The sequence below is a fragment of the Hyperolius riggenbachi genome, chromosome 8 (genome assembly GCF_040937935.1).
Source record: "Hyperolius riggenbachi isolate aHypRig1 chromosome 8, aHypRig1.pri, whole genome shotgun sequence".
Classification (NCBI taxonomy): Eukaryota; Metazoa; Chordata; class Amphibia; order Anura; family Hyperoliidae; genus Hyperolius; species Hyperolius riggenbachi.
Genome location: NC_090653.1, coordinates 269,495,720 through 269,567,808, shown reverse-complemented (window position 1 = coordinate 269,567,808; position 72,089 = coordinate 269,495,720). Strand labels below are relative to the sequence as shown.

Here is a 72,089-nt window from a genome sequence, read left to right as displayed (position 1 = left end):
CCTGGTCCTCCCATTGCAGTTTGTGCCTTTTCTCCAAGTGCTTTCGTAAGACAGTTGTCCCTACGCGGCTTTTGGCCTTTCCACAGCTCAATTTTTGGCGGCAGAGAGAACAGATGGCATTGCTCTGATCAGACACACAAAAAAAATTTCCACACCGCTGAGCCCCCCTGGGGTGATGGCACTATGGTGGCATCAGCAGCTGACGTTGAAGGGCATGTTGGCTGGCTGACCACAGGTGGCAATACATGGCGCCGGACACTGCCACCAGCTGTTTCTGACGACGAGGTCCCACTGCTTCTTTCAGCAACTCGTCTCCTCCTACTCCTCTCTGATTCCCCCTCTAAATTGTCCCCTTGGTCATCTTGTCTATTAGGATTCCACTTGGCATCCATGGCAGTATCATCATCATCATCATCATAATCATCCTCCCCAGCTTCGCTTGCCTCAGACACCTCATAAACTGCACCAACAGCAGGTACTTAATCATCCTCCTCCTCACACCTTACGTCGATAGTGTCGCCTAACTCAGACATATGAGGTGATACATGCCTGGGTGTGTTGAACGCGTTTATAGCGCGTTTTTCGCACCTATTGGCGTTTTTTACGCGTTTTTGCGCATTTTCGCGCAACTTTGAGGTTTCCTGAATCCTAACGCAAAATTTCGCATGGTAGCATTATATTTACGCATCTTGATGCGGATTTTGCATCTTTATGCGGATTTTATGCGAATTTATGCGGATTTATAATCTTGCAGTATTATTGAATTTTTTTTTTTTTTAATTTCTTCTTTACTCTATAACATGATTATAAGATGCAAATTTATTTCACAGTTATATTTAACTTATAACAAGCTGGTTGTACAACTGAGCTATATTTTTCTAGTGAAATGTATATGCTTATGTGGAGAACTTCTTATATATTGTTTATTTGTTATTTGTTATATATATATATATATATATATATATATATATATATATATATATATATATATATATATTATATACTATGCCATTGGATACTTACATAACTTGTATGCTGAAAATTTTTTCAATAAAAATTATTGTGAAAGACATATGAGGTGGTGTAACTTGCTTAGCGCCTTCATCTGGTTGTAACAATAATGGCCGTGAATCAGTGATTTCCCCACCAAATAACTCCTGCGAAGTGTCAAATTCAGTGGATGTGGTGCTTGTAGTAGCGTTGGTGGCTGCGGAAGATGAGGTGTTCTGTGTTAATAGTCAACCATGTCCTGACAATCTCGGGAGTTGATGGGACGTGCCTTCTTCAGAGCACTACACTTTGGGCCAAGGCCGCACAAAATCACGTCAGCATGACCTCGAACAGACCTGCCGGGTGGTCTGCCTCTGCCTGTTGTTTTGTCCATACCGGGGGGGAGTGAAGTGAAAGGTATGCACTGACTTGACTAATACAATCTGCAGTCACACAGGTGCAGTGAAAGGTATGCAGTGACTTGTATTACAATATGATGTGCAGCTATCACACAGGTGCAGTTAACAGGTATGCACGGACTGGTATATTACACATCGTGCGGCCACACAGGTACTGTGAACAATTATGCAATGACTAGTATTACAAATGTGCAGCTGTCACACACACAGGTACAGTGAACAGGTTCAGCAACTGACTGGTACATAATATAACACTGCGTGCGCTCATGTAAGTAGGTGCACTGAACAGGTAGGTATGCAGTGATTGGTATTACAAATGTACAGCTGTCACACACACACACACACACACACACACACACACACACACACGTACCATGAACAGGTGCAGTGACTGGTGGTATATAACACTGCTTGCGGTCACGTAGGTAGGTGCACTACTGAACAGGTATGCAGGGATTGGTATTACAAATGTGCAGCTGTCACACACACAGGTAATCACTGAATGTGCTGGGCCTGGCAGTGGCACAGTATGAATTACCAAGGGGCCAAGGTCCAGCAGTTGCGACTGACCGACAGGGATGTATATGCAACACAAATGTCTGTGGGACACACACACACACAACAAAAAAAATAGATCACAAGAACAACATTCGCTCACAAAAGAGCTGTTGAGGATGAGGAGTGCTTTTTAGCAATAAGTATCAGAAAGGAGCAAGCTAACAAGCCTAACACAAGAGCCTAACTAAGCTTTCCCTATGTCAGCAGGTTCTCTCCCTTCTCTAATTACTGCAGCCACACCACTGAGTGAAAAGGCTGACGCTGCCTGCATTTTATAAGGGGGGAAGGGCTCCAGGAGGGAGTGTAGCCCGATTGGCTACCCTGTGTCTGCTGACTGTGATGTAGAGGGTCAAAGTTGACCCTAATGATGTAGTATAGGAGGCGGGTCAAACTCGCATATAATTTGTGGTTCACCGCGAAAGCGAACCACCGAAATTTGCGCGAATAAGTTTGCGGTCGAACCGTTCGGGCTATCTCTATTTGGCAGATGAGGCAAAAAAAAAACTTCAAGCAATAAGGACTATTCTGGTCAAAAAAGGCTGGTAACCGAGAGAGGTGAAAGGCGAGTAGCTGAGTAGTCTGCAGCAACAGAAGGGCAACATGACAAATTACAGTTGAATTCAATGCAGGTGCATCACAAAGCATATCCCAATGCACAAGATGGACTTTGTAAAGGGTGGGCTTTAGCAGCAGGAGACCATCAAGAGTGCCTTTGGCATTACAAAAAAATAGGAAAAGACACCTGTTGTGGGCCATTGCCAGCGTGCTTAATAGGTCTCAAATCGGTTTGAGTAACAGAGTTTACCCTGCTTCCATGGCCAGCTCAGTCCCCTGACCACAATCCTGTTGAGCATTTGTGGTATGAAGTCAAAAGATCACTTCAAAGCTTGGAAATGGCACCATCCAATCTGACCCACCATAGAGCTGCCAATATGTCAGCATCGGTCAACACTCCTCAGCAATGGTATCAGCACCTTGTTGAGTCCGTGCCAAGAAGAATATTGGCTGTGATCAGAGCTAAAGGTTGACCAACTCACTATATTGTCTCTAATTGCCACTCAATGTATAATGGGGTTAAAAGCTATTCACAAATGCCCCTCTGCTACATTATGTGGCCAGCTATGCATTTCCAGTTCTCAGCTCAGATTGCACATCTGTGTGAGAGTAGAACCTTTGCTTTCTTTGGAGTACAGACTGCATGGATATTCTCTTCTTGATGCAAAAGTAATCAGCTGCACAGAACAGGAGCTATTGCTATGGACACCTGCACTTATTCAGTAACAAGCTTGCACACCTATATATATTTTATATAGTATTTGTTAGGAACAAGGAAAAGCTTGTGTTGTGTATGTACACAAAAAAGCATGTCTGCTATTAAAGGGAACCTAAAGTAAGAGGGATATGGAGGTCGACATTAATTTCCTTTCAAACAATACACATTTCCTGGCCGTCTAACTGATCCTTTTTCTAAAAGACTAGGTTCAAAGTGGTCAGTTGCATAACACACACCTTATAGTGTGTGTGAACTGCAATGGAGACCTGGCATAGACTAATACAAAGCATGCAGCGAGTTAGAATAACGTGATTAGTTACAACGCAGCACTGTGAATAGGCCCATAGAGTTGTATGGGCAGTGAGTTGACATTAGGGATGGCCCTGCCTAGAACTCATGGAGAAGCATGTGATCAGTTTGGTCAGCTGATAGATTTGCAAGGTTCTGATTTGCTTTGATGACTTCCTGGTTGCACACATGATCATGCCCAGCAAATCAGAGCCTTACAAATCAGCTGATCAAACTGATCACATGCTTCTCCAGGAGGTCTCCTAGACAGGAACATCCCTAGTTGACAAGCAGAATTATTCTGCAACACAACTGAGCACTGTGAACCAGCCCTAATACTTTTAGCCATAGACCCTGAACAAGCATTCAGATCAGGTGCTCTGACTGGATTAGTTGCATGCTTGTTTCATGTGTGTGATTCAGATGCTACTGCAGCCAGAGATTAACAGGACTGCCAGGCAACTGGTATTGTTTAAAAGGAAATACATTTTTTTCAGCCACCGCTATTCTTTCCCTTCTTCCCTCTTCTCAGTTCATCAATTCACGGGCAGGTCTAACCAGCCTTCCATAATGAAATCCCATTTCCCAACAGCTAATACCTTTTCTAAATAGTTGATGCAAATGAGCATCATTTTCGGGTCATCAACCATAAGAGTATAATTTGAATTATACTGAACAAACTTCCTAACGAGAACGGGATGTTCAAAAATAAAAAACGTAAAGAGCAACTTAGACCAAGAATTGAACTTTATCCCAATCAGTAGCTGATACCCTTTTACATGAGAAATCTATTCCTTTTCACAAACAGACCATCAGGGGGCGCTGTATGGCTGATATTGTGGTGAAACCCCTCCCACAAGAAACTCTGAGTACTTACTCTTGGCAGTTTCCTGTCTGTGAACCCTGTTGCATTGTGGGAAATAGCTGTTTACAGCTGTTTCCAACTGCCAAAAAAACATCACCTGCCAACAGTAAAAATGTCACCATGTAATAAATGTCAGAATGTAAATCAGGGATTTAAAATATTTTACAATGGGCAAACACTGACTAAATCATTTACACATAATTATGGTAAAAATGAAGCACTTTTTGTATTACATTATTTTCACTGGAGTTCCTTTTTAAAATGCACCGTTCCAAATTATTACACACAGCAGCAGTTTCAAAATATTTTATAGGTAGTAAAAAACTGAAAATGGTCATTTGTTAAATTTGAAAGTCATATTTACTGAAATCAAAAGCTATTTCAATTAAAAACATCTTAACAGGTGAAGTTACATGTTAATATACGACAGCAGCTGCACAATTCTTGCGTCCATTGAACTTGTGAGTTTTTGGAGCTTGAATGTCTTTGCAAGATGTCAGAATAGCCTCCCAGAGCAGCTGTTTGGATCTAAACTGCTTCCCGCTTTCATAGCTCTTTTGCTTCAGGATGCTCCAAAGGTTCTTAGTAGGAAAGAGGTCAGGGAGGATGGGGGTCACACCATGAGTTTCTCTCCTTTTATGCCAATAGCAGCCAATGACACAAAGGTAATCCTTGCAGCATGAGATGGTACATTGTCATGCATGAATATGGTACTTCTTTTTGTACCATGGAAGAAAGTGGTCAGTGAGAAACCCCTCATATTTTTCTGAGGTAATTTTCACATCTTCATGGACCTAAAAGGATCAACCAATTCTCTGCTTATGATTGTTGACCAAAACATGACTCCACCACCTGCTTGCTGACGTTGCAGCCTTGTTCGGACATGATGGAGGGCAATCAACCATCCACCATTCCCATCCACCTGGACCATCCAGGGTTGCATGGCACTCATCTGTAAACAAGACTGTTCAAAGATTAGTCTACATGTAGTTCTGGGCCCAATGGAGCCATTTCTGATTGTGAGCATTGATTAGTGGTGGCCCGAATAGAAGGTGCATGCATAACTGCAATCCTCTGGAGGATCCTGCACCTTGATGTTCACCGGATTCCAGAGGCACCAGCAGCTTCAAATACATGTTTGCAGCTGTTATGGTATTTTAGCAGCTGCTCTCTTAATCTGATGCATTTGTTTGGCAGAACCCTTCCTCATTTTGCTTTTATCTGCACAAACCCGTGTGTGCTCTGAGTCAGCTACAAATCGTTTAACAGTATGATGATCACAGTTAAGTTTTCGTGTAATACAGTATACAGGTTTTCATACCTTGTCCAAGGCATTCAACTATTTCATGTTTATCGGCTGCAGAGACCCTTTTTCTTTATCATATTGCTTGAAAATGGTGGTCTGCTTAATAATGTGGAACATCCTTGTTTAGTAGTTTTTCCTGACACACAATACCTTTCATGAGTTTAATTCAATGACAAAATATGTAATCTTTATGACATTTATAATTTTTATAATGATTTGGAATGTAGCCATCACAGCGACTTACAATAATTTGGTATGCAGCTATCACTTATAGTTAGTAAAAATCTGACAGGTATTGAATTTGTCCACCCACTCATGGGGGTTTCTCAGCAATTCCTTTGCACTGTGATTGAAAGGGTCTTTAATACTTAAAGTGGATACAAGATACACAATTCTGCAATGAGTAAAAGTGTTAGTTTCATATAGTTTATAGGGCATTCCTCAAGCCAAATACTGTGTTTTTGTTTGAATACTCGAATTCCCTATAAACTAAACAAGCCTCACCCACAGCTTTTCAGAGTGCCTTGGCATTTTCAGACAGTAGCAAGGGCTCATGGGAGTTCAGTCTGGGCAGGAGGAGGGAGAGGTGTTACTAGCCAGAGATTTCAGAGGCAGAGGGAGGAGGAGAGAGGACTGAATTTACACATAGGCAAGCTGAGAGCATCTTAGCCTGTGACAATGAGACAAACAACATGGCTGCACTCACTGTATCACAGGGATAAATAATCAAACGTTTTAATCTTTTTGCAGCTAGATTTGCTGTGTAAACTATCTAAACTTTAGATAAGATATATAGACAAGTTACTGGTTATAGTTAGTTTTTCATCTCGGATCCGCTTTAACCAGTTATCTCAAACTGGACATAGAAAAATGTCCAGTTTGAGCACTACTAATGCTATAAGGAAGTACTGGTGCGTCCTGTTAATAAGCGGTGGGTGCACGTGTGCTCTCCAACTGCTCCTTCACAGGGGAACTTACACCTCGGAGATTGGTGAACAGGAACATGTGTTTCCTGAACCATTAGCAGTGCCTGTATATGAATGAACATGACTTCAATCAGGAGCTATGTTCATTCAAAGAAACATTACCTGGTACCGCTAGCTTGTGGGCAAAAAGTTATTAACCCCTTCTGACAACACCCCAATTAACCAAAATAAAACACTTGGCAAAAAAAAGACAGTGACAGCATTTAAAAAAATACATAAATAGTTACCTTAGGAACTCCGTATTTTTTATTATCTATGTCATGAGGGTATATTACTATTATTTTAGCAAATAAGGGCCTGTAATTAATGATAGGGTGCATAAACCACATAGAAATAGAAGAAATACACCTTTATTTCCAATATATTGTTGCCATACATTGCACTAAGAACATAATTGACATGTTGTAATATCCAGAACAAATGGGCAAATAAAATGTGTATTTTAAAACTAGCCTTGTTTATTTTGAAACTATAGGGGATGGAATGGGATAAATTGTGTATTTAATGGTAGGGTTCTCAAACTTTGCACAGTTGGTTACTGGGTGACTGGGATTAATATTCAGAAAAGTGGGTGGAGCCTATAAAAGCCAATCAAAATTTACCTATTGATTTTCAAGGGGAATATGTCATTGCTGCCATTCTTGCACTGTCAATGGCACAAGCCTCAAACCTGGCATTGTTGGTCATTGGGTGACTGGGGTTTAAATTAAATAAAGGGGGTGGAGTCACAAACAGCCAATCTGATTTGTTTCATTTTAATGAAAAGTATTGATGCCAAAGACCGCAAAAGCTCACAATCTTGGTCACTGAGTAATTGTGTGTTAGGGTTAATAAAAAGTGGGCGCAGCCAACACCAGTCAAATACATACCCAGGAAATGCCAGGTCATCATTGGGTGGAGACAAATACAAATTTCACTGGGAAAATGTAAACTGCAGCCATTCTTACACTGTTAATTGTGGGGTTCTCAAACATTGCACAGTTGGTCACTGGGTGACTGGGATTAATATTAAGAAAAGTGGGTGGAGCCTACAAAAGCCAAACAAAATCCACCTATCGATTTTCAAGGGGAGTATTCTTGCACTGTTTATGGCACAAACCTCTTGCACTGTTAATCACCTGTACCTGGTACAGTTGGCCATTGGGTGATTGGGGCTCAAATTCAGAAAAGGGAGTGGAGCCAGAGCCAATCCGTTTTATTTTATTGCAATGCAAATTAATGATGCCAAAGACTGCAAAGCTCACAAACTTGGTCATTAAGTAATTGAGTAATTGTGTGTTAAGGTTAGGAAAAGTGGGTGGAGCCAACACTAACCAAATCCAAATACATACCCGGGCAACGCCAGGCCACCAGCTAGTATGTGTGTGGATATATATATATATATATATATATATATATATATATATATATATATATATATATATATATATATATATATATATATATATATATATATATATATATAATAAATTTTCAAGGGGCGAGCAGCACAGACCAGCTTTTAATGCAATTTTTTTGCAAAGCATGCACGCAGCAGTGGAGACCCCAATCCCCACAAGAAATATATACAACATACAGAGGGGCTGCAGCACACAACAGGAAAAACAGTGACAGGGGCTCACCAGATCGGGGACACTTTGGCGCAGTTGGTGAGCTTAAGCGCGTTAAAGCGTAACCAAGAGCCCCTGTCACTGTTTTCCTGTTGTGTGCTGCAGCCCCTCTGTATGTTATATATATTTCTTGTGGGGATTGGGGTCTCCACTGCTGCGTGCATACCTTGCAAAAAAATTGCATTAAAAGTTGGTTTGTGCTGCTCACCCCTTGATAATTGATTATAATTTTCCCCTGTGAGCCTGCATAACCACACCCACCTCTAAGCATATAAATGAGTGCATTGCACATGCTCAGAGAGTTCGTTTGGTAGCTAGTGGAAGGTGAGGTGTTTTTAATTTCCTTTTCTCCCATTTAGTTGACGCTTGGGTTTTTGGATTAGTTCCCACTAGACTGCTGATAAAAACTAGCATTGCATGGTTAGAGTAGGACTCACCAGATCGGGGACACTTTGACGCAGTTGGTGAGCTTAAGCGCGTTAAAGCGTAACCAAGAGCCCCTGTCACTGTTTTTCCTGTTGTGTGCTGCAGCCCCTCTGTATGATATATTACACACACACACACACACACACACACACACACACACACACACACACACACACACACACACACACACACACACACACACACACACACACACACACACACACACACACACACACACACACACACACACACACACACACACACACACACACACACACACACACACACGACCTAAGGCCCATTTAAAAATTAGCGCTAAGCCTCTCCACTCATAACCCCCCTTGTTTTTCCCTATAAAATGCATAGAAAATAAATTACTGAAAACAAGTATCACCTACAACTAGCCTAATTTGTGGGCCCCCAAAAAACAGTATAGATCATTTAGGTGTGATAAGCAGTGATAAAGATATGGCCAAATGAATGGGAGGAGCGCGCTGACTGTTGAAAATGGCTCTTGGGGGTAAGGGTAAAATAGCCTGTGGGGTGAAGTGGTTTAAAAAAAAAAAATCATATATTCTTTTCTTTGATCTTTTAGATTCACCAGGGCTTGTGCAGGGCGGAGCAAGGTGGGAGGTGGTTCCCAATGTGATGGTTTGGGGAGAGAGCACCGCCCTTTGAGAAGCAGGACACCAGGCTAATGACAGGGGGATAATGACAGGCTTCACAATTTCATATCTGTATATTTTGTTTAAGAAGTGATAACAGAGAGGGCGGATTGAATCCCATATATACAACTAACGCTGCCTTTTGGATTGACATACTGCCAAACAGCATGGTGGCTGGATTGTACATCAGAATCTTAGCGCATTCCCCCAGTGAAATAGATCTCTTCTTTTTGCTTTTCCTGTTTTTTTAAGTTTAATTATTTATTTTATTTATTATGCACTATTGGGTGATATAACCTAGGTTAGGAGACGAGGAGGGTTGGTGTTAGGAGATGTGAAAGGTAAGTGTTAGCGTCAGGTGAGGTAAGTTTAACATCAGGAGGGTTGGGGTTAGGTCACCTGAAAGCAATATTGGTCAACTTAGCATAAAGGAGATCAGTTAGGGATAGATAAGCAAAGGGGGAGTTATTCCGCAATGTTGACAAACCTACTCCTTTGGGAGCAGAGTCCCCAATACCTGGCACCAGCGGTGATCGCCTGATACATGTCCTTGCTGGCAACAGGCTGAAAAAGCACAGACCTTACCCCTGAAATACTTACCGAGCCTCCAGCAACATCTAGCAGCCTTTCTGCAGCTTCTAGCGGGCTCCTAACAGCTTTCCTGCGTCCTCTGTGCACATAAGTCGGCATGTCACCTGACCTGCACAAGGTCAGATGACACGCCAGCTTCCATGCGCAGCGCTGGAAAGATGCTAGGAGCTACAGATAGGCTGCCAGACCTCACTGGAGGCTCAGTAAGTATTTGAAATGCATCCAAACCTGCCCCTCCCCACACTATAGTCCTCATCCTTTAGGCATGCCACTTAGGCCCGGTTCACACTTGCGGTTTTGCAAAAACCGCACCGGATGTCCGGACCGCACCGGAGCCGGATCGGACCTGAACCGTACGGTTCCTGTCCGGATCCGGTCCGGTTGCATACGGTTTCCGTGCGGTATGAACACGGTTGCGGTCCGGATCCGGATTCTTAAAGAGATAACAACCTGTATAAAAACAAAAAAAAAAATGTTGGGGTCTGGGAGGTCAGCAGAAGGGGGACCTGTGGAATCAGGCCCTCCGCTGTTTAGCACTCACCTCCACCTCCAACATGCTGCCAACATCTCCAGCTCGTGCTGCTCCACTCCAAAATGGTTGCCCATGTGTCCCCGATACAATATCGCCGCAACAATCCTCATAGGAAGTGGGGTAGAACATCCGGATTTTTTGCCAGTGTGTTGTGCGCTCTCCGGTTCTCATTGGTTTCCATTGGCCGGATGGTGCAGTCCGGCTCCGCCCCGGATACGGCTACCGGAGGAGCCGGACCAAAAAATAGCGCATGTTGGAACGGACACCGGAGTCCGGATCCGGTCCGGCTCCGGTCCGGACGAAACGGACACATGTGAACCCTGGCATAGACTTACATTGCTATGCCGTGCGTCCGTTTCGTCCGGCCAGCATGCGGTGCGGCTCCGGCACGGCTATTCCGGATAGCCACCGCTAATGTGAACCGGGCCTAAGTTGAGACTTCTAGTTGCCTGAATTCCGGATAACGGGGCTGTATTTTGCTTCTCAGGGGCAGGCACAGAGTAACAACAGCACTGAATCCACATGTACCATTGGAGGCGTTTCATATACTTGTGATGGCACATTTGGCATATTCAAATCGGAATCTTGTTCCGAATTCTGATGATCAGAACGTGGTTCTTCGTGCATGTGCACCATAGCAGTGGGTGTTAACTGACCCTTGTCACCGCTTCTGTGCACTGCCTTCCACGTCATGTTCCAACTGTCACCAGGGCCGGTTCTCAGGCGCAGAGATTACAGGGGCGGCATGTTTGTACTGTGTTTACACTAACAGCATGCAGTCAGAGTAGGAAAAGAAGTGAGATGAAGAGGTCATCATTGGGGAAAAGCAGCTTGTTGTGCTGTGTAAGGAGTCTGACAGTGAGTGAGGAGGGGGGAGGCAGGAGAGCAGCAGTGTTTCATTTGACTTGCACAGCAGAAAAGAAGAGGTGGCATTGCTGTCCTGACTGAGGAGGAATGGAGTGGCTGAGGGTGAACAGATTGTCACAGACTCACAGCCAGCCAGTGTGCTACGGTGTTGAGCTGCAGCATGTCATGTGAGAACATTAACTACTTGAGGACCGCAGTGTTAAACCCCCCTAAAGACCAGGCAATTTTTCTGGAAATAGGCCAATACCAGCCCCCAACCCCCCGAACCCCCGTTTAACCCCACCTACAGAGCCTTTCTGTTGATGTTGTCTGATCCCTGCCAGGATGTTTATTTTTTTTTTTTTATAAATAGTTTTTGTATATTTCCTTATTTTTGTCCCCCCCAAACACCCTTCCTCCCCCAGCCAGCCAATAGCAGCGATCGGCTGTCACAGGCTTCAGCCTATGAGAGCTGATCGCTCTCCTGTGTCCCAGGGGGACAGCCGTGCCACACGTCTGTCCCCAGTACAGCGCTGCCATAGATCGCAGCGCTGTACCTAGTAAACAGACGTCTAAAAGTCACCTAGCGGCGATCGCTGCTGGGAGACTGATGGCTGAGCGGAGCTCAGTCATTCAAGCGAGGATGCGCACGCAATCCCCTGCAAACTCCGCCCCCAGGACTGCATGCCAATTGCCGTTAGGTGGTCCTGGGGCTGCCGTCGCATCCACGCAATTGGCATGGAGCCGTCGTATATGGTTAAATGAAGCAGAGTAAATTGTCGGGTGCTGTGTGATCTTACCAAACCGGGAGTGGGGGGGGGGTGCATCTTCACAAGTTTGCCTCAGACAGCAAAAAGTCTAGAACTGGCCCTGACTGTCACATACTTACTCCTTTTCAATGAGTAAGCGGAGACCTGGCGTGAAAGGTGACAAGGGAGAGTTAACACCCTCTGCCACGGTGAGCATGTAGATTGTAGAAGAATCAGGTTCTGATCAGCAGAATTTAGAACAAGGTTCAGATTTCAAAATATGCCGCCAACACTACTTATAACCAATCAACCAGCACACCAGTATTTTAGCAAACAATGACTTTACTTGGAAATCAGAACCAATACAACTTTTTACAAGAAGGTATATAATGATCCTGGTGGAGCAATGGAATATGAATACTAACATACAAAAACTAAAGGAATGTGACCTGATCCTCATCGTCCTATTCCAAGAGGAAGGATGGCAGAACACAAGAATCGGATTGGTTGCTGTGGGCAGCATGTTCTTCCCTCCAACATTTTCTTTTAAAGGCAAACTTCATTAAAAATAGTTTAACAATTATTACGATACTGCTGTGTCATGCTGTCCCCAGTAGTAAAATCAGTTACTGAAGCCCAAACCTAGTGGATCCGGGGTGCCCATCCTCTAATTTCCTGTATGTGGGTGGAGGTGCATGTATTATGCCAGTATGGTACTCCCTGAAGCAGCCCATAGACTTCAGACATGGCAAACGAGTAAAGGTAGCCATACATCTAGCAATCATGGGCAGATTCCACCAAGACACAAATCTTCTCTGATAGGAGAGAGGTTTGTCAGCTGGCTATATACTGCAGGCCGATTCCCGATCAATTTCATGCTGATATCGATCTGGAATCGACCTTGTGACGCCACATTCACCGCCCCAACGCTGTCCCCTAATGTTAAATGTCCCCCCTGTGCGAGGGATACATTACCTGTCTGCGGCATCCACTTGTCCTCTGCTGCTTCCGGGATTCTCCAAACACGCCTGCCACGTGGTTGCCTAGTAACGTGCCCTTACTAGGCAACCACTTGGAGGGCGTGTATGCAGAGGAGGAATCCCGGCAGCAGTGGAGGCTTCGGAAAGGTAATGTATCACTTGCACAAGGCAACGAGGGGACATGAACATTATGGTGGGACAGCTCCTGGGTGGTTTCTTCGCGTTCATCGATCTTCCTGAAATTGCATGCGGTTACCGCCGCTCACCCGACCGAGCAAATTGGCCCAATATCTTGCAGATGGTCGATCGACTGCCAAGTCCCCTGATGTATGTCTACCTTAAACCTACTTGAATCAATAATTGGCCCTCTTTCCACATTGCCTCATCGGATATTCAATTAGATCTCAGCAGACAGAGATACGATTTAATATCCCCCTCCCTACTTGAGCCACGGGCATTGTACTGCCACTGCCCATTCCTTCCAATGACACATCAACCCCCAAATCCCCCCCGGTGGTGGTAGTGGCCCCCCTCCCTCCCCAATATAGCTTCCCAATGTGGTTTGTGCTGGCCCCCCGGCTCCAGTATATTGTAGACTATCAGGCTGCGGAAGAAGCTCTTATCCCACCTCCTCCTCCGGGCACTCCAGCAACCTCCTCACACCCTTACTGCTCGCTTTACAGCCCGGCATCTCACTCTACTGACGTTGCATGCCAGGTACTAAAGCGAGCAGTGAGGGTGATAGGACGTCGTACATCGCTGGAGTGCCCGGAGGAAGAGCAAGGTTTCATGGCACTCCTGAGAGGTCCTGTTTGCGCACCAGGGTGCATATTTGCAGAAAGCAGGCAATGATGGACTAATTATGGGCACGTGCAGCAACAGCAAGTTCCATATTTGACATGCACTCTCCACCTGCACACAGGACATTGGAAATGACAGCATAGGAGCTTCATGTCCATCCAGCCAGGCTCCGGATATATAGGTATCCAACTATCAAGGCAGCATGTTGCAGCAATAGTGAAAGAGTAAAGCTCTTTAAATGGAGTTTCCCTTTAAAGTGTGTGTTTTTTTTTTTTTTACAAGAATAGAAAATAACCCCATGCGGTCACACTTCCGGCTACCGAGCAGAAAGCCTCTACCTTTTTCTGCAGGGTGCTGCTTTAATTGGGAATCCACAGAGAGAGCCTCTCTTCTTGCAAATGAAACGAGGCTATTAATTTATGACAGGTGTGAAATGCTGATATCAGCAGTTTCTATGCCAACATTAAGGTCTATGCAGATTCAGTTATTACAGTCTCCCGACTTGCACTGCCAGCGTCTTTTTCTAACAGCTTGTTCAGTAGCGAAGAGTCGGAGCAGCCCCGGGCTAGCCCTCCTGCTCCACAAGACGCTGCCTGGTTTCCAACACGATGTCTTCTACAACCTCCATCTTCAGAAGGTCTTTGATCTGCAAGACAAAAGGAGGGATCCAACTGTTACGAAGTACAACAGTTATTCCACGACAAAGGCAGAGCCCCCCCACAACCAGAGACCACGCAACAATGAAACTTTGCATCTGATCATTTTGATACTCCCCCACTCCTGGTCTGCTGGATCACTTTGGTTCGGGGCCGGGACAAGGTTCTCCAACAGTACAGGCGGAGATTCCAAAGGTGATTGGTAAATCAGCTGTTTTCAGCATTACTGATTGCGGTTATGCTTAGGGAATTGAGGGCAATGTGGGAGAATTTAGATGGCGGGGTTACTTCTACCATCTGTCCTCAGTAACCTGAATATACACTGTAAAACTGTTGTCAGGCGGAGGGCGGGGCATAAACTGAGCTCCTGTTACGGCAGTCATACAGCACTCAATTTTCGGCATGGATATCCAGCTGCTTCATTCATAATGATCATATCTGGCAGAGATCGATGCAGAATATTGGGCACCCGATTTATCGTTTTGATCGATTTATGTCTGGGATGATGGATTGGGCAAGCTGAGAAATCTGTGTCAAAAGAGCTCAATCAGGTGGGCAGCGATAACTGTGGTAGATTCCATGAAGATCGGCAGACCCCCTGGCCGGTCTCCCGGACCGTCTTCCCCCCCGTCTCATGGTGAGTGTTATGGGCTGACCGGTTACGCTGGCGTGACTCCTTGTTTCATCCTGTGCCCGGCGTCTTTGTGAACTGTCACTACAAGCTCCTGATTCATGACACGTCTCGTTATGCATGTGATTGTGGTCCGTGGCAATTCAAGAAGACGCTGCACACAGGAGGGGTCCAGGAGTCGCACCCGCAAGACAGGCGAGCATGTAATGCTGGGAATACACCATACAATTTTCTGTTAGATTTTCTGTTAGATTTACCTGCCAGACAGATAAATTCCAACATGTTGGAAATTATCTGTCTAACCATCTATCTGCCTAGCAATTAGGCATTATTCTACTCAGCAGGAGATAACCAGAAGACAATGCACCAGAGATAATGACCAGTCTCTACAGAAAATAATCTAATTATGCATTCTAACAGAAAAATCTAATAGAAAATTGTATGGTGAATTGACTTACCATGGGCCCAAGGGGGAGCGGGGAGGGGAATAGAGACACACACACACACACACACACACACACACACACACACACACACACTATACACACACTATACACACACACACACACACACACACACACTATACACACACTATACACACACTATACACACACTATACACACACACACTATACACACACACACACACACACACACACACACACACACACACACACACACACACACACACGTGGGGGCGGCCCAGCAGGTAATAAATTCCTCTCTGATTGAATCGGATGGTCGATGTGGTGGCAGATCGAGAGGTGTATGTGCACCATTAGTCTTTGGTCTGCCCCAATATATTTTACAATCTGGTGCCCACTCCATTCTTTCTGCGTTGTGAAATTGGCTGGATATCCAAAGAGTTAAGGTCGCCACTAACGGTCCAATTTCTAGCGAAAAAAATCGTTAGAGCGATCAGAAATTCTTATCGGATTGGTTGTAAATAATCTCAGTTGATGAGCACAATCAATTACAAATGATTATAAAAACCGTCGTCCAATTGGATTTTCGTCAAACCAAAATTTGGATTTTCTTGTTGGTTGTGATAGATAGTAAGCAAAGATAGGTTCATTGATGATGTAGTGAATGATTTCACTTCCGATTAGAATTTCTGATCGCTCAAATGATATTTTACTAGAAACTGGATCGTTAGTGGACAGCTTAAGGCACAGGAATCCTTGCTTAAAACTACAAAAGAGGCCTTGGTGAACATCAACTGCCATAACTCATTTCTTTAAGGCTAAGAAACAACATAACACAAAATGTGCCTGTCCTTAGGGAAATAAACAGAAAGAGGTCATGGCTGTAATGTTAGCTGGACTTTCATCTAAGCATGGTGAAAGGTAACATCTGAACAAGCCCGTCTTAGGAGGTGGGTGGGGGATAAAGGAGAGCCATGAAGGTACAAGCACTTTAAGAGATCTGTTCTCTCCGTGGGGGTCTGGCTGGCTTGACACGATAGCAGCCTGACCCAGTTACATCTCTCTGTACGTTAAAACCCTTAGAACTTGTTGATGTGAAACTGTGAAAGGGAGGCCAGGCTGTTCCCTCCAGCAGTATGGCAGATATTATATGAAGTTCACCACTGGATATCGAACCGAACAACATTCCCTTGAGCAGGACGTGATTCATGTTGGAAAGGTCTTATTTGTTTAAACACTCAGTAAAAACACTAATGGACAGCCCCGTCTTAGCTGCATAGTACAGGTGGGCCCGAATGGGGGAGGGGCTCTGTGACATACCTGGTGGGCTTGGGACGCTTCATAGCAGTAAAGGATACTTGTGTCATACAGCAACATCTTCTGAGAAGCCAGGGCCAGGATGCAGTTCCTCAGTCTTGAAATCACTTCTCTGTCAGATAAGGATATAGGCTATATATAAATAAAAAAAAAGGAAATTAATAATAAAGAGGAACTTTAGGTTTATTTTAAATAACTTAAAGGGAACCTGAGAGACGGGGGGATCATCCAGGCTGATCACTCCCTTGCCGCCCTCATGTGCCGTCTAGATCCTACACAATTCGACCACAAAGTTCTCCAGTCTGCCCCGGCAGTACTACTGCATAAGTGCAGAGTGCTCCCGGCTACGGGAAAGCAACGAGGGAGCGCAAACAGCCGGACTGTGCTTGCCCAGACTGGCCCCAACTAAAGGACTTTCCGGGGCAAATTGTGGAGGGGGCTGAAGGACGCCCCAGGTATGTATAATTTTTTTTTACATTTCCCCCGTCCCAGGTACACAAAATAAGGCCCGGTTTTCATGGTCAGTAGCCAGACGGTAAACAGTGGAAACTGCGCTTATCATTTAAAGGAACACGATCGAGTAACATGTTTGTTTTTAACCTGGGATTGAGAGAGTTCTGGAAGTGCTGGTAAATAATGATGTATACAATTCACTTGCTTATCTCTTGTTTATTGTATCAAATTCCTTTCACTCTAAACTGAGGGCAGTCTGCTCTAATCTGACAGCAGAGTGAGCCATGAGGGGAGAGGGAATTGAGAATGAGTTGTCCCAATAGAGCTAAATCCTACACAGAATAAATAAAAGCTTTTGACTGATATTTAACATCCCTGGCATTCAATTTCCCCAGAATTTCTGTGCAAAAAGTTATCCAATTAATTTTCATAACCAATAATGTTCACAGCATGTTTTGTATTGACGTGTAACCGTCAATACCGCTAGGGAGGTTAACATGAAAAGTAGGAAAATTATGACACGGCTACTTAGACATGATTTTGTACAATGTCATTTTAGAACACTTGGTTTGATAATGTTCCTTTAAGTGCTCCAATTCAAATTATTGGGCAGCGCCGGTACCGGCATTTCCCACAAGAGCCACATTTTTATCCCCATTTTTCCCATCATTTGAGCGGGCCTCTGTGTCCCCCTGCGGAGGTAATAAAACACGGTCACCGCTGAAAGCTGCCAAGGTGCTTTTCTGCACACTTGCAGAAATGCATTTGACTGACGCCGCAGGATGCCAGCAAGTGTCTGTGTAAACCAGGGCTATGGAGTCGGAGTCAAAGCAATTTTGAGTACCTGGAGTCTGAGGTTTCATAAACTGAGGAGTCGTATGATTTTTTAATACAAAATCCACAGCTCTGGTAAGTATTAGACTAAGGAGTCGGAGTCGAGAAGTCGGAGCCATTTTGGGTACCTGGAGTCTGAGTTGGAGTCGGTGGTTTCATGAATTGAGGAGTCGGAGTTGGAGTCGGATTATTCTTGTACCGACTTTTACAGCCCTGGTGTAAACTGGGCCTTATATGGAAACTCCTATAGTATCAAAACGTACTGAGCCCCCCTCCCCCTTTCATTGCCATGGTTCTGACGTGAGGGACCCGTATCAGTTTTTCAGGTTGCTTTATGTTTGATTCCATCACTTTGAATCTGCCGGTCATCTATTGCCCCAACATATTCAAATTATTCACTTTCAATCGAATGTAGGAAGTTTTTAAAAAAAATGTGATCAGACAGAATGACCATCTCTGTGTGAGAGTGGTGGTCCACGGCCATAGCACTGCACTGCATCCCAACTCTTGCGGTTTGATCAAAACCCAATAGATCTTTCCTCATTTTCTGACCAAATTAGAATCGTATAGAGATTGATCGACATAGCAAAACCCCCTAACTGAATCATGTATGCCTAGCATAATTAACAATGGGCACATCAAATCAACTCATCACATGTTATGGCTGCAAATGCTGAAGGGTGTAATGTCAAGTTACTTAGCAGGGTGGTTGTATTCAGTAGTAGTGGAAAAGAATTACCCGTATATACTCACACAAGTCAACCTCGTGTACAAGTCGAATCCAATACGCAACACTCTTATATTTGAGTCAATAAAAAATTCCAGTTCAAGTCTACCCAGCAAAGTTAATGGCTGCACTTGGGGCCCAGGGAGAATTAACAGCTGCACTTAGGGCCATGGAGGGGTAATGACTGCACTGCATACAGTATTGCAGCAATGAACCCCCTCCTGTCCCTTAAGTGCAGCCAATACCTCCTCCAGGCCCCAAGTGCAGCAATTATTCACTCCCTTTTATGCAGTCCAGTATTTCTACCCTGCCCCTTTCCTTGTTAAAATGGATCCGAGATAAACTTTTCCTCATTGCATAATTGTGTTCCTTTCCTATAGTTTATAGGGCATTCCTCAAGCCAAATACTTTTTTTGTTTTGTTTTAATACTCTAATTCCCTATAAACTAAACAAGCCTCGCCCACAGCTCCTTTTGTGCCTTGGCACTGTAGCAAGAGCTTCTGAGAGGAAATGACAGCGAGGTAAGTATGGAATATTCATTACAGGTACATCATGTGTTTATTTAAATAATTTTACTCAGTTCAGGTTAACTTTAAGATAAAAGGGTATAAATTAGAAAATGTACACTGTAATTCAATGTGGATTTCATTGATTACTCTTGGGGTTTGATTCATTATAACAAATAGCGTGCCTTATCAGAGTTAAAATGTCTTATGAAAACATGCCTTATCAGAGTTAGCATGCCTTATCAGAGTAGCATAGCGAGCGCTAAGAACTTATGCCTGCTAATTGGCAATGGCAAGAGCTCCACTTGTCCTGCCCTGAGCCCCTGCGGGTCCAATCACTTTAAAGGACATTATCCCCGCACTTTGATCGGCTCAATAGGACACTATCAGCCTATTGGGCCAATTTAAAGTGCGGGGATAATGTCCTTTAAAGTGATTGGACCTGCAGGGGCTCAGGGCAGGACAAGTGGAGCTCTCGTCATTGCCAATTAGCAGGCATAAGTTCGTATTGCTTGCTATGCTACTCTGATAAGGCACGCTAACTGATAAGGCACGTTTTCATAAGACATTTTAACTCTGATAAGGCATGTTAACTCTGATAAGGCACACTATTAGTTATAGTGAATGAACCCCATGGTATATTCCTTTGAAGCTATAATACATTACCTCCAGATTGGTGACAAATCCTCCCGCCTCTTCATCGGTTTGCTCTGGAGTGGGGAAAAGCCAGATGAAGCCGTTGTTCCCCAGAATGATGGAGGCCCCGCAGGGGAGATTGTGGAAGTGGGTCTTCCTCCTCTTTATCAGTGAAGGGGACACTTGAACCAGAACACCCTGTCCAAGCTGAAGACAAAGAGTCATTGGTGATATAAAGACCATGAAAGAGATGACCTTGTCAGAACCACTGAGAGTCCTACCTTGCCGTACTTGAGGCTGCGAGTGTGCAGGGAGAGCGCCCCATCAGAGTACACCGCCTGGACCTCAGCCTGGGAAGGTTTGTGAAGGAATAACCAGTCTAAGGCAGGAAAAATTGTCTATTTTTTTCCTTGGTACAATTAAGATAATTATTATCGAATCGGGTAAAAATCGGTGCCGCCAAAAGCATTCCCGATCTACAATTTGACCAGTTTCATGACGAAATTGGTCGAATGTATCGATTGGACATGCTGCAAGATGTCAGGCATGCTAGATCGGGTGCGTGGCATAACGGTGTGCGTTTATGGCCAACAAGGAACTTGACTGAAACCCGCCGGCCTATGTCTACCGTAGTGTAAATGTACCCCCATGCCCTTGCATTAAAACATTACCTCTCCACCGTCCAACATACTCCTCTTCCGTGTTCTTCCTCCCCGTAGTTGGCAACCATGTGGGGCAGGAACCCGGAGGAGGAGTTCAGCGGGCAGTGGAGAGGTAATATAGCATGGACAAGTAGCATACATTTACACTGGGGGGGCAACAACCAGGGGTGAGGAGGCGGCGTCACTAGGCCGATTGCCGAAAGTTTTCATGCTGAAATTGATCAGGAATCGGCCTGTGGTTTATGGCAGCCAACAGATCTCTCTCTCATCAGATTCGATCAGAGAGAGACCTGTCTATTGGTCGACTGGCCGCCAAAATCATTTTAACCTCCTGTGGTTGCATATTAACACACAGTCAGCACAGATCATACAGAGGTGACAGCTAGTCGTGATCATAATGAGCTCATTACGATTACGTGAAATTTCCCTTACATTTTCGAAACTGCACTTATATGTAATTACGATTTGTAAATTCAATTGATTTTGTGTAGTCATTCCTAATTTCAGGTAAAATTTGGTGTACTTTTTGCGTAATTTTGAGCCGACTTTAGCAGTGAACTGCAAAGCCCCCATATATTGTATTAACACCAACATTGCTACATATGTTATGCTGGGAATACCGCATACGTTTTTTCAGCAGATAGATGGTTCGATAATTTCCGACATGTCGATCTTATTTTCGATCGCTTTTCTGATCGATTTCTAATAGAAGTGAGTGGAAATAGATAAGAAAAGATAAGAGAATCGAACGGGAAATCAAGCGGAAAAACAAATCGAAAATCGATCGGACGGAAAATCGACCGAAAAAAAGCAATGTGTATTCCCAGCATTAAGAAGAAGAGTGGGTACAAGTGGCAAAAAAAAAAAAAAGCAGCAAGTATGGGGGCTTTGCTATAAAAAAATAAAGTTGGCACAAAATTATGCAAAATGACAACAAAATTACCCGAAATTATGATAATTACGCATAGGCGTCATTTCTGCAAATCACTAGTGACAGCTCAAATTACACTTGTGATAACTTACAGATAAGGGAGAATTAGACAGGCTGTTCTCTGTAAATACACACAGGGTGGATGTCTCTGTGTTTTACTTGTCTCTTGTGCAAGAGTTTAGGTCCGCTTTAAAGCGAAACTGTAAAGTGTTTTTAAACACATTGTTTCACTTACCTGGGGCTTCCCCAAGCCCCCAGCAGCCGTCCTGTCCCACGCCGGTCCTGCCCGAGCCGCCGTTCTCCCACCGCCAGCTACTTTCGGGTTCTCCGTCGGGCCACTGCGCCTGTGCGGCTCTGGCCACGCGTATCCTTTCTTCGCATCTCCTGCTATTGCAGAGGGGAACGCGATGAAAAGATACGCTTGGCAGGGCTGCGCTGGCGTCGACTTAGAAGTCGACGGCACTGCGGCGAAAGAACGGCGGCTCGGGCAGGACCGGCGCGGGACTGGGCGGCTGCTGGGGGCTTGGGGAAGCCCCAGGTAAGCGAAACAATGTGTTTAAAAACACCTTACAGTTCCGCTTTAAGCTGTGCAGCTATTAATAGTATTAGACGTGGCAGGATCGCAGCAGCATAAGCACAGCACCAGAATATATTGGTTTCAGCCGTGTATTTAGCAGGAGACTGGTTTCGGGGCCGTATCCTCTTACCACCGCTGACGGCCGAGTCATTCATCTCTTCTGCCCACTAGGAGTCGCCCATCCGTCTCACGTGCCCCTTCTTACTGTCGGTCCGGTGATTGAGCAGCCTGCCGTTCTCCTACTTGCTCCAGAACAGATCCTGTCACTCAGTAGCGGCTCTGAAAGGGCTCTGGCGGCTCGTTCTGTCACACGCCGAGAGATGGGCTGGCGAGGTGTATTTATAGACCGGCACAGCTGCCTGGCACAGCACCCCGCCAGTGATCCCGTTCCAGCTCTGCCTCTGTCAAAGGATACACTAATCAAGTCTCCTTCCTGCAGGTAGCTCCTCATCGCCAGCTCGTCCTCCGCCGACCTTCTCCTCTGAAAGAGAACAGGAGACATGGAAGATCAGCGGGCCGTATAATGACTCTGGGTGCCTCAGAGAGTCAGACGGCTCCCCGGAGAGTCACTTGTGTCATGTAACATTTTAAGTTACTGCCAAAGAATGTCATTCCAGCGAGTCAAGGGGAGCAGAAGTGCCTGTCACATGCGGCGCTAGGCACTAACCCTTTAACCTTTTGCTTGCCATTTATTTTCTAACCTGCTGGAGCCCCACGTTCTTCGGTGCCTCCCAGGGCCGGATCTAGACTTTTTGCTATTTGAGGCAAACTTGTGAGGATGCAACGCGCCTTCCCGCCCCCCGAATTGGAATGATCGCACAGCACCTGACAATTTGCACCACCCATTATAGCTGTGGTGAGCCCACCTCAGTATAGGTAGGTAGCCAGTTATAGGTGCCCCCAGTGTTGGTGTAGCTAGGTACAGTTGCCCCAAGTATAGGTTAACCAGGTACAGTTGCCCCCAGTATAGGTTGGCCAGGCACTCTCTTCACTTCCTGTTTCTGTCTGATGCTGCCCCCAGACTTCTGCCGTCTGAGGAAGTCGCCTCACTTGGCATCATGGGCAGACCGGGCCTGGAGCCTCCCCAGCCTGCAAGTGTGCCTGCCGCAGCCTAACGCAAAGTGGCACAAGGAGCGATTGATATTTACCTGATCTGGACGCAGGATTAGCTCTCCTCTTCCACCACCAAGAGACGCTGTATAACATCCACCTTCGGGTCCCGATCACACATCATATCATGTGATCAGGTCTAAGAGGATAATGTCAGCATATAGCGCCACCCAGTGGTGGAAGAGGAGAGTTGATCCTGCGTCTAGATCAGGTACATACCAAGCACTCCCTACCACTATGCATTAGTACAGGTATAGCCATCAGCAGCAGCCCTGCCCTGAGTTATCGTACGTGAAATGCGCAGTGCACCCCGGCTAATATTGGGCCCGACTGCAAACGAACGGAGTAGCCAGGGAGGCCACGATGTACATGGGGCTGATGGAAGCACCAGGTAAGTATTAATTATTTATGTTCTTTGTCTCAGGTACTCTTGCAGGTGGAAATTACACATAAAAAGTAAGATATATGTCTGGTGTTACTAGTTAGGTAAATTCTCAGCGTCATATACATTGACTCAAATGTCAATTCACAAAAAACAACACACGCGGTAAGACAGACAAGATGTTAAAGACACACAACGACTGTAGTAATGACAGTCAATATATGTTATTTATGAACTCCAAATATGCAACACGTTTCGCAGGTTTGATCCCGCTTCATCAGGCAATAACAACGGAGCAATAGCATATGTGGTCAGTAGAAGAGCCAGGCACCTCTGTGGGGGTCCCAGCACTGAATTCCCGTTTGCTGAGGAGGGAAGGGGGGAGCCTCTTTAAGATCAAGAGCCACCCCCTCCCCCAAAGTACGTACACCTCAGGGGCACTTTCCACTACAGGTACACTTTATAATAATAATCTGAACATTTGTATAGCGCTTTTCTCCTGTTGGACTCAAAGCACTCAAGAGCTGCAGCCACTGGGACGCGCTCAAGAGGCCACCCTGCAGTGTTAGGGAGTCTCAGTGTTAGGGAGTCTTGCCTTGAACTCCTTACTAAATAGGTACTTGACCTAGCCAGGATTCGAACCCTGGTCTCCCATGTCAAAGGCAGAGCCCTTAACCAGTACACTATCCAGCCACTATTTAAACTCTAGAGAGTGGGAAAGTGAATAAAAAACTTTTTCCCCTACTCATGTAAAATACAAATCCTCAATATTTTTGTGTAGTAATTAGAAATGGTTAATAAGCTAATTAATGGTTAATTAGCTCATTATTTGTGTCCTGACACAGCCTGCAGACTAGGCTTTACTAAAGGAGTAAGGGTTTTGCGCTGATACAATTCTTATGTCCATTTCATGCAGCTTGGACTTGCTCTTTACTTGTCAGTATAATAAAGAAAGCTATCTGTATCAGATCTGGCTTCCATTTTGCCTGCACTGCAATAATCCAACAAATACCCAACAAAATACTGCCTGATTCTTTAATATATTGAATGAGGTCATTTCAAAAATCTTTGCAATTGTCATGAAGTGGTCTGATAATTAACTGAAATTTGAATGAATACTCACAAGAAAACAAAAAAACACTTTTTTATCACATGAGGTAATTTTAAGGTGCCCATACATTACCGATTTTAGGGCCAGATCGACCATCCAAATTGATACATTTTATCAAATCAGATGAAAATTGGTGCAGCAACATGTCCACCCGATCAATGATTCAATCGATTTCGGGCCACTGGAAAGAGATTGGTCAAAAGCGTTTGATCAGGCGCACGGCTCTAATGACATTAGACATCTTGACGACCTCCTTGCCTTGCCACTGCCCCCCCCCCCCCCCCCATCCCAAGTGTAAAATGCTGTCCGCCGCTGCACCTGCAGTGTAAAATCTTCCTGCCATGACTCCTGGCCTCACCTGCCATTACCCCAGTGTGGCCCCAGGCGCGTGTGCATGACCCCACACACACACGTCATGTGGTGGAGCTCGGCGGTGAGAATGGACGAGGCTGGTAGTCAGGGCAGGTGAGATTTTACACTGCACATACACTGATGGCGGGGGGGGGGGGCGGGATTTACACGTAGGGGGAGTGCAGGCAGACTGCGGAGGCTGAAATCTTTCAAGATTCGGAATGCAGTGTATTGGGGGCAGGCTTAGTGAATGGAGCCCTTACTCCTTTAGTAACGCCTAGTCTGCAGGCTGTGACAGGACACAAAGAATGAGCTAAGCAGAACATGAAGGGGGCGTGTCAGGGTCAGAGATCCTGCAGGCCCTGCAATTACAGCTAAAAGTCCCAAAGGCTTTTATGTGCTGCTCCATAAGATCAATGGCTGATAATCACACCTGGGGGACCGGCAGACATCATTTACATGAACCCACCAGTGAAAGCTATAGATTCTAAAGAACACTTCATTTTCGACTATTTCTGCTTTAAACAAACAGTATGCTGTGCAGGTCAGGGCTGAATCACCTCCTGAACGTGGAACGTCACATTATAGCTGGGAACCCCATGCGGTCTCTACTGCCTCTAAACTCCATTTAGGAGAAAGCTAATAACATACATTAAACGTACTGAGGCAATCTAACATGCTGACCCATCACATCATCTGTCAGCAGCTTCCACTAGGAGGAGCTGTTCCTTAACCACTTGCAGCAAAAACCAAAACCTTCAACAATCCAATAACTCTGCAGCAGCATATTAAAGAGGAAATATAAACCAGTGGATTGAAAAACTTCAGAGTAGGTTACGCAACAGCATCCCCTTACGGTAGTGATACGTTTCATCTTTATCTCACCTAAGAAGAGGCTTCCCACGACATCCTGGCGGTGCAAACATCTATGTTTACAATCTTACACATAAGTAGTCCTTTAACCCTTTAAGGACTGGCATACACCCCCCCCCCCCCCCCAATTCAGGACAAGAGCATCCATATACCTGGATCTGGTTTTCCCACCCTCTTCCTTAAACATTTCCTGTTAGTCTAGGGCCACCCCCCTCCCCCCCCCCATGCAGAGCAGCAGGAAGCAATGCTGAGTGATTATTACTCACCTCTCCCTCTCCAGCGGCGAGCAGGCATCACGGCAGCCAGCCCAGTACTGAATCATGTACTGGGGTCCTTACTTGATGACATCAGCAAGCCAGGCTGGTACATGCTTCAGTATGGGCTGGCTGCTTATGAGGACGGAGGCGCCAGCGATCGTCAGGGGAACGTGGATAGGTGAGGAGCTTGTTTACCTCCATGATCAGGAGCCAATCTGCGCGACGCCTGATCAATTCCAGGAGATTAAGTTAGCCATTGACAGCTGAATCTCTGACCTCGGGTGCGTGCGATCGCTGCGGGGCCGCTCACAACCGGAGCAGTAAAATCTACATCCTGTCAAAGCCGCAGCTTCACCTGCAGGATGTAAATTTGTACTGCTTCAGTCTGGAACCGGTTAATTACCCGGTTTCAGATCCAGAAACACTTCCTAAATCTATATATTGCTGTATATTGTTATGTAACCCCGCCCTCCTAGTGATGTCACAGCCTAGGCTATGATGTCATGTAGCCTTCTCCCTCAGAGCACAGAGGGAGATCATGTGACACCTCTAAAGCTACGTACACACATGCGACAACGATCGTTCGTTGTCAACGACGAAGGAACTTTAATTGATGAAAGAACGACCTAAGTAAAGTTAGTTTTAAAGGTGTGTAACGATCTGATCGTTAGAAGGAACGTTACATCACGTAAAAGTAACTATTGCGCCTGCGCATAAAAATGAAAAGTTCCATGGAGAAATAGTGAAATGCGCATGTCAAGCCTAGTACGAACGACCGTTTCCAACGATGTACTACTTTTGCAAACGATCGTCGTTGGGAAAAATCCGCCAAGCTAGATCATTCGTTTTGAACGATCTAGCTCGTTCGTCGTTAGACTTAATGGTCGTTGGCTGATTTTTTTTCAAACGATCGTCGTTTGAAAGGATCGGGGAACGATCTTTTCAAACGACTATAGTCGCATGTGTGTACGCACCTTAAAGAGACTCCGTAACAAAAATTGCATCCTGTTTTTTATCATCCTACAAGTTCCAAAAGCTATTCTAATGTGTTCTGGCTAACTGCAGCACGTTCTACTATCACCATCTCTGTAATAAATCAACTTATCTCTCTCTTGTCAGACTTGTCAGCCTGTGTCTGGAAGGCTGCCAAGTTCTTCAGTGTTGTGGTTCTGCTATGAACTCCCCCATCCAGGCCCCTCTCTGCACACTGCCTGTGTGATATTTAGATTAGTGCAGCTTCTCTCTGTTCTATTATCTTTTACAAGATGGATAAATCCTCCTCTGAGCTGGCTGGGCTTTCACATACTGAGGAATTACATACAGGCACAGCTGTCTGCACTCTGCAGGAAGAAACAGCCTGACACTTCAGTGGAAGATAGCTGCAGGGGGAAAGAAACACACAAATGATCTCTTGAGATTAAAAAGGAAGGGTGTATACAGCCTGCTTGTGTATGGATGTATTTTCTATGTGTGGACATACTGTACATCAACCTACTTCCTGTTTTGGTGGCCATTTTGTTTGTTTATAAACAAACTTTTTAAAACGGTTTTTAACCACTTTTAATGCGGCTGGGAGCGGCGAAATTGTGACAGAGGGTAATAGGAGACGTCCCCTAACGCACTGGTATGTTTACTTTTGTGCCATTTTAACAATACAGATTCTCTTTAAGAGTTCCCATACACGCAGCAGAGTTATTCGCCGTTAAAGAGGAACTCCAGTGAAAATAATGTAATAAAAAAAGTTCTTCATTTTTACAATAATTATGTATAAATGATTTAGTCAGTGTTTGCTCATTGTAAAATCTTTCCTCTCCCTGATTTACATTCTGACATTCATCACATGGTGACATTTTTACTGCTGGAAGGTGATATCAGTGGAAGGAGATGCTGCTTGCTTTTTTGTTGTTGTTGTGCAGTTGTAAACAGCTGTTATTTCCCACAATGCAATGAGGTTCACAAACAGGAAACGGTCAGGACCATGGTCCTGACATCACACTGTGGGAGGGGTTTCACCAACATATAAGCCATACAGACCCCCCTGATGATTCGTTTGAGAAAAAGGAATAGATTTCTCATGGGAAAGGAGGTATCAGCTACTGATTGGGATGAAGTTTAATTCTTGGTTACGGTTTCTCTAATGGCTCCCAGTACTACAATCACTACCCTTTTATCATGTGTATGTTTATCATTGTCCTGTGCAAGTGACCAGCCTTTTTCAATAAAATTATATATTCATAAATATTCATATCCTGAAAAAAAAGCATTTCTTCTTAGCATTCACTTCATTATCTCCTTCCCACCGATGAATATGAAAGTACTTGCAGCTTTTTTAGCCTATTATCAGTGCCTGTTATAAGCTTCACGTATAACAATGTGTGTTAAGCACTAAATAAGTGATCACTTAGAGATCCGTAACAAAAAGAGGGGAAAAATATCCAATTACTGCACAGCCTGATTCCTGTGCAATGCAGTTCAGTCATGCCTGCAGAACACACACTGACATTGCAACAGTGGCATCTAGTGGCCATAAATGACAGTGCTCATCTCACCTACAGCCAGCAGCTGATAGCAAAGTTAGCACTCTTCAGCAGCACCCAGGGCAGTAGTGCTGGAAGTATGCATGCTCTCTCTGTGCTAGTGTGGGTTTCCTGCAGGTGCAATGGTTTAATTTCACAACTAAAATACATCAAGGTGCATTCGCCTATAAGCTGCGATAACTTGCATCTTATTGACCTTCTCTATACTTCAAAAAGGTCCTTAAAGCGGATCCGAGATGAAAAACTAACTAACAAATAACTTGTCTATATATCTTATCTAAAGTTTAGATTGTTTACACAGCAAATCTAGCTAAAAACAGCTTCAACAGTTTATGATTATTTATTCCTGTGATACGAGGGCAGCCATGTTCTGTTTGCCACATTACACACAGGCAAGCTGATAGCATCTCCAGCCCTCAGACTGTGACAAATTCACTCCCCTTCTCCTCCTCCCTCCTCCCCTCTGCCTCTGAAATCTCTGGCTAGCAACCTCCTCCTCCTCCTGCCCAGACTGAACTCCCATAAGCCCTTGCTACATGGGACTGAGTGCCAATGCTCTCTGAAAAAGCTGTGGGCGAGGCTTGTTTAGTTTATAGGGAATTAGAGTATTAAAACAAAACAAAAAAAAATATTTGGCTTGAGGAATGCCCTATAAACTATATGAAAGGAACAATTATGCAATGAGTAAAAGTTTATCTCGGATCCACTTTAAAATACTTTCCTAAAGAGAGGGAAGCCTCAGGATCCTATTGAGGCTTCCCTGTGTATTCTGATGTCTCCCATCGCTGAGTGCAGTCCCCCAGAAGATTAGCGAGAGGGCATTGTAGCCAATCATATTGGGGCCACGCAGCTCCTTCTCCTACAGTGTGGCAGCGAAGCAGTCCCGCGAGCACGCCCACGCATGTGCAGTAAGCCGGAGCCGCTCCTATACGAGCTGCTTCTTACTACTGCACAGCCGCCCACGTAACAGAGGAGGGGAGCCGCACTCAGCGCCGGGGGACAACGGACCGCTGATCTCTTAACAGGGGTTGCAACACCAAAGATAAAAACAAGTGTAAAAAATATTTTTGTCCTCAATATTATGTATACCCCCTTTAATTTTTGAAATGTGGTACGAATATGTCTTCCCCTCATTTTCCCCCCAACTCACCCATGCCTGTGCGTGGCCGAGTCACTGGACTGGGAGGTTGTAGGTAAGCCTGCTGGATTGTGGAGTTTTTTTTTCCCCTCCTCCTCCCCTCCTTTGTTTTAAAGTCTTGCGTAGTGATGGGAAGTCCGGTTCTTTTCAATGATCCGGATCATTCCAATCAGTTCATTAAAAAGATCCGGATCATGAACACACAACACATTCTGTGTAAAATTTTGTGGATGCAAATTGGATGACTGTGTTCACTTTGTAAATGCACATCAGCCTCCGATTCTGCACTTTCACTACTTGAACCGAAGATCCGTTCAAACAGTTCCTTCTTTGAATCATTGAGCCAAGGAACTGTTCAGAACAGATCAGTTAAGAGTCAGGAGCAGCTGCTGTAATCTGATCCCTGAGTGAGCTGGGAGGAGTTCCTTCTCTCTGGCTTACTCCTTACAGCTCAGCAGCTGCATTCCTGTTTCATCCACTGAACTGTTACAAATGAATCGTTCAGTGTGATGAATTGGATCACTCGGCTCACAAGGAAGAACCAGTTCAAATGAACGAATCGTTCATGAACAGTAAAATGCTATTTTTCCACGATCGCCAAGTGGCGCATTTCTCGTTGCAATCGCACTGCATTCCCGGCGGCGGTACAGTTCAACGTGGACAGTGGAAAAAGCAGCTTTCGATCGTGCTTGCTAGTGGAAAAGGGCAATTATGCCTTAATCACACTATAAGCACTGCAGTGCACATTTCAGCAGTGCTTATAGTATGCAATCAGCAACAACATCAGAAGTGCATAGAGAGCACTTCTGATATTCATGCTATGTTAGGATTATCTTGCTTAACACTAGTGATTCAATATATAGTGCGATGTGCTATCACTGCTGCACGCATTTTTGCAAAAGCTCATCGATGATCCCATTCACTGCAATGAACGAGATCAGCAACACAATGCATATGGCTTGCGATCGGGTGCGCTTGCGTTCCGTACGCACAGCCATACGAGTTGCCTAATGTGAACAAGGCCTTAGGGAGGTTTGCACACTGATGTAAGCTTGTAGTCAAGGTGATATGTGCTGTGGGAGGGACAGCAGGGAGGGGAAAATAAAACACTGGGCTGGGTTGAAAAAGAAAAGGGCAGAAGTGATGTCACTTTTGGCATTACAGAGAATCAGTCAAGATGGAAACCAGCATAAAAATGTTTCTTTTTTCATATTACTTTTTTTTACTAAATTCTGCCAGTGAACACTAAAATCAATGGGAAAGGTAGGTTGACGAAGTAATTTCCTATTGAATGATATTTTATTATTTTTTTTCAGTTAATATGGACTTCCAACCCATTTTAAAGTAAGTATCTGATTTTGATCCTGAGCTTCGGCTCGGGATCACTTTGAATGTGGAAGCGGCATTAAAGTAAAATTTAAAGAGGAACGCCTCTCCTTTAATTACTGGTTAAGCTCTAATGTCTATCTTTTGTTCAGGGCAATGTACCTCTTTTTATAATTTTACGCTTATGTAGGACAAAATTGGCTCAGACACCCTTTCCTTATTCTCTTCTTTCCTCTCTCCTTTTTCGTCCTCTTTTTTTTGTAGATGGTGGAAAAACTTCTTGAGGAGCTCTCTGGTCATTCTTTTACTCCAGTGCCATTATCTGGAGAGGTTGTATGTTTGGGGATTACTTATTCCCACAACCTCTCCTTTTTTGAATTTATATTATCCAGTAACTAATTATGATGCCCTGGACTTGTGCTCAGCGTGTATTACATTTTTATTATACTATATTTCCTGTGCCATTCTTTTTATGGTTTTATACACTGTGCATTTTGTACTGTTATATATGCTCTTGCTTCTCAATAAAAAATGTAAATTAAAAAAAAAAAAAAAAAAAAAAAAAAAAAAGGAGGAACTTACGAGCCCATACACTAAAAAAAAAAAAAAAAAGATCAGTACCTGTACATTTTTTTGTACCATAGAGCAGTGTTTCTCAACATTTTATAAGTGTGTACCCCTTTTAAAACCCTGTACTCATCGAGTACCCCCTAGCATAGTAAACATGATCACAAGTACCCCTTGACAAATATATATTTAATCGTAGTACATGATAATTGGTTCTAAACAATGTGCAAGCATTTATTATTGCTTTTAATTAGCTAAAATACTAATTTGATGTTGTTTAAATAAGAATTATAATTTTCTAAATCTCTAAATTTGTTATTCTTGGTTAAGTATATCAATCCCGAGTACCCCCTGGAACCATCAGAAGTACCCCCTGGGGTACGCGTACCGCATGTTGAGAACCTAGGCCATAGAGGACGTCATCTGAGCCCTCCCTTTCATTCCGCTGCCTGCAATTAGTTTTATCTAGCCCCCCGGCGGGTCCCGACCCAACCGCACGGGTCGTGTTATTTTCCTCACTAAAGATGGCCGCTGAGCCGCGGCTGCGCAGGATTCTTGTTCCCTGCGTCCTCTTGTGCCATAGAGACGTGGCTGGAGGAGGGCTGAGAGCTGCGCAGGCGCACTTGTGTGTATGCATCCTGCGCAGCCACGTGGGGGGACACTGTACTTTAAACCCCCTTTAGAGAAGTAACATTTGATTACCTTCACACCTTCCCCTGGATATAAAAAATAAGGGCAGAGAGAAGGGGAAGGAGGAAAAATGGCAGCTCCTACAGCAATTAGAAACCAGAAAAAAACGAATACTGCCCCCCTCTGTCTAATGTGGGAAGCTATCAGTGAGGCCAAACTTTGTCCCTTCTGCTTCATCACCCCCTGCCTGCTCCAACCTCAGCAGGTATCAATCTCACAGGCTGCAAGGCCTGCTGCTGCACAAAGCAAAGGTGAATGATTGTTTCAGCTGACAAAAAATACTGGGCCAGATTTATCAGAACTGGAGCAAAGAAAATTGGAGCAAAACAGGAGCAAAAATGAAGCCGCTCCCGAAGTCAAGGATTCTGATTTGGCTGCTATTAGCAGCTGCTGAACTTTTGCACCAGCTTTTATAAATGTACCGTGCTGTTTTCTCAGCAGACATTATCAGGCAAAAATGAGCAAACGCTTACCAGTTCCCCTCCAGGAAGGTTCACAGCTGAAAGCAGCAGTACTGAGTCCAAACGGGCATTGGTGTCCACCTTCCATCGCTTCTGCTGCACCTGCAGGAACCAACCATTAGGTCGAGACTTCTTATTTATATAATCTTGATAAAGGGAAGTGTACACAGACATTTGACTGGGCAGTTAACCTGAATTAAAATGAATGTTAAAGAGTACCTTGACTTAAATTGACTCAGTCTTAAGAAGGACAGATTTGGGGGGGGGGGGGGAGGGGAGTTGTCAATGAGTTAAATACTCACCTGTCCTGGCGCCTCCAGGTCACAGGACGCTTTGTCTATGGTGCAACTTATTTACAGTAGGGAACAGAGGCAGCAATCGTTTGCAATAAATGTGACTAAAAAGCTTGAAAAGCATTTTTCAGCAAAAATAACGTAGAGCTGAGAGGAGACGGAATACCTCTCTGAGTGTTCAGCTAACTATTCAGAATGAGATCAGTACATACCTCAGTTATTCTTCCGACTACAATATCACCAACCTCCCCGTTGTACCTGGAAAAGAAACATCCGGGGTTATATAGACAAGTGGCCAAACCAAAGACTTTATCAGATATTATTATTATTATTATTATTTATTGTATTTATAAAGCGCCAACATATTACGCAGCGCTGAACATTAATTAAGATATTAAAGTATTCCTATGCTTATCGGTCAAATGTTGTTTTGAGGTCTAAAAATGGATCTTTAATCATTAAAGTGGACAGAACTCTTGCACAGCACACAATGAAAAGTCTTTATTACACATATAGTTGCTGAAAAAAAAATCACTGCTCTGTGTTCTATGTTTGTTTAGCCAGTTCAAAGGGTCTACTTAGTTCTTTGCAGCAGCTGTGAATGGACTGCAGGAGCTCTGCCAAGGCAGCCCTCAGTAAACACTGAGGCTTACCTAGTAGTGCTCCCTGGAAAATGAAATCAAGTTAAAACTTCAGGTTTATTTTAAGATTTCCATAAATTGTAATAAAGAAATGTTTTCCCCTGTAAAGGTCATCATGCTGTGGGTAATCTTTTTTTTAGAGCAGACAGGAAGTTCTGAGTTTCATTCCACTTTAATCATTATTTCAATATACAGAACCTGCATCACTGATTTTAGACGTTAGCATGTCCACCCGGGGTGTAAACAGTTTAAAGAGGAACTCCAGTGAAAATAATGTAATACAAAAAGTGCTTTATTTTTACAATAATTATGCATAAGTGATTTAGTCAGTTTTTGCTCATTGTAAAATCTTTCTTCTCCCTGATTTACATGATGACATTTACCACATGGTGACATTGTTACTGCTGACAGGTGATGTCAGTGGAAGGAGATGCTGCTTTCTTTTTTTTTTTTTTTTGCAGTTGGACCCAGCTGTAAACCGCTGTTATTTCCCACAATGCAATAAGGTTCACATAAGTGAAACTGTCAGGATCATGGTACCAACTGCACAGCCCTGATCTTGGGGGCCATTTCTATAGGCAAAGACTGCATACAGATCCTACACAAGGAAGTGGGTTATATACACGTCACCCACACTGCCACTGGAAAAACAATAGAGACAGTTGCCTTACTACTGGGTAGGCCTGGAACTGTGATTTGTTGGGAGTGTGGCTGAGTAGATAATGTCATTGTAGCTATTAGGGAGGCCTTTTGGGTGAGAACAGCATTCCACGTAAATGAGGTAATTCCAAGAAGTGAGGCATACCGGTGGGGTGGGGGGTGTCAGACAACATGCCAGGGGTGTGGCATTGTGGGATGCAGTCCAGGGAGTTAATTAGGTGGGGGGGGGGGGGGAAGGACGACTACTAGGATGTGGCTCTGTGGGAGATAGCTCCAATAGACATGAGGAAATATGGGGGCGGGGGAGTTACAATGCCAGGGGTGGGGTGTTGTGTGAGGTATAACTGTCAGCCATGGGACGGGAGAGTGCCAGGATGCTTCAATTCAGAACTGGCCTATATGAGGAGGCGTGGCATCCAGACAGTTTATATCCATGGTCACAAAGTCCTAAATTCAACTTAACCTCCCTGCCGTTATAAAAAATTGCTGCGCACGGCAGGGAGGGTGTTTTTTGGCTTTTTTTTTTTTTTTTTTTTGTAGCATGTAGCTAGCCTAGCGCTAGCTACATGCTTCCCCCCCTCCCTGCGGCGTCCCCCCGAATGCGCCGATCGCCGCCGGCGAATTTACCCATCCGGAAATCCCGTTCTGAACGGGATTTCCAGGAGGGCTTCCCCCGTCGCCATGGCGACGGGCGCGATGACGTCATCGACGTCGTGCGTCAGAGGGAGTCCCGAACCACCCCTCGACGCTGCCTGGAGCTGATTGGCCAGGCAGCGCACGGGTCTCTTGGGGGGCACCCTCTGATGCGGCGGGTTGCGGCGAATCGGCGCGGAGCGGCGGCGATCATAAGTTACACGCAGCTAGTAAAGTGCTAGCTGCGTGTAACAAAAAAAAATAATTATGCAAATCGGCCCAGCAGGGCCTGAGGAATCCTCCGTGGCAGGTTACCCCGAGCTGAGCTCGGGATAACCGGCAGGGAGGTTAAAGCAAATTGGACATGAGGAATTCACTTCAGGTTTCATCCATGCCTATGCAGAGGAAAGGCTCTGGATACCATAGACCGTTCCCTGTCCTTGGTCTATACCATTGATCCCGCACCATCCCTGGTTAAAGTAACTTGTCTACCTAGCTCTTCAGAGCAGGTCGAATAACCTAAACTGGGCATGGCGCTGGAACAACAGGATGGACTGAGGACGGTCTGGTATACAGGCAGGACCTCCCCATACCCTCTGCATAGGTATATAAAAAAACCTGAAGTGTGTTTCCTCACTTAGGATTCTCTTTAAAGCAATGTGTAAAAATGAAATGGGGGCGGGGGAAGCCTTGACTTAGGTAAATACCCATTTGGGGTACTTTTTTTTTTTTTTTTTTTTTTTTTTGCTACAAGTAAATGTTAAAGTGAACCCGAGGTGAAAATAAACTGATGAGATAAACAATTATATTTATCCTCCTACTCCTAAAAATGACTTTTTAAGACATCCCAGGATTTTATTTTATATTTAAACATTTAGAAAGTAGATTGAATGTTTTGTTGTATCTGCTCAGTTGCAGTCTATTAAGTGTCCCTAAATGAAAATACATGAACTATATTAACCCTTTCTCAATCCATCTGCTCTCAGAAATATGTAGAAAATGTATTTTGCCACAAAAAAACTTTTATGGTTGTAATTTGCTTATCAGTGATGTTTACTATATTCCTGACAAGGTTCTGACAAGACAGAAGCTGTAATTTCCAGCCTTAAAAATTAAATATTTCAGGCAGCAAAATAAAACAAGTAAAACACCCTGGTTATTAATAGGTTTAGTACTGTACATACACATGTTTATCTCATCATGTCACATGTCACCTCGGGTACACTTTAAGGAAGAGCAAGAATCAGATATTTCATTACCCCTGGGAGGAAGGAGTTGCCTCTCTTCTCAATCAGCCATACTATTGCTTTACTGGACACTTATGTTGAGATTTATCTGGGGTCATACTCTGATATTGTGGTCCCGTGCTATGAGGGTTTCAGAACTTCCCCATTGTGTGTTATTTAAGGGGACCCTTATTTTTACTATATTTGCTTAGTGTTGGTTTTCAAGCACTTAAAGCATGGGAGGGCTATAAAATATACGTCATATGATTTAATAAAAGATTATTATACGCCGCTGTGGAGTAATTCTGGTATTAAAGACTTTTATGAACTGCAAGATGGCCATCTGCTGGTCATTTATGGATCGACAACTGCATCATGAATTTAAAGCAGTAGGATCAGCCATACTATGCCAGGGAAAAAAACACATATATAAGTAGATAAATACTTGATCTACTTACATAACACATATACTGTCCACATTTTGATTTCAGTGAATGTTATATAGTAAATGACGAGAATTCTGTTCCTGGTGGGGGCCATGTCTTTTGCCCACAGTTAAAGAGAATCTGTATTGTTAAAATCGCACAAAAGTAAACATACCAGTGCGTTAGGGGACATCTCCTATTACCCTCTGTCACAATTTCGCCGCTCCCCGCCACATTAAAAGTGGTTAAAAACAGTTTTAAAAAGTTTGTTTATAAACAAACAAAATGGCCACCAAAACAGGAAGTAGGTTGATGTACAGTATGTCCACACATAGAAAATACATCCATACACAAGCAGGCTGTATACAGCTTTCCTTTTGAATCTCAAGAGATCAATTTGTGTGTTTCTTTCCCCCCTGAGAGGGGAGTGCATAGCAGAACCACAACACTGAAGAACTTGGCAGCCTTCCAGACACAGGCTGACAAGTCTGACAGGGGAAAGATACATTGATTTATTACAGAGACTGTGATAGTACAAAGTGCTGCAGTTAGCCAGAACACATTAGAATAGCTTTTGGAACTTGTAGGATGATAAAAAACAGGATGCAATTTTTGTTACGGAGTCTCTTTAAGGCTAACTCGTGATGTCATTTCTGCCCTTTACTTTTTTTCTTGTCTCCTACAATCGCTGAGTCTCCTCAGCCTTGCTTGTAAACACAAGTGAGTAGGGGATTAGGTTTCAGATAAGCAGCTGGCAGGGAAATAAAGGGAAGAGGAGGAATAGATTATAGATAAAAGAAGCCCCAGCATGCAATTCTTTGGCACCGACTACTAAAGGGCCAGTGCTCCTAAAGTAAGTGATAACTCCAAATCATAACAGCAGAAAAAGTTTTGAATGCAGGATTAGCATCTTTATCACTTAATACATTCAGACCAGTTGCTGTTGAAATTTGATTTTTATGGTGATGATACCGCTTTAAAGTAAACCTGAGCAGTAGCAAAAGAAAGAATTGATACTTGCCTGAGGTTTCCTCCAGCCCCATAGCACACAGGTCCCTCGCCATCCTCCTGTCCTTCTGTGCATGTGTCCCGCGCATGCGCAGAAGATCCCAATTGACGCGACTGAGCCTGTTACTGGGGCTGATTGCGGCTGAATGGCAGCCCGCAGGAGGACAGCGAGGGACTCGCATGCGCTTATGGGGCTGGAGGAAGCCCCGGGTAAGAATCAAATCTTTTTATTGCTACAGCTCTAGTACACTTTAAGGAAGAAGTTCAGGCACAATAGAACATTATTTTAAAATGATGCCTCCTCTGATTTAGGGCTGGTTCACCCAGACGTTTTGCGGATGTTAAACGCAGCGTTTTGGGCGGCGGGCGAAAGTGACGTTTTTAGGGATTGAGTGCCGTCCCATGCCAATCAATAAGATCATTTAGAAGGAGCATTTAAAGGCTATAACGAAAGCCTGGCAGTAGATCCCGGCGTTTCATCTCAAAAGCATCAGGCAGCTTCTAGAAGTTTTTTGCTGTTGCTGGCGCTGCGTTTGAATACCAGCAAAAGCCAATGAAAGCCAACAAAAGACCGTATTTCAGCTTCCTGCAGACACACATCCCAGCCCGTTCCTGCAAAAGCCACCAAAAGCCCCAAAAAATGCAACGCTCTCAAATGCTACACGCTGAAAGATATTAAAAGGTTAGCTGTTAAATGCTGGCGTTCTTGAAAAAAAAAAAAAAAAAAAGATGGCATTTGAACGAGACACTGAGCAGAAGCTCGGCAGAAGACCGTGTGAACCAGCCCTTAAAGGGGTTCTGTGGGGGTTCCTGAGGAGAAAAACTGCCACTTACCTTGGGCTTCTATCAGCCACCTGCAGTGGTAATGTCCCACGCCGTCCTGCTCCCATCTGCCGTTCCCCGCAGCCAGCACCGGGCTATTATTCGGCTGTCACACAGACGAATAATGCGCGTTGCCGTGCCTCCGCTCGCGTCATCTGAGGCTTACTGCGCAGGCGCAGTGCAACGGAGCCTTGTACTGCGCTTGCGCAGTAAGCTTCCGATGACGCAGACGGAAGCGAGCGGGTGCACGGCCACTGTAGCGCAGCCGCAGTTGGATCCCATGCCGCTTAGACCGGGGCCGGCGGCGGAGAACAGCAGATGGGAGGAGGACGGCGTGGGACATTACTGCTGCACGGGGCTGATAGAAGCCCAAGGTAAGGGTCTGTTTTTCTTCTCAGAAACCCAAAACAGAACCCCTTTAAAGGATACCCGAAGTGACATGTGACATGATGAGATAGACATGGGTATGTACAGTGCCAAGCACACAAATGACTCAGCTGTGTTCTTTTTTTTTTTTTTTTTCTTTCTCTGCCTGAAAGAGAGTGAGATATCAGGTATGTAAGTGGCTGACTCAGTCCTGACTCAGACAGGAAGTGACTACAGTGTGACCCTCACTGATAAGAAATTTCAACAATAAAACACTTTCCTAGCAGAAAATGGCTTCTGAGAGCAAGAAATAGGTAAAAAAAATGTGAATTTCTTATCAGTGAGGGTCACACTGTAGTCACTTCCTGTCTGAGTCAGGACTGAGTCAGCCACTTACGTATCAGATATTTAAAGGGGCACTACAGCAAAAAACTGTACAATTTTAAATATGTGCAAACTTATACAAATAAGAAGTACATTTTTTCCAGAGTAAAATGAGCCATAAATTACTTTTCTCCTATAATGCTGTCACTTACAGTAGGCAGTAGAAATTGGACAGAAGTGACAGGTTTTGGAGTAGTCCATCTCTTCATAGGGGATTCTCAGCAAGGCTTTTATTCTTTATAAAGATATTCCCAAAATAGGATTTAAACAATGATGCTGGCCAGCTTCCCTGCTCCCTACACAGTTTTTTGGCAGTTGGACAGAGCAACTGACATTCACTAAATGCTTTTGAATATAAATATATCTCTGAGAATCTCCTATAAAGAGATGGACTAGTCCAAAACCTGTCACTTCTGTCAGATTTCTACTACCTACTGTAAGTGACAGCAACATAGGAGAAAAGTAATGTATGGCTCATTTTACTCTGGAAAAAATGTACTTCTTATTTGTATATGTTTGCACATATTTAAAATTTTACAGTATTTTGCTGTAGTGCCCCCTTTAACTCTTTCAGGCAGAGAAAAAATAAGGAACACAGCATAGTTATTTGTGTGCTATGCACTGTACATACACATGTCTATCTCATCATGTCACATGTCACTTTGGGTATCCTTTAATTCCTAGTTAAAAGTCACGCCTCACTTTAAAATATTAGACAAATAATACTCATTAACCCTCTGCACTCAAAACAAGCTGGAACACTGACAGTAACAAAAGCAGCGGGGGTTGTCAAAATGGAGACTCGGTTTTCAAATTCAACTGCAGTATATTTTGTACTTGGACAATTCACCATATCTTGGTTCCCGTCTTTGCAACCAATTTGTAAACACAGGATGTTAACCCTATGTCTGCTTCCAAGAAAGCAGGAACTGACTAAGGAACAGAGGTGCTCAGCATAGACTTGGATGCTTTTAGCTTTATACTCGTCTCACTGCCTGATGAAGCGGGGTCACGCCCGTGAAACGCGTTGCAACTAATGTGGAGTGTATAAATAAATCTTGTGTTATACCTTAACACTTTCCGATTGTCATCCTTTGGAATGGAAACGGGTCCACCTCCCGCCACTTCCATGTTTTAAGAATTTTATATCTTTTTATCCTTTTAGCGTCTCTGTTTATCCCGATATTGTATTCGTCCACCTTGGTGGAAGGGCGAGAATGAAATTCTTCACATTTCTTCCCATCTACAGAGAGCAGCTTCTTAACCCTGAGTGGGGACAGGATTGTTCTCCCCACCTGCCTTTACAGTGGTTGCCTAAGGGGTAACCCTAGTTTGTGAGTATTACTGTACTTACTCTACACTTTCTCCTGATACCAATACATACTACCAGGGCTGTGGAGTCGGTCCAAAAATCCACCGACTCCGACTCCTCAGTTTAGGATTCCACCGACTCCGACTCCTCCTCCTCTAATTTGCATATTACAATTTTGTTGATTAAAAGTACGTAACGTGAAATTTGTCTCTAACTGCCAACGCTTAGGAATTTTACAAGACAACTGAAGTGAGAAGGATATGTAGACTACTATATTTATTCCCTTTAGACTAAAACTAGTCCTTGGTAAGAGTACTTGTATAAGGTACAAACCGGAACAAAGAACATCTTTCAGGACCTAGGCAATGTAAGTGTGGGTACATGTAAGAATGATGTGCAGGTACTCTGCAGGGGAATGAGGAGATTGTAAACAGACAACACCTCTGTGTTCAATGTGCACAGCATTCTCAGTGGATTCCCTGCAGCTCTGTGGGGAGTGCATATGTAGAGTATAGTACTACTGTGTAACAAAGTAAACCTGAGACAGATGAAATTAAAGTTTTATACATACCTGGGGCTCCCTCCAGCTCCCTTCAGGCTAATCAGTCCCTCGCTGTCCTCCTCCACCACCTGGATCTTCTGCTATGAGTCCAGGTACTTGAGCCAGTCTGGCGTAGTGCGCATGCACACACTCCGCCGCCGGGAGCGTCCTACACCTGCGCAGCACTATTGCGCAGGTGCAGAATGTACCTGGCTGTAGGAGCGGCACGTGGCCGGACTGCGCTGACTGGCTGAATTACCAGGACTCATAGCAGAAGATCCAGGTGGTGGAGGAGGACAGCGAGGGACTGAATGGCCTGAAGGGGGCTGGAGGAAGCCTCAGGTATGTATAAAACTTTACTTTTCATCCTTCTCAGGTACCCTTTAATTTGTAGTCACCAAACCAAATTTTAACAACATATCAAATTATTTGATTTCATGAGCAAAGAGAGTGTGTACATTTTCATAAATCAGAATCAACACAGAATTATTTCCATCTCATTGACCATCTCTATTAGTGACACGGCTACACATCAGGCTTTATTCTTACAGCATAGATGTTATCTAGTATATATAGGAGATTCCTGTGTACACATCATATATACAGTCCCAATCAGATATGTATATCTGACCTTAAAAATACGGGGACTGCTTTATTGAAGCAGCACAAGTAACTAATTTTGTTTGGTATATTTTATTTTTGTGGACTAAGCACAGCTATTACTGTGTGTGTGTGTGTGTGTATATATATATATATATATATATATATATATATATATATATATATATATATATATATATATATATATATATATATATATATATATATATATATATATATATATATACTGTATTACTGTATATATATATATATATATATATATATATATATATATATATATATATATATATATATATATATATATATATATATATATATATATATATATATATACATTATTTTAATGACTATTATCTGAGAAATAGAACATTTTATCATATTTTCTATTTTAATTACAGTTACAAATTCATTAGGAGTCGGTGCATTTTTTCCCGACTCCGACTCCAGGCACCCAAAATTGCCCCGACTCCGGCTCCACGACTCCGACTCCACAGCCCTGCATACTACACCATATTTGGGCTCTTGACGTCTGTTTTTTGTCTTCTCAGACTGACTACCTTGTACTCATACTGTGCTGCGTGATCTGGTTTGCATGTATTCCTGTATTGTCTTATTGCTGTAGGTCACCATAAATATTGTCTGTCACCTTAACTAATGCACAACGCTGTGTAATATGTTGAGGCTTTATAAATACATAAATAAATAAATAAGACACACTGCAGATAAATTGCAGGATTTGTATCAGCTGTAACAAAGTAAAGTTTTTCTTTATTATTTTATTATGCTGCTGCTTATCTTATAGAGCAGAGTTTCTCAACGTGTGGTACGCGTACCCCAGGGGGTACTTCTGAAGGTTCCAGGGGGTACTCAGGCTTGATATACTTAACCAAGAATAACCAATTTAGAGTTTTAGAAAATGATAAATCTTATTTAAACAGCACCAAATAAGTATTTTAGTTAATTAAAAGCAATAGTAAGTGCTTGGAAATTGTTTCAAACCAATTATCATGTACTACGATTAAATATATATTTGTCAAGGGGTACTTGTGATAAGGTTTACTATGCTAGGGGGTACTCTGTGAGTACAGGGTTTTAAAAGGGGTACATACCAATAAAATGTTGAGAAACACTGTTATAGAGCAAAGAGGAAGTTCTGAGTTCAGGTCCTCTTTAAAAAAAACAGAACACATGCATGCACATAAATTAGCTTTTTCTCCAGGAAGTGAAACATTGGACAGCGCTCACACCATTGAATAAATGGGCTGGGCTGTCAGAGACAAGAGAGCTACAAGCAGGCCACAATGGCTGCAGACACATACTGACTGGCAGGGCTGTGGAGTCGGAGTTGGAGTCTGAATCAGAGTAATTTTGGATACCCGGAGTTGGAGTCGGAGATTTCATAAACTGAGGCGTAATGAGTCAGAGTCGAGGAGTCTGAGCCTTTTTGGGTACCCGGAGTCATGGTTTCATAAACTGAGGAGTCGGAGTTGGAAGATTTTTGTACCGACTCAACAGCCCTGCTGACTGGTGTAGGTAGAGTAGGGACCAGTTCTAAAGAGGAAATTTTGGAAATTTGGGTCTATTTGGGAAACCAATATTCCCCTTTTGATAATGTCACAGATTTTTATTACGGTCAGTGATTCAGCTTATTGGATTTTGAGTGCAGAGCTTTAATTATTGTATGTAAACTGACCACATCCCTCAGCACCTGTTATCCCTCAAGTCCCAGCTGGATATGAGCAGAGCTACCCCTGTTGACCTGTTTGTCCCTTTCCAAGACTTCCAGCTATAGTGGGCGTGGCTTCAGCTGACAGAACAAACTCTCCTGCCAGCAAGTTTATGTGACAAAGCAGGGGTGAGTGGAGTCTGCAGAGTGATGGGAGTGAGCAGGAAAGTAGAATGAAATAAATTATTCATGATACCCACTTTTATGTTCAAGAGTCTATTCAGTGTAAAACAAACATTCGCTGCATCCTCTTTCCACTAAAAGTTATAATTACTTGCCATGTCTTTATCCTCCCCTTGACTGACTGCTTTGGGCGTGCAGCATTTCCCCCTTGAAGAGAACCGCTGGGGTGCTGCCCTGACACTATGTTGCTATGGCACTTCTCAGCTTGGGGGCGGGGCTACATGCCAGAAGCCACCAGACACGGGGCTTGGTGAGCGAGTTGGAGGATAAAGAACTGGCAAGTAAATATACATTTCTGTGAGAAGAGGATGCATAGGATTATTTCATTATCTTGGTTTAAGCATCAGAAACACTTGCAGATCTAACACACTATACACCAGGGGGGCGCACACTTTTCCTGCTTGTGAGCTACTTTAAAAATTAGCCAAGTCAAAATGATCTACCTATGTACAAATTTGGGAGGACACTTGTCTATACAGAATGGAAACTATAGTGACGTCGAGATCTAACATGAAGTCCTTGTGCTCTACCGGTAAATCCTGATCTACCCAATGGGCACCCCTGCTGTAAACAAACAGTCCGCTGGTACATTTTATGCTGTAAATCAGGGAGAGGAAACATTTTACATTGGGCAAACACTGACTAAATAATCTATAAAGTAAAATTGTAAAAAAAATTATCAATTTTATTAAATATTTAATAAAGTTCCTCTTTAAAGGAATTATCAGCCTTTTTAAGCCCCCCCCCCCCCTCCTCCCGCCGATCTACTTACCTGTGGCTTCCTCCAGCTCCTGCCCAGCGACATGTCCCATGACGCAGCTCTGCTCGCAGCCCGCCACCCCACTGTCCCCACCGGTACTGTGGCCTCGTACTGCGCCTGCATGAGCGCCGTTGTCAATCACAGCCACATAGTCCATGGTGTACAGTGCAGGCGCAGTAGTTTTGGGCCTGCGTAGTACAATGTGGCCATGATTGACAGCGGTGCTCGCGCAGTACAATGCAGGGAAATCGGGTTGGCGGGCTGCGAGCGGAGCTGCATCGTGGGACATGTCGCTGGGAAGGAGCCACAGGTAAGTGGGGGGGGGGGGGGGGGGGACTTAAAACAGCCGATAATTCCTTTAAAGGGGAACTGTAGTGAAAATAACGAATAAAATTGCTTATTTTTTTTACAATATTAATTTATAGATTATTTAGTCAGTGTTTGTCCATCATAAAATCTTTCCTCTCCCTGTTTTACATTCTGAGATTTATCACTGGTGGTGACATCTTTAGTCCTGCCAGTTGATCTGTACGGAATGTTTGTTACTGAGAGTTCTATGCACAGAGGGAGATATTGCTTGCTTGGCAGTTGGAGCAAGCCGTTATTTCCCACAATGCAGCAAGGTAAACAGAGATTACGGTAAACTGTCAGGACCACGGTCCTGACATCACACTGAGGGAGGGGTTTCACCACAATATCAGCCATACAGACCCCCCTGATGATCTATTCAAGAAAAGGTAAAGATTTCTCATGTGAAAAGGGGTATCAGCTACTGATTGGAATGAAGTTTAGTACTTGGTTAAAGTTCCTCTGTAAGTCTCGGTATTTTATAAGGGCACCTCCAGCTTTCACATTACATCGGAGTTCTAACAAGTCCTCCCTGTAGCATCTTTCAGAAAAGTCTTTCGCTTTGGCTAAAGTCCGCAGCGTGTTCCGTCTCTCGCTGGCTCCTTTTCTGGCACTTTAAGGTCAGTTTTCAAGTCTTGATGCACAAAAGCTGTTTCATAATCTCAGTCGTTAAGCTAAAAACCGTTCTAAACCTCTGACACTCGCCGCTCTGGTAAATGGCCTGTGAATGTGCACAGTGCATTAAACGGAGTCAAGCTGTGCTTCTCCACCATCCTGTACAAGTCTTCTGCTAGAAAACTAATTATTGCAGAGAGCAGACAGCTGCTGCGGACAGAGGGGAGGGAGGGGCCACAACATTCCAACATCTCTCTCAAGCTGGAAGTGCACTTCTATTAAAGGGAATCCGAGGTGAGAGAGATATGGAAGCTGCCATATTTGTTTCCTTTTTAAAAAGGAGCTGTCAGCCATACTATCTCAGAAAAAAAACAAAAATAATTAGAAAAATACTTGCTCTACTTACATAACACATGTATTGCACTGTTCACGTTTTGATTTTAGTGATTTTTCTACAGTAAAAAAAAGAAAATCCTTAGCATTTCTCATTTTAAGTGCGGCTATTTTGAAGCCAATACTGATGTAATTTCCTCCCTTACTCTCCTCAGCCTGATTTGCCCGCCCTTCACTATAGAGAGTGCATTGTCTCAGCATGAGGAATATTGGCCAATCAGAGAGGAACAGAGGCGTGGGAGTGGAAAACAGGAGGGAAAGAGGCTTCAGCCAATCAGGCTGCATTAGTTAAGTCTGAGGGGAAGTAGAGAAGCAAAAAAAAAAAAAAAAAAAAAACCAGCATGCCCTGCAACTTCCTTTTTGTGTACCAAATGTTGTGTGTACCAAATAAGTCAGGTAAACTGGGGAATGATAATTTATCAACAAGAAAAGTAATAGCGATTTTAACTTTTGGATTGCCTGGTTAGCATCCTTATTACTTGTTTACCAGATAAAAATAAAGAATTGGTTTTCGATTTTATACCCAACAGTTACACTTGAAGGCTGCTTTCACAGTGCGACGTTACAGGCGCACGTTAGAGCAGCCTGTAACGCAGCCTAACTCACAGTAATAAAAAATCAATGGGCTGTTCACAGTGCCCACGTTGCGTTACATTGTAACGCTGCACGTGCTATGAAAGTGCAGCATACTGTGTGTTATAGGTGGCTTTAGCCGCGTTAGACTGTTTGCACATGCTCAGTAATGTTGTTTTATTGTTTTTTGTGTGCAGGAGAGGAGGAGGGGAAAGTCCGCTATTTTGCCTAGCCACATGGCTAATTAATATTCACTGCACTGCAATACCGGTTCTCTTCCTGATATGAATCATTCTCTGCCTGCTAGCAATGATCCATATGAATCATTGCCGGTTTTATGCGACCTTAACGTCCCCTGCAACGCAACGTCCCACTGTGTAAGAGTCCTAAAGGGAACCTGAAGCGAGAAGCGTCTGATACAGTGGGCAGAGCTAACCAGAGCGTGGCTATTTAACATTACATGGTGGGGAAATAGCGGAAGTCATTCAGCAGCCCAGCAACTGGTATTGTTAAAAAGGAGATAAATATGGCAGCCTCCGTATCCCACCAACTTCAGTTGTCCTTTAAGGGCTGGGACCCACTAGCAGCCTTTTCTAAGCGCTAATGATTTGAAAAGCTCCGCTAATGTAATGCTACAGGAGATTTTTTTTTATTTAATCACATCCCTCAAGTGGGATCACACCCATAGCATTACATTAACAAGAGCTTTTCAAATCACAAAGCGCTTAGAAAAGTGCTGCTTGTGGGTTCCAGGTGTAAGAAAAATGACATGTGTAAAGCCTTATGTACGATGAGAAGCGCTTAATGCATTGCATGTAATGTATTGCTTTCTGCTCTACTCATCATGATACTATGCATGCAATTCCTCTTAAAGCGGATGAGCAGATGAGAGGGAATTAGACAGGCTAAACACTCTAAATACATACAGGGTGCATTTCTCTAAGTTTTCCCTCTGTCCTGTGCAAGAGTTCAGGTCCACTTTAAAGGGAAGGTTCAGGGACTGTTTAAAAAAAATAAAAATCCGCATCCACTTACCTGGGGCAAACTCCAGCCCGTGGCAGGCAGGAGGTGCCCTCGGCGCCGCTCCGCACGCTGCCGGTGGTCTCCGGTGGCCGACCCGACCTGGCCAGGCCGGCGGCCAGGTCGGGCTCCTTCCGCGTTCCAAAATGCGCCTCACGGCGGAGCGCTGACGTCATCGGACGTCCTCCGGGCTTTACTGCGCAGGCTCAGTAGTTCTCAGTAGCCTCACGGCGGCGCGCTGACGTCATCGGACGTCCTCCGGGCTTTACTGCGCAGGCTCAGAACTACTGAGCCTGCGCAGTAAAGCCCGGAGGACGTCCGATGACGTCAGCGCGCCGCCGTGAGGCGCATTTTGGAACGCAGAAAGAGCCCGACCTGGCCGCCGGCCTGGCCAGGTCGGGTCGGCCACCGGCAGCCTGCGGAGCGGCGCCGAGGGCACCTCCTGCCTGCCCCGGGCTGGAGGAAGCCCCAGGTAAGTGGATGCGGATTTTTTTTTTTTTAAACAGTCCCTGAACCTTCCCTTTAAGAAGTACAAATCTAGCACCTTCATCTTTCATTATTTTGTCGTTGACTCCCATATTACTTCTTGATGTTGAACCAGGTTCCCTTTTAACCACTTCAGCCAACAGGGTTGTCTATTTTTTTGCATCTGAGCAACTTTCACTTCCCATTCATTTGACAATAACTTTATCACTACTCATCACAATGAATTGATCTATATCTTGTTTTTTCCGCCACCAATTAGGCTTTCTTTGGGTGATACATTTTGCTAAGAATGAATTTATTCTAAATCCATTTTAACAAGATTATTAAGAAAGAAATGGAAAAAAAAAAACACAATTTCTCAGTTTTTAGCCATTATAGTTTGAAATGAATACACGCTACCGTAATTAAAACCCATGTATTTTATTTGCCCATTTGTCCCGCTTATTACATCATGTAAATTATGTCCCTATCACAATGTATGGCGCCGATATTTTATTTGGAAATAAAAGGTGCATTTTTTCATTTTGCGTCCATCACTATTTGCAAGCCCATAATTCAAAAAATTATATTAATATACTCCTTTGACATGCATATTTAAAAAGTTCAGACCCTTAGGTAACTATTTATGGGTTTTTTTATTAAACATTTTATTTGGGTAATTTTTGAAGTGGGAGGTAAACAGCTAATTTTTAATGTAAAAAAATGTATTTATTTATTGAAAAAAGGATATGGGTGTAGTTTTATTTGGCCACAAGATAATATATATATATATATATATATATATATATATATATATATATATATATATATATATATATATATATATATATGCCATATTTATTTCCTTTTAAATAATACCAATTGTCTGGCAGTCCTGCTGATGTTTCTGGTCTATAGGGACTATATCACACACCTAAAACAAGCATGCAGCTAACCTTGTCAGGTTTGTCACAGACATCTGATCTGAAATAATGTTCAACGTCTATATCTTTAGTATTAGGGCCACTGCACACAAAAAACCTCTAGCAGATCTGCAAAAACAAGAGGTTTTTGAAGCAGATTTCAGAGCGATTCTAGGCACGTGTAGAGAGATTCTCTAAACATGCCTAGCGGTTTTTGGAGCATTTTTGTGTAGCAGATGTCATATATTGTTACAGTAAAGCTGTTACTGAACATCTTCTGTAACAAAAACGCCTGGAAAACCGCTCTGATCTAGCGTTTTTCAGAGCCTTTTTCCACTTTCCTATACTTTAACATTGAGGCAGAAACGCCTCAGAAATCTGAAAAATGCTGCAGCCCGGGAGTTTGCGTTTGTGGAAAAAACAAACCACTCTGGTGTGCACCATCCCATTGAAATACATTAGGCAAGCGGTTTTCAAACCACTAGCATTTTTAAAAACGCTCAGGAACCGCTCTGGTGTGCACCAGCCCTCAGAGACACAGGATCAGTAGCAGTGTTCTCCCCAGGCTCTTTTAGCCGGGTGCTCCACCCAGCTACTTTTTGTGATCACCCGGCTGTGTCATCTGCTCGCCTCCTCATCCTCCTCCAACGCTGTAAGCAGATTCCTGTCACGCTCCACCCAGCTACTTTTTCAAGCCACCCGGCTGGGAAAAAAGTTCTGGGGAGAACACTGAGTAGCATTGTGCACAGTGTATTGTTTAAAAATAAATATGGCAGCCTCCATAGTCCCCTCACCTCAGGTTATTAGGATAAAGAGCATGTATTGGGAACCTGAAGTCAGAAAAGCACAGAGGCTAAGAGGCATACCTATGAATATGCCGCCGGGAGATTTGGGCGCAGGATAAAGCCAATATATGGCTTACCTTACTGATGCACAAGTCCCGGAGGCGTTAAAGTGGATCCGAGATAAACTTTTACTCATTGCATAGTTGTGTTCCTTTCATATAGTTTATAGGGCATTCCTCAAGCCAAATACTTTTTTGTTTTTGTTTTCATACTCCAATTCCCTATAAACTAACCAAGCCTTGGCATTTTCAGACAGTAGCAAGGGCTCATGGGAGCTCAGTCTGGGCTGGAGGAGGAGGAGAGGTGTTACTAGCCAGAGATTTCATAGGCAGAGGGGAGGAGGAGAGGGGACTGAATTTACACACAGGCAAGCTGATAGCATCTCCAGCTCTCAGCCTGTGGAATGTGACAAACAGAACATGGCTGCCCTCATTGTATCACAGGAATAAATAATCATAAAGTTTTGCAGCTAGATATGCTGTGTAAACTATCTAAACTTAAGATAAGATATATAGACAAGTTACTTGTTATAGTTTTTCATCTCGGATCAGCTATTCCCCCTCCAGGCTGCCATGGACAGTGGGGGAAAGATGTAATTTGGCTTCCAGCGATTGCTGACTGCTGAATTACTGCGTTCTAAAAGGAATTTGAGCTCCGTCTTTTGAGGGCGCCCAAATGCCTCACTGATGCTGTGACTCCACTGGCTGCATGCTTGTTGCAGGTGTGTTAAACAACTACAGCCTAATCATCAGCACGGAAGCCAGGCATCTGGCATTGTATATAAGGGAGTGAAGATGGCAGTTTCTACAGTATACTCCTCTCATTTCAGGTTCCCTTTAATTTCAACACAAAACTTGTCAAAATAACTTTTCTTTTACATCCCACCCTAAAGGGGAATCATCATCTAGGAAGCAACAGGTTTTGAAAGTTTGGTTCAACATCAAAAAGTAATACAGGAGTAAAAGGGAAAGATGAAGCCCAGGTCCCTTGCAGCAATCCCCGACTGTCCTATTTACAAATATACAGTGGCTTGCAAAAGTATTCAACCCCTTGAAGTTTTCCACATTTTGTCACATTACTGCCACAAACGAATACATTTTATTGGAATTCCATATGAAAGACCAACACAAAGTGGTGTACACATGAGAAGTGGAACGAAAATCATACGGTTCCAAACATTTTTTACAAATAAATAACTGCAAAGTGGGGTGTGCGCAATTATTCAGCCCCCCGAGTCAATACTTTGTAGAACCACCTTTTTCTGCAATTACAGCTCCGTCAGATTAGATGGACAGCGTTTGTGAACAGCAGTTTTCAGATCTTGCCACAGATTCTTGATTGGATTTAGATCTGGACTTTGACTGGGCCATTCTAACACATAGATATGTTTTGTTTTAAACCATTCCATTGTTGCCCTGGCTTTATGCTTAGGGTCATTGTCCTGCTGGAAGGTGAACCTCCGCCCCAGTCTCAAGTCTTTTGCAGACTCCGAGAGGTTTTCTTCCAAGGTTGCCCTGTATTTGGCTCCATCCATCTTCCCATCAACTCTGACCAGCTTCCCTGTCCCTGCTGAATAGAAGCACCCCCAGAGCATAATACTGCCACCACCATATTTGACAGCGGGGATGGTGTGTTCAGAGTGATGTGCAGTGTTAGTTAACAGCCACACATAGCGTTTTGCATTTTGGCCAAAAAGTTCAGTTTTGGTCTCATCTGACCAGAGCACATTCTTCCACATGTTTGCCTTGTCCCCCACATGGCTTGTGGCAAACTGCAAACAGGATTTCCTATGATTTTCTGTTCATAATTGCTTTCTTCTTGCCACTCTTCCATAAGGCCAACTTTGTGCAGTGCACGACTAATAGTTGTCCTATGGACAGATTCCCCCACCTGAGCTGTAGATCTCTGCAGCTCGTCCAGAGTCACCATGGGCCTCTTGACTGCATTTCTGATCAGTGCTCTCCTTGTTCAGCCTGTGAGTTTAGGTGGACAGCCTTGTCTTGGTAGGTTTACAGTTGTGCCATACTCCTTCCATTTCTGAATGATCGCTTGAACAGTGCTCCGTGGGATGTTCAAGGCTTTGGAAATCTTTTTGTAGCCTAAGCCTGCTTTAAATTTCTCAATAACTTTATCCCTGACCTGTCTGGTGTGTTCTTTGGACTTCATGGTGTTGTTGCTCCCAATATTATCTTAGACAACCTCTGAGGCCGTCACAGAGCAGCTGTACTTGTACTGACATTAGATTACACACAGGTGTACTCTAGTCATCAGCACTCATCAGGCAATGTCTATAGGCAACTGACTGCACTCAGATCAAAGGGGGCTGAATAATTACGCACACCCCACTTTGCAGTTATTGATTTGTAAAAAAAATTTGGAATCATGTATGATTTTCGTTCCACTTCTCACATGTACACCACTTTGTATTGGTCTTTCACGTGGAATTCCAATGAAATTGATTCATGTTTGTGGCAGTAATGTGACAAAATGTGGAAAACTTCAAGGGGGCCGAATACTTTTGCAACCCACTGTATATAAAATTGGCAGTTACTGGTAACAGTTTTTCCCCACGCCCTCTGCCAGTTGGCCTCTCTCTGGCCTGTATTAGCGATGTTGGAAGGAGTACCTGGTCTTCAGCGCTCGGACACAGATGAGCTTGTTGACTCTTTCCACCACACCGGCCACTGACGCCACAAGCTTGTCATCATCCATGTAAGTTCCATGACCTCTGAAAGCACAGAGACAGCCCGATGTAAATCAGCAAAACATAAGTAAAACCACGTTTTTTTTAGAGTAAAAGCTTATGCTATGCATTACCCTGTTTAGACACTATTACTACATAAAGAGGATCTGTATAGAAAAAAATGCCCCGGGGGGTACTCCCCTCGGGAGGCGGAAGCCTCCGGATCCTATTGAGGCTTCCCCCCGTCCTCCTACGTCCCACGGCGGCAGCGATAGAGCTCCCCGAATGGCGGGGATGTATATATTTACCTACCCAGCTTCAGTGCAGACACAGCAGCGGCTCTCAGCTCAAAAACAGGCGGAAATAGCCGATCTCAGTCGGGTCTGCTCTACTGCACAGGCACAAGTCTCCTGCACAGTAGAGCAGACCCGACTGAGATCAGCTATTTCCGAGCCGAGAGCTGCAACAGCGCCCCTGCTGGAACAGGGAAAAGTAAGTATTGCACAGCCTAACAAATTGTCGGCTATGCTTCTGTGGGCCAGAGAGAGACCACCGTGGGACAGAGGACGACAGGGGAAGCCTTGATAGGATCCAGAAGCTTCCCCCTCCCAAGGTGAGTACCCCTCAGGGGCATTTTATTTTTGTACAGAATCTCTTTAAAGGACAAGTGAAATGAGAGGGGAATGGAGGCTGCCATATTTATTTCCTTTTAAGCAATACCAGTTGCCTGGCTGTCCTGCTGAACCCTTGTCTCTAATACTTTTAGCCATAGACCCTGAACAAGCATGCAAAGGATGAGGGGTTTCTGACATTATTGTTAGATCTGACTGGATTAGCTGCATGCTTGTTTCAGGTGTGTGTTTCAGACACTACTGCAGTCAAATAGATCAGCAGGACTGCCAGCCAACTGGTATTGTTTAACAGGAAATAAATATGGGAGCTTCCATATTCTTCTCACTTCAGTTGTCATTTAAAGTATTATTAAACTCAGCAATTTGCTCTAAAAGATTATATACAGCATAAAATCTACTACCAGAAAAAAATGAAGCAGAACAGCGTTCAAACAGTTAAACAGAGCACATTGTTCTTCAATGGAAAGCTCCTTGCTTCAGTGGGCAGCTTCTGGCTGCATCTGAAGATGTGATAACATTATCTTTTGTTTACATCCGGCGCTTGCGTGAAAAAAGGGCCCGGCTAGATAACGAAATGGCGCCGGTGGATAATGAAATTTGATAATGATAAACATCGTTGTCACACTTGGTTAATGATAAATACCGTTGTAAAAACAGACGGGAAATAATAGCGAAAAGATATTACCGATAAAAATCATTATGTAATTCAACAAAACAGTAGCTGTATTAACGATAATTGCATTAGAGTCTATGGCGGCGCCTTTTTGTCCCCCCTCAGCCGGCGCCCTTTTTCCTGCTACCAGTCCGGCGGCTCCAGCTCCTCTTGCCCCCCTGGACGGCTCTGGCTCCTCACCCTGCCCCCTCCTACAACCTCTGGCAGCCGGTACAGTATCCACCCGATTTATTCATCACTGCAGGGAAGCACTTGGAGGAGGCGGCAGCAGCGATGCTGCAGACATTGCTTCCGCCATCACCCGCTCTGCGGTGCCTACATATAGGCACAAAATAGGTGACACGAATCCCTGCTTCTCACGGTACTACCTTTACAAATAACTTGTTGCAGGGGGGAGCAGGGCGAGTGGGAACATACAGGATGAGAGGAGGGGGCGGGGGAAGAGCTGGAACCGCTGGAATCTTTTCACTTCTCACATTGGCCGACTGCTGAGACGAGGGGGCAGGAGGAGGAGCCAGAGCCACACCCCTAAACTCAACACCGCCACCTCCAATACTATCCCTGCTACAGTAGGCGAACTCTACTATCACTCTTCTACTCTGACTCCAGTGGAACCCAAATTACTGAATGTGGCAAGTAAATCAGTAATTTAACATGGGTCTTTACGGGCGCAAATTGTCCCCAAATTTACTGCTTCAGCTTGGCAGAAGGCCTGGGAGCATCTGTATAGTGTATACTATATACCAAAGAACTGGCACAGAAGAATGTAATTCTGCTAGTGTATTGTACCAATGTTTGGGCTATTCTCTCTGATGTACAGAGCCCACTGTATGTATTCACATGTCATTTTCTCTTTGTGTTTACAATACAATTACATTTAAGCATTTCCATTGCTTGGTGTGCCAGTTCTTTGGTATATAGTATACAGTGTAAGACCTTGTGTTAGGTCTGGTTTATTAACTGAGCACCCTTATTGTTCTCTGCACTTGCTAAAATTTGAAGGTGTGCATACCAATACTTATTCAAAGCATCTGTATAGTGACCTTACCTAAACTGTCACCCAAAACAATCAGTAGTAGCTTCAGATGACAACTATCTTACTGTGAATTTACCTGCATTTATGGCCCCCTGTGGGGGACATACAGGTCACACATATTGAAAAAACAGTCTTCAAGAAACAAACTCAGGTATTTAAAAACCTTATTTCTACTATACATGTTTCACTTATATCTTGCAAACTTCAATCATAAATCCCCACTAGCAATGGTCAAGGACATGCAAATAATTCCGAGTTGATGCAGGATTCTGCAATTTTTTTTTACATAAGTATGTAGCTTAAAAACAAACCAATTGAATTCCACCTTGGCAGGTTCTGATTTGTCAATTTTCAAGTCACATAATGTTGCAGGATCCTGCATCAACTCTAAATTATTTGCATTTCACTAACCATCCCTATCTGCAGGGCACTGAGTGGGGCAGCCCCACCAAGAAAGCATTGTTAGAATTCACTGGAAATAAAACAGGCAGAGAAGACATTTGTGGCAATCACACATCTATGCTGGAGGCAGCCAGAACCACAACTCCCAGCATGTCTCATCCTCTCCAGTCAGCCGCCACACACAGCTGGCCTCACCTCATGAAGCCGGTGTCAGTGGTAATGGTGTCCCCCGGGGTCACCAGATGCCAGCTACTGTCGCCCGGCACCACATCATTCCCCCGCTTACGGAGCACCGGCAGCCTGATATCCATCGCCATCCCGCCTCACATGCACTGCGTCTCACAGCATGGGCGCCGCCATCTTTACCCGGACGGAAGTCACTCAGCCGCCATGATGGAAGTGGCGGAACAGCTCTGGTCTAGACAGAAGAGGGGAAGTATTTGCTACTAGCACAGTATACTCTGGTCTTTGAGTGCCATCTACTGGAAGAATCTAGGTATTACCAGCAGCACCAGTAAATGCATAACACTTTTTTTTTGAAGGGACAATCCTTTGGGGATCCTGTCCCTCTTTCTCCCTCAGTTGTCCCTCTTTCAGGATTGATGTACACATCTATGTAAATATATGTATATTTCTACAGAAAAATGGGTTTAACTGTCGCAAAACTTTATTCCCTTTATTTAAATTAATATATTTTTATTTTCAAATGTTAATATGAAGGGAAATGAACCAGGATAGAAAGGACCAGTGTGGGTTGAATTATAAAACAACATATTTTTCCTACGAAATCTTTATGATATGTGTTACTAAGGGTGTGTCAGGGGCTTGATTAGGGGTGTGGCAGGGGCGTGGCTTGAGTGTCCCTCTTTCTTATCTCAAAAGTTGGGAGCAGAGCCGGGACAAGGTCCTCCAGCACCCAAGGCTGAGACACCAAAGTGTGCCCCTCCATCCCTCCACCCCAGCCGTCACACTCTGATTGCTATTAGACAAAGAGGCACCCCAGGGCCCCCAACACCTTAATCTCTAGTTATCTGGCTTGTAGTCACTTCCATGTATCTCCTTTTCTTATTTCTTTCTGCTTCAAACACAATAGGGGAATGATAACTGAGGGAGTTGTGCGCCCCCTCTTACACTGCGCCCTGAGGCTGGAGCCTCTCCAGCCTATGCCTCGGACCGGCCCTGGTTGGGAGGTATGAAGTTGCATTGCTTTTACTCTTTAAAAAAAATGTGTTCCTGTTAATAGCAGCTCTTTGGTAACCACAGAGTTACTGCAGTAGCTAGCTGTAAGCATATCTATATACTGTAGCTACAAAGCACTATCAAGCAGGAGTTTGTAGCTCATGAGAGAAACCTTACTAACATCAGTTGCCACCAATTACTGACATCAGTTGCCACCAATTCATTACCATCATGCAATGCTGATTGATCTCAACCAGAAACAATGGTGATGACCTTAGCAATTTGCTTGGTAGGAGAATCTAACCTGCCTGGCGTTCTATTAAGATCGCCAGGCTGGCGATCGGACGTTTTTTTTTAAATTAAAAAAACAACTATTTCATGCAGCCAACTGAAAGTTGGCTGCATGAAAGCCCACTAGAGGGCGCTCCTAGTCCACACTTCTGATTGCCTCCGGCGATCAGAAGTAACAAGAAGGGCCGCGATGGCGACGAGCGGAGTGACGTCATGGACGTCAGCCGACGTCCTGACGTCAGCCGCCTCCGATCCAGCCCTTAGCGCTGGCCGGAACTGTTTGGTCCGGCTGCGCTGGGCTCGGGCGGCTGGGGGGACCCTCTTTCGCCGCTGCACGCGGCGGATTGCCGCGCTGCGGCGGCGATCAGGTAGCACACGCGGCTGGCAAAGTGCCGGCTGCGTGTGCTCCTTTTTATTTCGTTTAAATCGGCCCAGCAGGGCCTGAGCGGTAGCCTCCGGCGTCTCTGGACGAGCTCAGCTCGTCCAGAACGCTCAGCAGGTTAAAATACCAATATAGTGGAAAAAAAAGTACCCAGTTAAAATCTGACAGAACCAACAGGATCTCAGCTAGTCAATCTCCTCATGGGGGATTCTCAGGAGGTTTTTTTTTCCAAAAGCATTTCCTGAATGGCAGTTGCTAAGTGTAAGGCTTTGTTCACATATAAACCTGTACACTTCTGGTCCAGTCTAGTACTGTCCTGTCAGTTTTGCATCTGTTTTTTATCAGTTTTACCTGACTGGACCAGAAATGTACACCTTTATGTGTGAACATGCATAGAAGTATACAAAACTGACAGGGCTGGACTGGAAATGTACAGATTTATGTGTGAACACAGCCATAGAAACGTATACAAAACAGACGCCAACTTTCAAAAACTGACAGGACAGGATACCTTTTTATGTGTGAAGCAGGGGCGTTACCAACCCCAAGGATCAGTGGCACGTGCCTCGGATCTTTTCTTGGGTGCCCCACATGTCCCCTCAGGCAACAGGTGGCAGTACTCGTCTCTGCCCGCTTGGTTTCCAGATTCCGCAGACGTCTCTTCTGGGCTTCTCTCCGCAAACTAGGTACACACCATAGAATTTTCTGTTAGATTTTCTGTTAGATTTACCTGCCACATAGAATTTTTCCAATATGAAAATTGTATGGTGTGTACCTTAGCGTCTGATTCTTGGATGCTAGGGGGAGAATCGCCAGCTATAGAGGATTTCTCCAGACTTGGAGAGTGGATGGAGGAGATGAGTAGGTCCTCCGCGGGGGCTACTCTGCTGGAAGGGGGAGTTCAGGTGGAGCAACAGTGAGGACATGCAACAATGAATGCTCCCTATGAAGGCCCCACAGCACTGATATGCCCCATAGAGGCACCACAGCACCACAGCACCAAGCATGGCACCACAGCACCCACCATGGCACCACACAGCACACCGCATGCCCTTGCATGATTTTTTTTTTGCTGGGCAGGCCTACTAAAACCGCTGTTAAGTTCATGAAAATTTGGCTCCACCCATGACCACACCCACATTATGGTGTGTGGCCACACCCACTTTTCAGCTAGAGTGCCCAAAAGTGCCCTGGATCTCTTAGGATTCTAGCAATGCCTCTGGTGTGAACCAAGCTTAACGGTCAAAATAATGTGATACCACAATATCAGCCATACAGAGCCCCCTGATGATCTATTCGAGGAAAGATAACGAATTCTCATGGGAAAGGAGGTATCAGCTACTGACTGGGATGAACTTCAATCCTTGGTTACAGAGACTGTTGCAGAGGGTTATTGCTTAGACAGACCAGGGATGGTTTATCACAACATTCTGCCCGTGTGCTGCAGCCGCTACAACTACACCTATTGCAAAAAAGAAGCCAGGCTTCATTACCTTGTATTTAAAAAAAATTAAAAAAAATCAACCGCTTAAACTGAATCAGTCTGCTCTCGTTAACTTCCCTTATTACAATAAACTATTCAGTCTTCCCGTATGCGTTCCTTTAATCAGTGCGTTATTGTTTATGTCACAACAAAAGCCAGCTATGATTTTTGCATGAGCCCGGCGTTTTATTATGTCCCGAAAATTGTCGCCGCTATTTGCAAATAACATCCTCTTCAGATGCCGTTGCTATGGCGTCTTCATAAAAGTATTACAGCGCTGCATCTGAGAACGCAAAGTTTAATATCACTCAGCACAAAGGCAGGAGAGCGGGCATTGTTTTTCTGAGCGACGGCATGGAAGGACCAGCAGCTGTATTGATGTATAGTTAGTGAATTAGTGTTGAACCCCAGGATGGATTGTAGTAGGGTGTCTATGTTGCTTCTGTGTGACAGTAAAGCTTGTTAAAGAGGAACTCCAGTGAACATTTTACTGCTGGCAAGTGATGTAGCTGCTGCATGTTTTTTGGCAGTTGGAAACAGCTGTAAACAGCTATTTTCCCACAAAAGTTCGAACTTTTATTGTGGGAGGAGTTACTTGTGGGAGGGTTTCACCACAATATCAGTCATTCAGCGCCCCCTGATGGTCTGTTTGTGAAAAGGAATAGATTACTCATGTAAAAGGGAGTATCAGCTACTGATTGGGATAAAGTTCAATTTTTGGTCGGAGTTTCTCTTTAAATGACATCGCACAGTATCAGCAGTTTTGTAGAAGGATTGTTCATGCATAGACAGCTATGCAGGCAGTGACATACCTCCCAACTTTCTGAGATAAGAAAGAGGGACACTTAAGCCACGCCCCTGCCACACCCCTAATCATACCCCCTTCCCCGGCACACCCCATACTATAAAGATTTCATAGCAAAAATATGTTGTTTTATAATTCAAAACACACTGGTCCCTTCTATCCTGGTTCATATTCCTTCATATTAACATTTGAAAATAAGAAATATATCAATGTAAAGGATGGGAATAAAGTTTAGAGCCAATTCAGTAGAAAAATACATCTATTTGCAATGATCTGTACATGAGCCCTGAAAGAGGGACAAATGAGGGAGAACGAGGAACAGGGGGACAGGGCTCCCAAAGAGGGACAGTTGGTCGGAAGCTATGCAGTGGTGTAATTAAGGAACATGGGGCCCCAACCACTGTATTGATATGGAGCCCCAAAACCAACCAAGCACAGCTGCAGTGTCCAAGAGGTGTAATCACAGTAAGAAAATAACTTGTTAAGGATTACCACTATTGGTACTACCACTATTCAATGCACTTATAGATGTGTTCATCATCATCATAGCACCAATAAAAACTAATGAGATGCATGAAGGAGGCCCCCAGTGGAGGAGAAGTTGAAAAAGTCGCTGCCAAAAATGGGCGCAATTGTTATTTATCGATATATGTCGGCGCAGTTGTTATTTATCGTCATATAGCTGTTACGCTGTTTAGCAGGTGGCTGTAATTAAATTGAAATTTACCGTATTATTGTAAGCGGGGATCGGGGGGTCTTAGGTTTAGGCACCACCAAGTTGGTCTTAGGGTTAGGCACCACCAGGGGGGCCTTCGGGTTAGGCACCACCAGGGGGGCCATAGGGTTAGGCACCACCAGGGGGTGGTTAGGGTTAGGCACCTCCAGGGAGGTGGTTAGGGTTAGGCACCACCAGGGGGGACTTAGGGTTAGGCACCTTCAGGGGGGTCTTAGGGTTAGGCACCACCAGGGGAGGGTTCTGTGTGAGAGTAGGGAGAGGTTAGGTTATAGTTAGGTTCAACATCATTGGTAAATTTACTGATAATGTAATACCACAATTAAACTTAATTACTGTTTTTGTTATTGTTATTTACTGATATTGCTAGTCATATCGTTATGTAACGTCGCACCTAAATTAGCTTGCGGTTTTTTCAAATGTATGCCCCAGTGGGCCCCTCTGGCCCAAGGGCCCCAGTGCAGCCATAACCTCTTCATCTCATATTGCTATCCTACTATATGCAGGCCTTTGCAATTGCTTCCTCTCACTGTTACTGTACTCTCCTCTATAACCCGGATGGAGGGGGCAGCGTTCAGTGATGTAGCAATAGGGGATACAGAGGTTGCCACCGCACTGGGGACCCTGGACCAGCATAGACTACCAGTGACACTCCTTCTAACCTGTGTAAGCTCTTCACTGGTGCTGTGCTGGTAAAGAATGTTGTTGCTATTTGAATTCGGGACCACATGGCTTGAAACCTGAACAGCCGCATTCAGCACCATTTCAGCACCGGACAGCAGGACAGGGAGCTTTCTATTCAGCTCCGATACGTCCTCCTTCCAGCCTCATCCTGCTGTCCGGTGCTGAAATGATGCTGAATGCCGCTGTTCAGGTTCCGAACCATGTGGTCTCGAATTTTAACACCAACTCTACTAAAGAACTGGTGTTAACCATTAACAAACTGTTCTCATACTTAAATAAGAAGAGGGAAACCACTGGACGTCAAGAGGCTTCCAATGTCCTCCTGGAAACCACCGCTGCTGCCCAGGACCCGCTTTAAGACCGCAACCGTGTTCCTATTCATGAGGAGAAATGTGACTGTACTGTGTCTGCACAAGTCTAGCCCAACTGCCCAGCAGCTCAGAGTCACTTGTGTGCATGAAGAGGAGTGCAACCACCTAACATATCCAGCAAGCTCTTGTTAGATATATTCTGAGGATCCACAGGTGGAAATAGTGGGAATCAGGACAATGTGAGAAGCCTCTGAAGGATCTCTTTTTTTAGAGAAGTATTTAATTTTTCATTTTAAAGAGGATCTGTAAGAAAATAGAACCCCTGGGTTGTACCTACCTCAGGAAGGGGAAGCCTTTGGATCCTAATGATGCTTCCCCTGTCCTCCTCTGTCACTCCGTTCCAGCAATGTCAGCTAAAAATCCTACCAGGCTCCCAGGTCGGGATTTACCTCAGAGGGGCCTTTAGAAACCGATGTCCTGGCACCTTAGACTTTGCCCTCTAGGAATCTACAAACCCCACACTGAATTGAACCACAAGTGTGCTGGCTGTCTCAGCTGTCACGTCTCCCTTACTTCCCTTGCCCATCATAAGTAGCTACAGGCAGGGCCGGCCTTTGCTGTGAGCGACTGGAGCAGTCGCTCAGGGCGCCATGCTCTGAAGGGCGCCTGTGCCCTGTCGCCCCTTGCTGCCCCGCTGTCTCCCTGCGTCCTCTCCGTGTGTAATTAGAGCAGGACTACAAGAACATGGTCGCCGATGTCCACAAATGCGGACAATCATCGGCCATTTTCTTGTAGCCTTGCTCTAACTACAGATGGAGCGGAGGTGGGGAGGGAAGAGTGACGTCGGCACTGGAGCGTGGATGTCAGGTGAGTCAGTCTCCGCCCGGCCCGCTGCCGCAAAAGGGGGGGATTGACTGGGAGCACACTACCTATGCTGGGGGCAATACTACCTACGCTGGGGGCACACTACCTACGCTGGGGGCACAATACCTATGCTGGGGGCACACTACCTATGCTGGGGGCAATACTACCTACGCTGGGGGCAATACTACTTATGCTGGGGACACTACTACCTACGCTGGGGGCACACTACCTACGCTGGGGGCACACTACCTACGCTGAGGGCAATACTACCTATGCTGGGGGCACTACTACCTACGCTAGGGGCACACTACCTACGCTGGGGGCACACTACCTACGCTGGGGGCACACTACCTACATTGGGGGCACACTACCTACATTGGGGGCACACTACCTACACTGGGGGCACACTACTTACATTGGGGGCACACTACTTACATTGGGGGCACACTTCTTACATTGGGGGCACACCACCTACACTGGGGGCATACCACCTACACTGGGGGAATACCACCTACACTGGGGGCATACTACCTACACTGGGGGCATACTACCTACACTGGGGGCAGCTATGTTACTACACTGGGGGCATACTACCTACACTGGGGGCAGCTATGCTACTACATCAGGGGCAACTATGCTACTACACTGGGAGCAACTATGCTACTACATTGGGGGCAACTATACTACCTACACTGGGGGCAGCTATGCTACCTATATGGGGCAACTATACTACCTACACGGGGGGCAGCTATGCTACCTATATGGGGAAACTATGCTACCTATATGGGGACAACTATGCTACTTACACTGGGGGCAACTATACTAGCTACCTATACTGGGGCAACTATACTACCTATACTGAGGGCTACTATACTAGCTACCTTTACTGCGGCAACTATACTACCTATGCTTGGCTACCTACACTGAGGGCACCTACAAATAAGATCCTATGCTTAGGGCACCTATACCTGGCTACCTACCTATACTGAGTCTGAGGGCATTTTTTGGGAGGGGCGCACCACAGCTATAATTGTTGGTGCTATATACGGGCCTGTGTGTGTGTGTGTGTGCGTATGTGTGATCGCACGCAAAGAGGATGGGGGGGGGGGTGGCACCAAAATCCGGTTTCGCTCAGGGTGCAGTGAAACCTAAGGATAGCCCTGGCTACAGGTGCCCCCTAGTATTAGGTAGCCAGACGTACCCTCAATGTTAAGTAGCTAGAGATGCCCCCAAGTATTAAGTAGCTAAAGGAACCTAAATATTAGGTAGCTAGAGGTGCCCATGACTGAATGGAGATCTCGTCAGTTGAATGCCAAAAGCGGGTTGAGTAATCTCTTATTTACTATCTCATCAGCACTCTGCATAGGGAAGGAGGGAGAGAGGGAGGCACTCTGGGAGGGGAGTGAGCTGCCTTTCCATCATCAAGCGCCTGTAGGCATGTGCCAACATTGCCTTATGGTAACTCCAGCCCTGCGGGCTCCAAGATCATAACAATCCTGTGTGAGCCTCCCGCAGGCGCATTAGTGGTCTTGCTTAATGCCCAGGTGGAAACAGCAGAGCCTGATCGGATCCACATTACTGCTCAGGCACAGGCACCACATGCCTGTTCAGTAGAGCAGATCCGGTCGGGCTCGGATCAAGCTTGTCGGTGGATTTTCAGTTGCTGACAATATCAATGATTTTATATAGAGTGCTTGTAGCACTAAAGTTTCAGGTTCAAATCATGGCCAGGACTCAGTCTGCATGGAATTTATATGTTCCAGTTACAGGGTTATCTAGGATGAAAAAAGACACAAGTCCACGAAGTTCAACCTTACCAATCATCCCTCTGAAATCATCTCTCTATATCCTGAAGTCATAGTTGTGGATTCTCTTCAAACTTATTATGAAAGCATTCAAACCCTTTTTAAATACTAATATAGAATTTGGCATGACTGCCTCCTATGGTAAGAGATTCTACATCTTAAAGCACACCTAAAGTGTAATGGTTAAAGAGGATCTCCATCCTGAAAAACAAAATCCTGCAGCGCTGCTGAAATGAAAATGTATATTTTCCTCCGGAGTCTTGTCCCACGAAGCCGCCCTGAAGATCCCGCATCACTCCACTTCCACCGCTTGGCCCCGCCTCCCCTCTCTCCTCCCAGAAATATAAATGCCAAGCTATTTACTGCATTACATTTTTCTCGGAGGAGAGAGGGGAGGCGGGGCCAAGTGGCGGAAGTGTAGTGATGTGGGGTTCTCGGGGCGGCTTCATGGGACAACACACTGCAGGTAAATATACATATTGTTTTTGAGGATGGAGGTCCTCTTTAATCCTTTGGGGAGTGCCGTAGGTATATCCTACACCGTACTTGTGGCTGTCTAAGGCTGATGCGGCGTAGTATTTACGCCGCCTGCCGTTTCCGCTCCCGACGTAATTGTGCGCACCCAAGAGGGGAGATTGAGCTGTCATATAACAGCTGGCATATCCCCTCAGTGATCAGGAGCCTTCGCAATTGGCTCCTGATCATGTGATCACTGCAATCGCCGGCGGATCGTAGTGATCTCCATTAGAGCTGCGGCGGTAGGGGGGGGGAGAAGAGGATCCATTCACCTTCCTGCCGTTCCCCCGGCGATCGGCGCTCCCCTCTGCTCTGTCCGGCATCCCCGCTCGCTCTGACGTAAGTATCGGGTTCCGGCTTGATGACGTCATCAAGCCCTGACCCAGAACTGAGCGGCAGTACGAGCGTGGTTGCCGGCTAGAGCGGAAGGGTCCACAGCTGCTCATTGCTGGAATCTGGGAGGTGAGTAAAGGCTGCTGGCTACAGGGGGGACACCTGCCTAAAAGAGGGACAGCATGCCCAGCTAGACATACCAGGGATCCGGCTGCCTGACCCCCCCCAAACGCCCCCCCCCCCCCATGCAAAATGCCCTGGTCCTTAAAGTGAACCAGAGACGAAGCACCCTTGTGTATTTTACCATAGAAATCAGTGGGAACATTAGAGAAAACATTTACCATGCTCTCTGTTCCATCCTCACTGCTAAAAGTGTCTGTTATCTAGCTGAGATAAGAATCCCGGACTGAGCATTGATTCTGGCTTTGCTATAATGACTCAGCTATAATGATTCCTGAGCAAAGCCAGCAGGGGGCAGGCTTGGACTTGAAGACAGCAAAGAACACAGTCTCAGCTATAATTATTCTGTAGCAAAGCCAGACCGACTGCTTAGTCGGGATTCTTATCTTAGAGGTGATAACAGGCAAATTAAACAGAGAACAATGTAACAAAGAGCAGATTAGGTGTTTACTGTCATGTTCCCACTGATTTATAAGGTAAAATACATGAGGTTGCTTCATCTCTGGTTCTCTTTAAGGGAGGGGTTAGGCAGCTGGTCCCGAAAGGGTTAAAGAGAGTTGAAGCCTTCCAAAAATCCTGTTTTTATTTGATATTTATGTAAAGCATAGCTAAAACGCCGCATTCCCACTGCAGAACTGTGTAATTAAACCCCCCAAATCCCTGGGGCAAAATTTGGGGCTCCTTCCTGGTAGAGGCAGAGCTATAGGCAGTAGCTCTGCCTCTACTCTACGTGCGTCAATCTCCGAGGATCTCCGCCTCCTCCCGGGAATGCAGCATTTTAGCTATGCTCATAGTGCTTAACGTAAATGTCAAATAAAAGGATTTTTGGAAAGCTTCAAACTCTCTTTCTGGGCTCCTACTCTGACACAGGAGACCTGGGGTCAAATCTCAGCTCTTCCTTCCTTTTCAGTAAGCCACTAAAGTACATGTGTCGAACTCCAGGCCTGGAGGGCCAGATCCATGCCAGTGTTTAGCATGGACTGAGAAAGAGAGGAATGTCTTCTACCTGATGGACCGCACCTTTCCTGATTCAGACCCATCAATTCATTTGAGCTGTATAAAAAATGTGTGAGGATCTCGGCCCTCGTAGGACCGGTTTGACACACCTGCAAGCCAGCACCTATTCAGCAAGGAGTCCTTGACTCCCTAACACTAGTACTGCCTATAGAGTGCGTCCTAGTGGCTGCAGCTCTGGTGCTTTGGGTCCGCCAGGAGAAAAGCGCGATATAAATGTTATTTGTCTTGTCTTGAAGTGAGAGGTATATGGAGGCTGCCATATTTGTTTTATGCAATACCAGTTGCTTGGCAGCCCTGCTGATCCTCTGCCTCTAATACAGTATAGTACTGGGGGGTGGAGGCGCCCAAAAATAGGTAATGTAATGAAACAAAAAAAATATGGTGGAGGTAGGGTCTCTTTACCACTCAAGATGGAAGAACCCAAACCACAGGGTTAAAGTAAAAAGATTAAATTATTTATTCAGCACGATTAAAAGGACAACGCGTTTCACGGGTTTTTAGCGTGCTTCTTCAGGTCAATACAAATAAGTGCCTTTAAAATATGGTCACAAGCATGGACGCCAGAAATCGGAGGTGTACACCTTCCGGGTGTGGTGTTTTCTACAACCAAGAAGGACAACCAGGAGTGCGACCATCCAGTTCCTGTAGGACCTGGAATACCGAGCAGGGACGGTTATTTCCCCGTTGGCAATATAGGACCAGGACTGCAGCCCACCTTTGTGAGTATACATACTCTTGTACTACAATCTAACAGCTCACACCTCACAATACTGCACCATTTGGCTCCTGGCCTCTCCTTGTCATACAGGTGACCGTGGTATCCCCCCAGTGACCATCTTTTCTTCTAATACTGGCTGCTTCTGTAAACCGCATGGTTGCTTGCATTGTAGGGCAACAAGTACATAAAAGACAAGATATATAGCAATACTGGGACCTATTCAGAGGGATAACTCTGTCTACATCAGCTTACATTCTAAAGAGAACACTTTTTTTTTTTTTTTTTTACAAAAAGCAAATTCTTTTGCTAATTTTTTTAAGTCCAATTGACCTGCAGTCAATACATTTTTTTTCAAGGGAATCTGAAGCGAGAGGGATATAGAGGCTGACATATTTAAATAATAATTGCAGTATTTGTATAGCGCCTTTCTCTTGTCGGACTCAAAGCGCTTGCGAGGCAGCCACTAGAGCGCACTCAGTAGGCAGTAGCAGTGTTAGGGAGTCTTGCCCAAGAAACTCCTTACTGAATAGATGCTGGCTTACTGAACAGGCAGAGGCGAGATTTGAACTCAGGTCTCCTCTGTCAGAGGCAGAGCCCTTAACCATTACACTATCCAGCCACATATTTATTTCCTTTTATACATTGCAGATTGCCTGGCAGTCCTGCTGATCCTCTGCCTCTAATACTTCTCGCCATAGACCCTAAACAAGCATGCAGATCACATGTCCTGCCCCTTTAGCGGCATGCTTGTTTCTGATGTGTGATTCAGACACTACTACAGCCAAATAGATCAGCAGGATGCCTTATTTAAAAGGAAATAAATATGGCAGCCTCCATATAGGTCTCAAACCTATATGGAGGCTGCCACATTTATTTCCTTTTAAATAATACTAGTTGCCTGGCGTCCTGCTGATCTGTTTGGCTGCAGTAGTGTCTGAATCACATACCGGAAACAAACATGCAGCAAACAGGGAATTACATTTTCATTTTCGCAACAATGCAATATATTTTTATGTGAATATCGATTTTCCTAAAGATACGTAAACCTTCATTAGAAAAATTCATTCATTTAAAATAGGGAGAAAATTAACTTTCTATAGCTTAGCATCTGCATGGTATTATCAGCTTTCCTTTTCCATTGGTTCGTATTGATGAGAAGAACCATTTTAATCATCAGACGAACTACTGTACACTACAGTGGCAGACTACAGTAGATACATTAGATAGCTGGTGTTTAGTTGTAATTTTCACAGTCTGCCACATGTGGGCGCTCAAGCTACAGATTTGATGTGTGAGATGAGAGAGCTTTGCAGTAACTACATCACTTGGCCTACATTCACCACACTTTTGCCTTCATAGACTGAGAATATATAATCAAGAAGATATAGATCTTTAAACATAATTTCACTTTACTGTAGCTGTAAACAGGTATCAGCTCAAGGACAGTCATTTTATTGCTAAAGAGGAACTGTAGTGGAAATAACGTAATGAATAAAATTGCTTTTTTTTTTTTTTTTTTTTTTTACAATCGGAAATGCTATGATTGCGTAAGTTCTCATACTACGTGGAAATAGCAAATTGGCCAGTCATTGGCCAATTTAAAGAGAACCCGAGGTGGGTTTGAAGAATATTATCTGCATACAGAGGCTGGATCTGCCTATACAGCCCAGCCTCTGTTGCTATCCCAAACCCCCCTAAGGTCCCCCTGCACTCTGCAATCCCTCATAAATCACAGCCACGCTGCTGACAAACAGCTTGTCAGAGCTGGCTGTGTTTATCTCTATAGTGTCAGTCTGCTGCTCTCCCCGCCTCCTGCAGAACTCCAGTCCCCGCCTGCATCCCTTCCCTCCCTGCTAATTGGAGGGAAGGGACGGGGGCAGGGACCGGAGCTATGCAGGAGGCGGGGGAGCAGCTGAGACTGACACTATAGATGTAAACACAGTCTCACAGCACGGCTGTGATTTATGAGGGATTGCAGAGTGCAGGGGGACCTTAGTGGGGTTTGGGATAGCAACAGAGGCTGGGCTGTATAGGCAGATCCAGCCTCTGTATGCAGATAACATTCTTTAACCACATAACGACCGCCCCCAGCCGATGGGCGGCGGCAAAGTCTGGGCCCAAACGACCGCAATACGCCCATCGGCGGGGGCGGCTGCGGGAGTGGCTATGCGGCGATCGCGTCATTCGTGACGCGATCAGCCGCCGGGGACTGGCTCCGCCCCCCGTTCGCCGTAACCCGCCGGCCGTTCGGAAGCGCCGGCGGGTTACTGGCATCCGGATCGCCGCTGCAACAGTGTATAATAGGCTTTGTAATGTATACAAAGCCTATTATACTGGCTGCCTCCTGCCCTGGTGGTCCCAGTGTCCGAGGGACCACCAGGGCAGGCTGCAGCCACCCTAGTCTGCACCAAACACACTGATTTCCCCCCCCCCCTGCCCCCTGATCGCCCACAGCACCCCTCAGACCCCCCCCTGCCCACCCCCCAGACCACTGTTTGCACCCAGTCACCCTCCTAATCACCCATCAATCACTCCCTGTCACTATCTGTCAACGCTATTTTTTTTTTAAGTCCCTAATCTGCCCCCTACTCCCTCCTGATCACCCCCCCACCCCTCAGATTCTCCCCAGACCCCCCCCAGACCCCCCCCCCCCCCGTGTACTGTATGCATCTATCCCCCCTGATCACCTGTCAATCACCTGTCAATCACCTGTCAATCACCTGTCAATCACCCGTCAATCACCCCCTGTCACTGCCACCCATCAATCAGCCCCTGATCTGCCCCTTGCGGGCAATCTGATCACCCCCCCACACCAATAGATCGCCCGCAGATCCGACATCAGATCACCTCCCAAATCCATTGTTTACATCTATTCTCTCCTCTAAACACCCACTAATTACCCATCAATCACCCCCTATCACCACCTGTCACTGTTACCCATCAGATTAGACCCTAATCTGCCCCTTGCGGGCACCCAATCACCTGCCCACACGCTCAGATTGCCCTCAGACCCCCCCCTTATCAATTCGCCCGTGCAATATTTACATCTGTTCTCCCCTGTAATAACCCACTGATTACCTGTCAATCACCCATCAATCACCCCCTGTCACTGCCACCCATCAATCACCCCCTGTCACTGCCACCCATCAATCAGCCCCTAACCTGCCCCTTGCGGGCAATCTGATCACCCACCCACACCAATAGATCGCCCGCAGATCCGACATCAGATCACCTCCCAAATCCATTGTTTACATCTATTCTCTCCTCTAAACACCCACTAATTACCCATCAATCACCCCCTATCACCACCTGTCACTGTTACCCATCAGATTAGACCCTAATCTGCCCCTTGCGGGCACCCAATCACCTGCCCACACGCTCAGATTGCCCTCAGACCCCCCCCTTATCAATTCGCCCGTGCAATATTTACATCTGTTCTCCCCTGTAATAACCCACTGATTACCTGTCAATCACCCATCAATCACCCCCTGTCACTGCCACCCATCAATCACCCCCTGTCACTGCCACCCATCAATCAGCCCCTAACCTGCCCCTTGCGGGCAATCTGATCACCCACCCACACCAATAGATCGCCCGCAGATCCGACATCAGATCACCTCCCAAATCCATTGTTTACATCTATTCTCTCCTCTAAACACCCACTAATTACCCATCAATCACCCCCTATCACCACCTGTCACTGTTACCCATCAGATTAGACCCTAATCTGCCCCTTGCGGGCACCCAATCACCCGCCCACACCTCAGAACGCCCTCAGACCCCAGCCCTGATCACCTCGCCAGTGCATTGCTTGCATCTATTTCCCCCCTCTAATCACACCTTGAGACACCCATCAATCACCTCCTGTCACCCCCTAGCACACCTACCCATCAGATCAGGCCCTAATTTGCCCCGTGTGGGCTCCTGATCACTCGGCCAAACCCTCAGATCCCCCTCAGACCCCCTTCCGATCACCTCCCCAGTGCATTGATTGCATCTATTTTCCCCTCTAACCGCCCCCTGAGACACCCATCAATCACCTCCTGTCACCCCCCTAGCACTCCTATCCATCAGATCAGGCCCAATACATCCTGTCATCTAAGAGGCCACCCTGCTTATGACCGATTCCACAAAATTTGCCCCCTCATAGACCACCTGTCATCAAAATTTGCAGATGCTTATACCCCTGAACAGTCATTTTGAGAAATTTGGTTTCCAGACTACTCACAGTTTTGGGCCCGTAAAATGCCAGGGCAGTATAGGAACCCCACAAGTGACCCCATTTTAGAAAGAAGACACCCCAAGGTATTCTGTTAGGTGTATGATGAGTTCATAGAATATTTTATTTTTTGTCAAAAGTTAGCGGAAATTGGATTGTTATTGTTTTTTTCACAAAGTGTCATTTTTCACTAACTTGTGAGAAAAAATAAAATCTTCTATGAACTCACCATACCCCTAACGGAATACCTTGGGGTGTCTTCTTTCTAAAATGGGGTCACTTGTGGGGTTCCTATACTGCCCTGGCATTTTAGGGGCCCTAAACCGTGAGGAGTAGTCTAGAAAACAAATGCCTCAAAATGACCTGTGAATAGGACGTTGGGCCCCTTAGCGCACCTAGGCTGCAAAAAAGTGTCACACATGTGGTATCGCCATACTCAGGAGAAGTAGTATAATGTGTTTTGTGGTGTATTTTTACACATACCCATGCTGGGTGGGAGAAATCTCTCTGTAAATGGACAATTGTGTGTAAAAAAAATCAAAAATGTGTCATTTACAGAGATATTTCTCCCACCCAGCATGGTTATATGTAAAAATACACCACAAAACACATTATACTACTTCTTCTGAGTACGGCGATACCACATGTGTGACACTTTTTTGCAGCCTAACTGTGCTAAGGGGCCCAAAGTCCAATGAGTACCTTTAGGATTTCACAGGTCATTTTGAGACATTTGGGTTCAAGACTACTCCTCACGGTTTAGGGCCCCTAAAATGCCAGGGCAGTATAGGAACCCCACAAGTGACCCCATTTTAGAAAGAAGACACCCCAAGGTATTCTTTTAGGTGTATGATGAGTTCATAGAAGATTTTATTTTTTGTCACAAGTTAGCGGAAATTGATATGTATTGTTTTTTTTTTCACAAAGTGTCATTTTCCGCTAACTTGTGACAAAAAAAAAATCTTCTATGAACTCACCATACTCCTAACAGAATACCTTGGGGTGTCTTCTTTCTAAAATGGGGTCACTTGTGGGGTTCCTATACTGCCCTGGCATTTTAGGGGCCCTAAACCGTGAGGAGTAGTCTAGAATCCAAATGCCTCAAAATGACCTGTGAATAGGACGTTAGGCCCCTTAGCGCACCTAGGTTGCAAAAAAGTGTCACACATGTGGTATCGCCGTACTCAGAAGAAGTAGTATAATGTGTTTTGGGGTGTATTTTTATACATACCCATGCTGGGTGGGAGAAATCTCTCTGTAAATGGACAATTGTGTGTAAAAAAAATCAAATAATTGTCATTTACAGAGATATTTCTC

General features: G+C 44.8%; 1 protein-coding gene across 1 annotated transcript; it reads right to left on the bottom strand.

The window, feature by feature from the left end:
* Positions 1 to 12,428: 12,428 nt before the first annotated feature.
* Positions 12,429 to 55,679, bottom strand: EXOSC2 (exosome component 2). Its single transcript, XM_068248844.1, has 9 exons — positions 55,448 to 55,679; positions 52,453 to 52,554; positions 33,549 to 33,594; positions 33,056 to 33,145; positions 22,656 to 22,721; positions 20,352 to 20,420; positions 20,101 to 20,277; positions 16,917 to 17,045; positions 12,429 to 14,531 (listed from the first exon to the last, which is right to left on the bottom strand). The coding sequence occupies exons 1-9, from the start codon at positions 55,567 to 55,569 to the stop codon at positions 14,451 to 14,453; spliced, it is 882 nt and encodes a 293-aa protein (XP_068104945.1). The 5' UTR covers positions 55,570 to 55,679; the 3' UTR covers positions 12,429 to 14,450.
* Between the last annotated feature and the right edge of the window lie 16,410 nt (positions 55,680 to 72,089).

What these genes read in the sequence shown, in the direction of transcription:
- EXOSC2 (XM_068248844.1), bottom strand. Translation starts at nt 55,569, where the DNA reads ATGGCGATGGATATCAGGCTGCCGGTGCTCCGTAAGCGGGGGAATGAT. An exon ending in TAGTCGGAAGAATAACTGAG is followed by an intron (nt 33,146 to 33,548) that starts GTATGTACTGAT and finishes TGGTTCCTGCAG; the next exon opens with GTGCAGCAGAAGCGATGGAA. An exon ending in AGGAAGGAGACTTGATTAGT is followed by an intron (nt 20,421 to 22,655) that starts GTATCCTTTGAC and finishes AAACCTTCCCAG; the next exon opens with GCTGAGGTCCAGGCGGTGTA.